Consider the following 71,620-nt stretch of genomic DNA (forward strand, 5'->3'; position numbering starts at 1 on the left):
AACCACAACACCAGAAGCAACAAACCATGAATGAAAAAAATCAATAAATTTAGCTACATTAAAATATTTTAAAAAATCCTTTTGTACATTAAAGGGATCATAAAGTGAAAAATACAAAACTGAGACTTGGAGAAGCTCTTTGGCACGCACTTTACCAAGAAAGGCTTTGGCCCAGAATTTATAAACAGCTCCAGTGGAAAAGGCCAAATGATATGAGGACACCCAATGGCCTCAAGACATAAGAAATGATTTTCCTCCCTCCTAGTGATCAATGTCATGTAAATTAAACAAAAGGGAACTAACATTTCATATTCATTACATTGGCAAACATGAAAAAGAATCTGATGATGCCAAGCCCTGCCGAGGAGAGTATAAATGGGCACACACATTTTGGAGAACAAGATGTCAATGTTTAATAAAGCGGTGGGATTGCTGGGTCAGAAGATCTGAGCATCCCCAGCTCCGTGCAACATTGTTTATAACACTGAAAAATTGGAAGAAAGCTTAAATGCAGGTATGGGATCTAGCAAGGGACAGATGTTTAATTAAGAATCTATCGCATACAGATGTTTATTTTCTGTACCTATTTTTGTATCTTTAAAAATTTCTTAATTAAAACATCAGTTTTAGTGGGGGTTATGGGGAAAACGCACTGGCACAGAGCTAGTGTGCCTGCCAATTGGTACAGCCATCTCCCAGGGCAAATGAAAATGTCATGTGATGCAATTCTTTTTAACCCCTTGAATGGACAAAGGTGGAAAAGTTCCGTAACAGCTTGCGTTGCCAAGAGTGTTGGGAGAGAGGCGTGTTCATGCACTGCATGAACTGCATGTGGGAATGTAGTTTGAGGACACCTCTGTGGAGGTAATTTTGCCAACAGTTAATAAAATCGTAAATTCCCTTTGACCTGGTACAATGTCCTCTAGGTATTTATTCTAAGCAAATACGCCATATTAGAGCAAAGCTTTATCTACACAGAAGTTCATCATAACAATCACAGCGTTGCTTGTAATTTAATAATAGTAAAAGCAATAACTAATACTAACACCATCTGGATTAGTAACCCTAGACTAAACATGTCCAACACTAATAGGTTCTAATTTATGGTACAACTGTAGGATGGAATATTATGTAGCCATCAAAATGGTGCTCTTGAATCTTTTTAATGATGTGGAAGCTCTTGCAAAATATTAAGCTACTATGAAGTAGATTACAAAACAGCACGTGCAGTATCTAGGCACTGAAGCAAAGACACCAGAATGTTACCAGAGGTTACTTCGGGATGGTTAGAGGCAATTTTTATTTTCTTCTGGATTTAAAAAAAATCTTTCTCATACATTGTGTGTGTATGTGTGTGTGTGTGTGTGTGTGTGTGTGTGTGTTACCTTCGTTTTAATAGGAGAGGTTCTTCTTTGTTGAAATAATTTAAACAGGCTGGATGATATGGACGGACAACGCCAGAAGGCCGGGGGCCAAGTATGACGGATTTGACGGGTTCCTTGGGAAACCTAGTCTGATGATCACAGAACCTGGAGAAGGGCGAGTACTTGGGTTCACTGTGATGTCACCACTGGCAGCTGGGCGATCGGGAGAGCTGCTCCTCCTCTCGGAACCTTGTTTCGCTTCCGTGCAAAAGCCCTAACAGCCTCGGCTGGCCTGGCTCCCGGCTCTGTTCGGAGGGTCAGCGGGAAGGTGTCCGGCGTGCGCGCGCGGTTCGCCAAGCCGCGGGCGCGGTGCTTTCCTGGGGGATTGCTGTCGCCGCGGCCGGGCGGCGGCAGCAGCTGCAGCTGCAGCAGCGACGCGGGCTTGGGGCGCGGGGGCGGGGCCGGGGTAGCGGGGGCGGGGCCGGGGCAGCGGGGGCGGGGCCGGGGGCGCCCCGGGTGGTGGAGGCGGGGGAGGCGCGCCGCAGCTTCCGCCGCCCGCGGGGATCCCCCGGGACTGGCGCCCGGGGAAGTCCCGGTGCGCGCGGGTACAAGAGGCAGCGCCAGGGCCCCCAGCCGGCAGTCCCCAGCGATGTCGCGCGGCCTCCGGCTCCTGCTCCTGAGCTGCGGTAGGGCCCGCGGACGCCCGGCGCCCCCCGCCCGCCTCCCCGGGACACCCCCTTTTCTCGCTTGCTCACGCCGCTCTCTCTCCCTCTTGCAGCCTGCAGCCTGGTGCCCGCGGCGCGGGAGGTGAAGGTGGCCTGTTCGGAGGATGTGGACTTGCCCTGCACTGCCCCCTGGGATCCGCAGGTCCCCTACGCGGTCTTCTGGGCCAAGGTAAGCGCGGCGAGGCCGGCGAGTTAGGGTTGGGTGGGTTAATTGCAGACCGGGCAGCCACCTTCCTTGGGCTGGGGACCCTCTGTGGCTCGGGTTCGGGGGCATCTCCCATAGCTGAACTCGGTACCCGGTCTTCCCACACGCCTCTCCCATCCCGGCTCCAAGCTCAGCCGCATCCAGGTTCAGGCCGACTTAGATTTAGTTCCGCCGGGGACCTCAATCTTCTTGCCTCTGAAGGTGGCCCTGAGATGAATGATCCAAATAAGACATTGTGGAAGGCAGAGAACCTCTTATTTGGATTAATTCCGGAGGCCACCTGTGGTTATGGGCAGCAGGCCAGGGAGAAAGCAGCTAGTGCAGATTTGGCCTTGGATGGGAGGAAGGTCTCCGGATTTCTGATTTCTGGTGTTTTGTGACTGTGGTGCTCATACGTTTGGGGAGGCAGGGACGGGGCACCTTGAGAGGAAGGACTGCCAGAGAGACGTGATAGGCTTGTTTCTTAGGTGGTAGTTAGCTGTCAGTCATCCCCTTTCTGGGGTACCCCTGGCTGCTCCTCCTTCTGGCCGTCCTGAGAGGTCCAGCAAGGAGGGCGTCTGTGATGGTGCACGAGGCGTCCCCGCGTGTAAGAACAGTGTCACTGTTCCTACTGTAAGAGAATTGAGTCAAACTGAGGCTTTTTTAAGGTTTCCTCTGAACTGGAACCTTTTCAGATTCTAAGATTGTGGTTCTGGTGGCATTGGAAACCCAAGCAGCCACTGTCTGCTGTCACTGGTTTTTGTTTGTTTGTTTTTTTCTCCCCGTGCTCCCCGCCTTTAATGAGGTCACTGCCACAATGGCACCTCTGGCTGAAGCACATGACTATGATATCCCAGCCTTACTCTGCGGAGCTCGCTGATTTGTCATCTTACCTTGCAGGAAATCCCTGTGCGTTTGTAGCTTTCCACAAAATGCTGGGTTTTCTTCTGCCCGTCATAAAAGATGCTGTAAGAACCTGCACAAGTATCTAGCCATTTAACAAGGCAGCATAGGACCGTTAACCTCTTTGTATGTGTGTGTGTGTGTGTGTGTGTGTGTGTGTGTGTGTCTCCTAACCAGATTGTCAGTTCCCTGGGGACAGTGCTGTGCCACTGCTTTTGTGTATCCTGCATGGCACCCAGTGTTTGCCCTGCTAATTTTGAAGGTGCTCACTGAATTCAGGCTGACCTTTTATGATTGTGCACAGTGGAAACGGTGCTGGGGCCTCGGGGCGCTGTATTGTGTATGAAAGTAGGTTTGTTATTATTCCTACTTCATTTCCACCTTATTCACTGTGGGAGCAGAGAACACAGCAATTCCAAAATTGTTCCCTTGTAAAAACAATAGTATGTAAATAAAAATATTGTAAAACCAATATTATTTGAGTACTCACCATCTGCCAAGCTCTGAGGTAAATATCTATGTACATCAGCTGTTCCGATCCTTCCAATGGACTTAAGAGATCAATACTGTTACTGTTCCTGCTTTACAGATGAGGAAACTGAGCCTTAGGGAGTGAAATAATCTGCTCACTGTTACACAGCGGGGCCAATCGCTGGAGGTGGGATTTGAACCAAGCAGTCTGGCTCCACAGCCTAGGTTCTTAGAGGTCTATCTTGTTATTTCTGTTTTCTCCCTTAATTACTTAAAGAAAATGAAAGTGTCTTTGGGCTAGCCAGGCAGGGACTTGGTTATCTAAAAGGAGGGGAAAAACATGAAACCACTATCCCTTTCAGAGAGCAATTAAAAAGGGAAAACAATATTAATGTCCCCAGGGGAGTAATTACAAAGTACTCAGGAAAAAAGTAGATGAAATTTCAGACTGTAAAGTTCAAACAGTTGTCAAGTTAAATCTTGCACGAGGTCATTTGGAATGATGCAGTAAACCAGAGTGATTAACCTTTGACTTTTCCTTGGATGTCAGCTGATGATGTAACTCTATAATGTATGTGCTTGTTTGTTGAACACAGTTCTTGCAAGCTTTAAAGACCCTGAAGGTCTCTCAAACCTCTGTTAAGAAAAAAAGACAATAGTCTTGTGGCATTCTCTTTTTTCTGTTGGTCCGGTGGAATAGGGTCATTGAAAACTCATACCCTAGTTATTTTTTTTAAGGAGGAAACTGTGATTGAGTAATGGTGGGTAGAAGAGCTATGCTATGCCAGTAAACTAATCAGATACCTTGAAAGTGATATGCTTTATTTTTCAAGTACTTTTGAACAGATCTCAGCGTATTCCGTAGATGTTTGTTATTTTCCAGCCCAGTAATTATACTTTTGCATCGATTGTGCTTGTACAACAAAAATGGTTAGAGTGTTCTGGAAATAAGGCCAGTGGTGAAATGCTGAAATTCTGCATTTTACAGAAGATTATCTTGTCATTTCCTCCCACAACTTTCTTGTAAAGTGTTTCAGTGATGCGGAGAGGTAGCTATGAAGTGAGGAATTTCAGCCTGGTGACCACAGCCAGCCCAGCTGGATCATCAGTAGGGTGGTTTGTAAAACCACTTTGCACACTTGTAGGCTGCATGCTGATCAAGTAAGCAGAGAGTCCCTTGGAGTGTGGGGTTTCACCGTCCGCCAGATTGAATCGCATTCTTGCAGGCCTTCTGCATATCACAATTACGGTTATAACGACTCACAATTTAAAAATCCATTTACCACTCAGTTCTCCGGCACCACAGAGCATCCTGCCGCTGTCCAGTTGGCACTGATTACTTATGATTAACAAAAGGACCCATGTAAACCATGTGTTTCTTATCATGTGCCTTTTACCAAAAGACTCAGAGCAGACGGAGTCCATTTAGTGTTTGCAACATTAGGGTGAGTTGGGAGGGAACAGTGTCCATTTTATTCTCTCTGTTTCAAAGGTACAGTGACAGGGGACTGGGCCGGGGGTGTAATATAGACATGCCCAGGGGGTCAAAGGTAGAGCCAAGAATGGGCAGAGATAGCCCAATTCCTGTTAGCCCAACTCTTCTTTCCTGCGGACTGATGTCTTCCCAACTGGGATCCAAGAATGGGGCCTCCTCTCATCCCTTCCCGTATTGTACCTTTTAAGGCAGAGTGAATGATTGGGAAGAAATAGAAAAGTTAATGCGGTATATCCATTCAGTTTAGCTCTTAGGATTGTGAATAGACTGTGGTTGTTGAGGGAGGTAGTTTGCGCTATTCTGAGGCAAAGAGACGTTGGTCCGTCACTCTTCTACCAAAGTAGAAGAACGTGGCTGTGACCTTGGGTTAGATTCTAGCACAAGAGGGTCATAGCCCAGCCCCATGTCTGCCAGGAGTAAGGACATCCGTTAAAGAGCTGCGTCTGTGCTGCTTGCGGAGCGGGTTCACGCTCCCTTTAATGAGGCTGCACTGGGTCTGGAAGGAGAGGATGACACTGGATGAATGGAGTGTTCTGGCGCTGCTCGTAATGAGTGGTTACTTACGAGGGCGACGTAGCACCGTCTCGAATTGTGCTGGGAGCCCCAGCACCCTAGGTTGAGGCATAATGAAAGAGGATATATAGTGTCATCTCTGAGTGACACCACGGGGGTGAGGACAGAGATGCGTCACAAGACAAGTGCCCTTTTTAGATGATTTCCAAAGGAAAGGAGAAAGGGGAAGTGAGACCATGATTTCAGAGAATAGATCAGACTTGAACTTTACAATATTTAGGAGAGAGGCAGCTGTGGCAGGTCATGGGCTCTCCTGGGGACTAAAGGAGAGCAGATTCATGGGCTCGCATGAAGCTACTTGGAAAGTTCCAGGACAGTCGCTACACGGATATTGCTTGTCCTTGATTTGTTATGAGCTGTTATGATGTATGTTGCTCGTCTCCTATTCAGTGGAGTCCTGTTTTCTGTCTGTAGCATCTTGTGTGATAATGAGCCCCAAAGCGAGGAAGTCCTATAGGAGCCTTCGGGGGGGCCTAGGGTTGACGAATGGCCCGGGCAGATGGCATCTGTACAGACACCAACCCTGATGGACCCACGAAGGAGACAATGCGTGCCGCTCACTGCACTGACCTGACTCTAGAATGACGTCTGTTTTAAGATAGATTTGAGATGTTTTAGGAGAAAAAGGAAACATTTCTACATTAAATACAGAAGCGCCGAAACATTGAAATGTGAAAACAATGCCTGTGTGAGCATCAAAGAAAAATCATACCATCCCCATTGGCACCTGTACTACTTGACCTGATTGAATAACCTTTAGGTCAGACTATGAAAGGCAAAAAGTGAATTTTCAGATGTCTCCCATATTTACATTTTCCTCAGTTCGTAAATATTTCTATGTCCCAAATGTGTGCCAAGCCCTGCGCCTGGCAATAGCCATCCTAAGACCAATATGGATCTTTTGCCAGAGGACTGTCAAAGGCATGGACACAGGAATCCACACGCATCTTTGGGGACTGAGGGGAAACTAATGATGTGGAAGGGAGAATCATACCACAGAGGACTGAGAGGTAATGCCAGCAAGCAGGCTGTGAACACCCCCGAATGCTGAATTATAACGGCTTGAACTTGGTCCTTTTGGCAGCAAGGAGCCTTTGAAAATTTTTAAGCAAAGGGGATAACATCGTGAAAACTACGTCAGAGGAAAAGCGTATTTCTTGTGGTGAAAGACAGACTATAATTCATCCCAGAAAATGAATCTCAGAGGGAAGCTTTAGTCTTTCACTGCTGTGGAACTGCCATCGGGTTAACTCAGTGAGGCTGCAGCACATTCCTGGGGGTTACCTCCCCTTCTCTCTTGGTCACCAGTTCTGTTGTCCACATGGTTCTAGGGAGGAGTGGGCCAGGCTCTAGAAGAAGTCCCAACCAGAGGAGAATGATGGAGCGCTGAGATTTTTGGACAATGATGAGACACAGCAAAGCTGCTAAAAATCTTTCAGCTTGGAAGAGGGTAGGGAGGAGAAAGGCAGCTGAGAGTTAAAGAGAAAAAACTGCAAACACTTGTTTTCCATAAATAAAAGGGGGAACCCAAGTCACATGAGGACTGATTATGTTAGTTCTGTACTTGGTTATGTCACTACACAAAGAAGAGGAAGTTAGAAGAAGGTCTTAGTGACATCAGGGAAGGTTTTATGTTGGGCAGGACTAAAAAGATATACATTACCTAAAAAGAGGGTTCCTCCATCTGAAACTGTTTCCATAAGTCCTTCCTGGCTACTCTTGGGATAACCTCAAATTTTCTACCAACAGTGCTAGCTCAAACCAGAGCTGAACTAAAGTACTTCCCTAAGACTCTTTACACCTGAAGCATATTTTTAATTTTTGTTTTTGCACTGGGGTATACTTGGGTAAAATTTCTGTGTGTGTCATGTAGTTCTGGTATAGGAGTAAGAGCCCAAGGCTTGTGAATATCACTTGATATTTTTGTGGAGCACCAGCTAGTCTACTGCACGTTCTTTTCCCAATTGTCCGAGAGACGATAGATTCCAGAAGAACTGGTATTTGTCTAGGATTATTGGTCCAGATGGGGAAAACCTATGGGAAAAGATAGATGCTCATTGCCATAGACAATTCATGTTCACCTAGGACCAGACCCACTGGGTCAGTTCTGGAGAACAAAGGTCCTGAGTCCAGTCAGACCCTGGTGTCTCTTTCACCGAGCAATGGGAGGCATGTGAGCCTGAGTGACAAAGCAGGACTGGCCTTGAGGTTGGAGCCACGTGGAGATAGCCCCGCATGTGCCACGTTTATTTCTGGAGTGAGTCAAGGTGCTCCTATCAATTAGGAATCTTTCCGTTGTGAAGGCTTGTAATCCAATCAAAACTAGCTTAAAGAAAAGGGAATATATTGGCTTATGTGGTTGAAATAAATAATTTTTAAAAATCAAAATATAGTTCCTACTTCAGTTATGGCTGATGTTGTGGGTTAAATAGTGTACCACAAAAAAAGTTATGTCTCGGTACTAATCCCTGGTATTTGTGAGTGCGACCTTATTTGGAAATAGGACCTTTGCAGATGTAACCAAGTTAAAGTGAGGTCATACTTGATTAGGGTGGCCCTGAATCCAATGACGGGTGTCCTTATAAGAAAACAGAAACACAGAGACAGATGCATAGGGAGAACACCACATGAAGGTGAAGGCAGAGACTGTAGTGATGTGTCTACAGGCCAAGGAATGCCAGTTTCCAGCAACACCAGAAGCCAGGAGCGAGGCATGAAACAGATTCTCGCCTAGAGAGAGCACGGCCCTGCCAGCACCTTGATATCGGACCTTTGGCCTCCAGAACTGTAAGAGAATAAATTTCTGTTGTCTTAAGCCACTCAGTTTGTGGTAAGGCTAAATTTGGAGGTTCGTGAATATCCTCAGGGCTCGGTGACTTTCTTTCTCTCAACTTTTCCTTCCTTCGTGTTGGTTTTATTAACAGCCTCCACGTGGCAGTGAGATCGTAGCCGGTAACTGCAGACTTGTCTGTCCTCCCGAGATCGAGTGCAAAGCAAAAGACTGTGTCTCTTCTATCTCAACAAATGTCAGATGACACTTAAGTGGCTTTGATTGGGTCATGGATCCATCAGAACCATTCCCTCTGGTCACGGAGGTGAGGCCAGAGTCAAACGTGCCTTTTCTAGAACCAGATGTAGTGCCCTCCGAAGGACATGAACTCAGAGCCCGTAAGGATGCCCCTCCCGGTCCAGCAGGACCCACAAGAAACTAATGGAAGAAGGACGATTGGCATGAACAGTGAGGGGCCTAACGTTGCCTTCAAAGCCCCGTTCCAAAGGGTATTTTCCACATTATGATGGTGCCTTAGAAATTCAGAATGTTGTGGCTATTTTGGAGACCTTGTGGGCAGAAAAAATTTCTCCCTAGAGCAGAGATTGGGACTTCTAGAACAGCTTTGCCAGAGGAGACTGAAGTATCAGCTGGAAGAAATGACTGAATGGGTGGGCAGAGTAGAAAACTATTGGATACAACAACAATTCCTGTTACCAACATTACCGATTATAAAGCACTATTATGTGTTTTCTCATTTGATTCTTAAAATAACCCCATGAGGGAAGTAAGGTAGTTACAGACGAGGAAATCCAAGTCAGAGGTAAAGTGACCCAGCTACCTGATGCTTGACTTCAGGTTTTCTGATTCCAGAGCTAGTGCCCTTGTGTCTTCCTCATTGTTTCTAAAATTCCCTCATTCATTAAATAAATACTTTTTGAATATTTCCTATGTGCAGGGAACTGTTTAGAACTTAGCTGTGAAAAAAAAAGAGTGGTAACATTTTTAGCGCTTTCTGTGTGATTGACAATATGCTACAATACCCACCTACCTCATCATAGGTATATTCACACCAACTTTGGGAGGTGTACTTACCCTCCCCCATCTCAGGGGAGCAAACGAAGCCCGAGAGCTTCAGGCCCTTCGCCAAGAGCAGAGCTAGCCAAGGCGGGGCTGGGGTTTGTTTCCACGTCTGTCCAACACCAAAGCCTGTGCTCTTAATTACGTTGCCTCTGCCGTACTCATAACTCTGTTAACAGTCATAAATCCAACTCTGTCTGTTAGACCCAGTAAATTTCAAAGTGGAAAATCATTTTTCCAATAAAACTACACTTAGAAAAAGACGATGTTAATGCTTATACATTCTACCCCCATTATGACATCAACCTCTGAGCCAAACTATTTTGCATGTTATAAAGAGCTGTTTTTATGATGAATGGGGATTATATTGGCACTTTAATTGAGTTGGAAACCAAGGTACATGAATGTTAGTGCATGGGAAATGCAATAAAAAAAAAGCTGTTCGATGTGATTGGAATATATCAGATTAATTTAATACCACCTTTAAATACTAACATCCATTCCTTTAAATATGTTTAATTAGATTGTTGGATTAAATATTTATATGCATATATATGTGCACACATTTTTCTCCTCAAAAAAATCTCTTCCCTTTTCTTTTACTTTCCTATCACATTCTTAACAGATCTCATGCATGATAAATTTGGATTTCAAGGCTGTGGAATCAAAATTCTTTGCAATAGGAATGGAGCTGTTGTCCTCTTATATCCAAAGATGGTAATCTAGGAAGTTAGCATATATTTGGATAAAATTATGTAAACTTCTAAAAAAATCCCTTTTCACAATAGGGATTTGACTGAAATATTGGTTCAATTTCAGCCATATTTAGATATTTATTTGATTTCTTTCTAGTTCAAATTTATCCACCATTAAAAAAAAACAATTCACATGCGTTTAAAATTACTACTTGTATTTGCTTGGTTTAGTATTAGGCAAATTAAAGAGAATTTATTTTAATTTAGGGCTTGTGGTTTCCTTAAGGTCAGATCTCCATCTTAGAGAGGGAATATGGTATTTAAATTATTTAGTCAAATTGGAGGCCTTGAGACAAAAGTTCTTAGGCTTTCTGAAAATGAGATGTCTTATATTTTGCCTTTTCTAATTCAATCAGAAAGATAAAATTTGTCAGCATAAGAGTTAATGCATGGAATGTGGATTTTAAAAACATAATTTGGATGAGTGTTTTGAGGAATTAATTTGCCCACAGCCTGCTGTGTCGTAGCCCTCTGCAATATGAGCGTCGCAAAGTGTGCGTTAAATAGTTCCTGTCAGTTACACTCGGCTGTGAATGAATCTGAGGGTTCCTTTTGTTATAAATGACTATTTCCTAAAATGCTTTTGCAGAGAGGCAATGAAACACTTTTAGATTTGGAATGTTGAGAGTCATTCTTGCCAGTGGTTGATTTTGAGCCAGCTCAAATGTTTATAAGAACTCATAAAACCCAGCGAAGTTGAGGATGGCCCATTTGCTGTTATTCCATGTTCCTCCCCCTGAAATTCCTTCGGTTCTTGAACAGCGCTGCTCGGGCCACGGCTCACTCACCCGATACTGCAGGGTGACGGCTGCTTGGCCACGGTGCTGAAGATGATGATTTGAACTCTTGCATAAAGTCTCTTTGTACTGCTAGCGCTCCACTCGCATCTTGAGCATGTTAACATGAAAACTACAACTATTTTTGCAGCTGTAGGCGGGAGGAAGGGGGAATAGGCTATGTACATACCTGCAGCTTGAAGCTAGAAGGAAGGTTCTGAACTATTTCCACGTGCACTGTGTGAAGTTACAGAAGGTTCCTTTTGTTACGGGTAGTTATCAGGCACAGAGAGCTGTTCATCACTTTGGCCAGAGGTCCCAGGTTAAGCCAGTACTTCTCTCAGTTCTCTGGGTCTTTCAGGAAGACCCAGGGAGGGGCCATTGGAAGATGACCCCGTGAGAGTTGAGGTATCTTGCCACGATCCCACTGATGGCTGTGGTGGTTCAGTAAAGCAGAATTCTGCAAGCTGCTTTGGGGTTCTTCGTTTTGACTTTCCCCTACCTCTGACTTTCATTCTTATGATTTCACCCTGCCTTGGCTTTGCCATTGTAAAATAACCTCTCTGGAGGTTTTGTCAGAGACCCGTGGAAATCTGGCCATCACATAAACTACTCTTTGTTGTTACTGCTGATTTTTAAAATGAATTCTCTTCTGCAAATAGGCAGACGGCCACTGCCAGTCCGTTCTGATCACCACCACGTACTAGCTTCAGCAGTTCCCAGCAGCCAGCGTGATAAAGGGGCCATCTTTATGTAAATAAAGCACAATGGTTTATATTTCCACCAGCTCCAGAGGGGTTCTCAGTTTTTTTTGTATTTTTTTGGTTTTTTTTGATCTTGACTTTCAGATAGGTCTTTTTGAGTTGAGGGAGGGGTCACTGGATAGGAGAGAAGACCACCCTAAGGAGAAAATCTGAGGTAGAAAATCTCAAAATGATTGTTGCAGCCAAGTTTCCATCTTTTCGGATGCAGGGATTTCTACAAAACTGAATTCCAGTGAAATCTATTGGAAAGAAATCTGAGTTGAACACATTTGGAGGTTAATTTAGAAAAGAAAAGCAGATTGAGACAGCATCGTGGGGACTGCAGAGATTAAGCTGAGTTAATTAGTTCAAACTGGCCTTGGGGGGTGGGGTGGAGGAGGGAGTCTTGGAAGCGGTTGGCCCTGCATGGTCCTGGGCACCTGACCCATCAAAAGCTCTGGTGGGAGGGAGCACTTCTGCCAGGCAGCAGAGGAAGGGAGAGGTGCAGGCACATGATAAGGCTGCAGTTTTTGGTTTAATCAGACTTGAAAAGGGGAAAACTGGTCTAACTTAGACGTGTTCCAAAATCAGTTGGATGCCTAAGGTTCCTTGACCACACCTCCTTTTTTTGTTTGCTTGTTTTCTTGCTCTGTTTTTGAACACCTAAATGCCCCAGTCTTGATTATTTTGGAAGGAACCTTTCAGCACAAGGACTGTCAGGAAATGGGATTTCCGTTCGTAGACCTCGCCTGAGAAAAGCTATTAGTCTCAGCCCAGTGCTAGGAGTGAATGAAGCAGGGTTTCTTGCAGGAGCGATAAATCAGCCACCAGATGTCTCTGCAGGCCACTCCACAGGAACGCCAATAGGACCCCGAGCCATGGAAGCTGGAATCTGAGCTTCCCGTGGACCTCAAGGTGCATTCCCCGACTTAATAAATGAAGCAGAAACCAAGGAGGGTGTGTGTGTGTATGTGCATGTGTGTATGTCTTCTGTCCTGGGCTGCCTCTGACCTACTGGGTGTTCCCCCCATTCCTTGGTTATTTATTTCCCTGTGCTGATTGCCTTTTGAAAAGTAGGAGAGGAGTTGTAGGGTCCTCCCAGTACAGGAGATTAAACAGCAGCAGGTGCAGGCGAAGACAGCAGCAGTGTCTGACTGCGGTGTCTTTTCCTAAGGGAGCCCTTTGGTGCAGCCACTACGCTGGGGACAGGGAAGGGATGCCACCGAATCCCAGGCTCCCTGCTGTTCCCCAGCCGCCCAGCAAAGGGCTCGGGGCTGCCCTTGCACACTGAAAACGGTGCTTGGCTTTACTGTTTATGTAAATGAGTTTTAGAAGCTTTAAAACATTTCAGTGGAGGATCAACGAGCAAGTTAACTAGACAAATTAAAAATGTATCTGGGGAAAAAGGGAATTGATGGTGAACGTGATGTGTGCTTAATCGTGGAAGTAGGAGATGACGGAAAGACCCCACCAGTTTAATCCTGTTCAGGGAAAGAAAACCAGCCAGGTTAGTTTGGCTAAATTTGGCATCTACCCCAGTTGGGCTGGTCCATCCTGGGTACAGTGATTTAAGCCGTAATTGCCCTTCCATGTATATCTTGATATTACCACCAAGTGACCTGACACATAAAATCTCCACGTGGCGCTGTTGTCAGCTGTCTTCCTGCCTTAGCAGAGGCGTGAGCGTGGTACATCCTGCCGCGTCACAGATGACCCCACAGGTACGCAGTCTCTGAAGAACAGGGTGACTTCATGAGAGGCATTGCTCATCTGCATCTCTGTGTTTTTTTGTTGAGTTGTCTGGCAATGACCTTAACAGATTTAGAAACGTTTCCAAATAAAAGGCTGGGCTACAAAAATAAGAATCAGTTAGTGGGTGAGTCGGTATCTGAAGAAAACAAGAGAACATTGAATAGAGAACAACCAGCGAGAGAATGTGATTCAGTGTGATTCATACGCTTCATCACATAGTCATCAGTGACACATGATTATCATCAATAGGAACACTCTCTCCTCCATGTAGGGATACAGAGAATCGTCAAATGCAGTCCTGATCTTATTCTAAAAAAGATGGAGCCTTAAAGAATTCTCCTAGATTCTCTCCTCCTCCCCCAGACATCACACACACACACACACACACACACACACACACACACACACAGTATCTTGTTTTAAAACAATTAGCTGAGGGTGGATTTTATGAAAACAAGAGGTAGAACCTTGATATGGAGGCCCAGTGCTTGTAGGTTCTGGCAGTAGAGCATGATGTGGTTTGATTCTTGTTTTTTAAATTTATTTGATTGAAGTCTAGTTGATTTACAATGTTGTGTTAATTTCTACTGTACAGCAAAAGTGATTCAGTTATACATATATATATATTCTTTTTCATATTTTTTCCATTATGGTTTATCACAGGATATGAAATATAGTTCCCTGCTCTATATAGTAGGACCTTGTTGTTTATCCATCCTATATATACTAGTTTGCATCTGCTAATCACAAACTCCCAATCCATCCCTCACCCACCCACCTCCCCCTTGGGAACCACAAGTCTGTTATCTATGTCTCTGAGTCTGTGTATGATTCTTTCTTAACAACAGCTCACAAATGGCAGTGCAGAGAGGATGGAGGTGCCCCAGGAAGACCTGCAGTACTATCAGCAGAGGGCCTCTTCAGAGGCCCCCAGGGAAAGGCTGTATTCCCTGAGGATCCAGAACACTACCAGCTGCAACTCGGGGACCTACAGGTGCACTCTGGTGGATCCAGAAGGGCAGAGAAACCTAAGTGGCACCATGATCTTGAAAGTGACAGGTGAGGTGATCTGCGGCACCTGTTTTCTTCTTACAGTATGTGGGGCACTTTCTGTAGGTCCTAAACTTGATCCCCCCAATCCAAGTTTACCTTGTAATTCAGAAGCTTTGGATAATATCTGTGGCTGAAAGCTAAATTCTACTGCAAGGATATCATAACTTTCTCTACTTTCTCTTTAATAAGGACAGATCTACCCCAGTCTGACTGGGCTGGATGCCAAATGTAGTCAAACAACTAAATCAAACAACTCTTACTCATGTAAGAGTCCTTCGGAACCAATAGGAAGTTTCCAAGTCTAATTTTTGGAAGACAGAGAAACTGGGTAGTCTCCCGAATATATCAGATAACTGTGTAATATTCTGCTCATTGGGGGCTTTCTAACCTGGCCTAAGGGAGCTGCTTCATGTTTCCACCTTTTTCACATGAGAACAGCATTTCTCTCCCACTTTACAGCAATTGAATGTCCCAATACCTCAACTCAAGCCAAAGAAAAAGGGTACAGCAAGAAAATAGCGTTCCCGTGACAGAAGGCACATTTTTGCTCTATGCAGTAAGACCAGGAATCAAGTGTAAAGACAAGGATTATCTCCTTGGACTTTTTTCCATAACTTTTCTTTATGTAACTTAAAATACTCCTTGCATTTGACTTTGGCCCAACTCTTGTTAGTGGCTGAGGCTTGAAATGACAAACATGTTGTTACAGAGGCCCTGACTTTGTACAATGGCTACTTTCTCCTTCCACGGAGAAGCGGAAAGGAATCTGACTCAAGATAATGTTCCCACACTCACAAGAACGCAATCACTGGTTAGGGGTCAGCGTTTGGATTTGGTTCACTGTCTTATACATACACACACACACACACACACACACACACACACACACACACACACACACACACACACACACACCCTATACCCTTCTCAATCTCTAGCCCTTTACGCTGCTTCGTTTGTCTTCATGGCATTTACCGTACCTGCCGTGATACGCTCCCTCAGTGAGTATTATTCACATGAATGAGAAACGCAAGCAGCCTGGCGGGAAGGGCAGAGAGGGCAGGCGTGTCCTGCGGGGAGCAGAGAGGAAAGGAGTAGAGAAAAGCTGGCTTGCTTTCCTGCCCTCTGCGAAGGCAGCGCTGCCTACAAGTTGAGCGGTCAGATGAGAGCCACTTGGATCTGGTTCAAATACCAGCTCAGCTGCTCATTAGCATCTTACCTTGGGGAAACCCCTGAGCCTTGGTTTTCTCATCTTTAAAATGGGGATAATATAATATTGATATTATCTACAAAACAGGCTTGTGGTGAAGGTTGAATGAGATATGGCACTGAAATGCTCGGTCTGGCGCCTGGGGTGGGGGGACTGAATGCTCGATAAATGTTAGAACCCTCAGTGGCTCTCAGCCCTTCTCCTCTGCGGTCACAGACCTCTGTGAGAATCCATCCCCAGACCATTGCACAAAATTTTGAATCCAGTTTCAGGGGTCGACAGCTGTCTGGAGGCCCATCCGTGGCCCTGAGGGCGGAAGCCCCTCCTGTCACCCGCACCGCATCTGCTCCTGCCCCAGTCCTCAAGCCAGCTCCCTGAGCAACCTTGCTGCACATTGGATGTCGTGCTTGAGTGGGGAGAAGCTGTCTCCACCTTGTCCCCTCCTGGGCTGAAGGCCTCCCTCCTCCTGCACCTGCCCCCCTCCCGGGGCTGAGGCCACAGCCTTTAGCAGCCCCCAGGGAGCTGTTCTGTAGCCCCCCCTTGGCTGTCAGCCTTGGTGGAGGGGCTTTAACAGGTCTACGAAGACGCATCGACTTGTTCTGTAACAGCAGGGCAGCTCTGCCACCTGCCTTAATCCCTCAGCCTCTCTGAGCCTTGGCTCCTTCTTCTGTAAACTGGGGTACTCAGACCTGCCCCTGAAGGTTCAGTGAGATGCTGGATGTCAGCCCCTTTGCACAGAGCCAGGCACAGGGTGAGTGTGAGCGCCGGCTGCGGCCACCGCCGTCATTACCGATGTCCTTCCCACGGTACAGACGTGAGGGTGAGAAGGGGAGACCAGTAGGACTTTAGAAATCCAGAACAAAACATTCTTAGCTTTTTCATCCTGGTAGAAGAGTCCTGTTCAACGACTTCATATTTTACTTATTTCTTTTTGAAGGATGCTCTAAGGGACGCAAAGAAGAGACTTTTAAGAAATACAGAGCTGAGATTGTCCTGCTGTTGGCTCTGGTCATTTTCTACGTAACACTCATCATTTTCACTTGCGTAAGTATCTTTCTTAAACATCTCTCATTATTAAAAGATCACCTGGGTTACCAATCGAATGCGTTTTGTAGACAGTGTGAGTCATTTCATAATGGCAAGAGACCTGTTCTCAGAACCCTGGCCTTACTGAGGCCCCCAGACTGTGAGAATCTCTCTGGGAAGCTCCCAGCTTGTTTTCCATCTGGTGGCTCCACACAGAGCCTTGTGAAGAGAAAATGAAGTAAGACAGTGATGGAAGTTTGTGAAATGCCAAATGATCCTCCTAAAGCACCAGCAGGCCTTGTAGATACAGTGGAAGAAAGTTGGACCCTGCCCATCCACCATCCGGGCGAGGTGCTGTTCTTCCTGTAGGCAGGTGAGCAAGCCCGGCCACCCCAGTGATGGATCCATCTCCTTGGTCGGCCCTTGAACTCTTTTCTCTTAGAGATTCCCTCTTATAATTTTGGTACTTCCACCACTTTTTTTTGTTTGTTTGTTTGTACTTCTGGTTGCTATTTTAGACATCACTTTTTAAGAATTAATCCTGAGAAGCCAGAGGTACACAGGGTGTGGCCTGGGGTAGAGGACGGCTGGCCAGTACTTGGGCGTCCTTGACATGCCCTTGACCTATTGGTTGCAGACTCCAGCCTAGACTCCTCCCTGCCCCCCAAGCCTCTTTGTGTGTGGCTGGTCACCTGGGTTGACCGTGGTCGTAGGGGAGCAGGGCCAGCTCTGGGCCTGACCCACTAGGAAGTGATCTGTCCCACATGTCTCAGCAGGATCAGGAAGTGCTGGCTATTTGGGGACCAGGACATCGGTCACCCAGGAGCTATTCCAACGCTGGTTCTTGTCACTCACTGGCCCCTTCTGTTGACTTGCTTGACTCTGGCCAAACTCTCATCTCTCTGGTTGCTATTTTGGACGTCAGGCCATCAGAAGACTCCAGTGAGCGCCTACTGTGTATAAGGCATCATGCTAGGCACTGGAGGGCATGTAAAAAGGCATAAGAACTATGTCCTTCCCCCAGGGAACTTACAGCTTGGTCTTTAGAGTTATTTGCATATAAGAAGATAATTAGCATTACCTGGCGGTAAATTTTAAAAATGAGTGACTCTAGTTTTTTTGTTGGCAAATGCCTGTTTCTTTGGGCACTGATTTTCCATGCAGGAAATCCTAATGTTAGGGTCTGGAAATGGCCCCAGTCTGTAACTCCTGGTTGAGGTTTGGAGATACCAGCGAAATAGCGCAAGCCCACTGTAGAGTGAGTGACGTAGCCCGCATCACGAGGGCTCCCACATGAGCTGTCCAGTCTCCTAATGAACGGAGTTTAAATCCAGGTGACAGCTGAAGCATTTTTCCAATTATTCACTTCTCAACGTATCTCTTTGATTTTATTTTTCAGAAGTTTGCACAACAGCAGAGTATATTTCCCGACTTTCTTAAACCTGCCATGGAACATGCTTTTCTCCCAGTTACCTCCCCAAATAAGGATTTGGAGCCAGTGACTCTTCACAAGACAGAACTGGTGTGAGCAGGATTTCTGCAGATTGGTTTTCTAAGGTTGAAGGCTCCGTGGTGTGCGTCCACGTCTCACTGGACAGGAGAAGCCTGAGCCCCACACTGAAGACACCATCCTTCCTGTGAAGCCCTTCACTTGACTGAAACATCCAAAAGTGGATCCCACCCCACTGTTTGTGAGCAGGGCCCTGAAAATTGTGACCTGACCACAAAGCATGGGGCCGCCTACAGGGTGCTTTCCAGTGCTGCTTCTTTATGACCTTCTTAGCGTTTCATTCAGCTATCTGGTCAACCTCTCGGACAGGTTTTTTTTTCAGTCTTAGAAAAGCTATGGTGAGATGCAGTTGGAAAAGGACCTTGGGAAATATGAATGCCTGGAGTTGGCCCTGTGTAGACTCTTGAGGACAGCTGTCCTCTTCCACATCTGGAAAACATCTCTGAATTTGCTGTGTTTTCTTGTCTAAGCCCAGATGTTTTATGTCTGGGAGAAAGTGACAGGCTAAGCTGAGAGACAGAGGGAAATATTTAGCAAATAGTTTCCCGGCATGAAGGCCCTGCTATTACCAAGGAGTACGATGTGTACGCAGAAACAACAGGTCGATGAACTGTCCCCAACAGGGCCTTTTTATCTGGGAAAGGCATCCATAAAGAAGCAATAGAGAAGAATGTCACAATTATTTTTATATCTGTGTATACTTGTCAAAGAAGGATTTGTGCTTCTCCTTTTGAAATCTGTATCTTCTGTTAGATATCGTTGTTAACTGACAAGCAACCTGCGTACGGAGGGTGAGAAGAAGTCGGAAACTGTGACAATAGGAGGGAGAGCTATTTAGGGACCTGATGAAAATGCTGGACCAATTGTGCAAACTGGATGCTGGCCCCAGTTGTCCCACTACTTAGCTGTCTGATCTTGGACAAGATCCTTATGGTTTCTACTTTCTCAGTTGTAAACCAAAAGGTTGATGTATGAGTTGATTGAAAAAAAACGTATGTGAAAATTCTTTGAAAGAGTATAAAGCACTATCCAAATTGCAAACTCCTTTGGGTCATTATCCTTATTATTGCAGTGGTGTTCTGGGCATGAGAAAATGCTTTTCATTTTTTATGTTTTCCATCGTTCCAAACAAAGTAGGCTACAAAGGACACTTTCCCATAGTCTTCTGTATGAATTCCTTTGGGGAATTGAGGCCAGTTCAGTGGTCTGTTCTTGAAGCACCGGCCAAAAGTACTCCAAGATACGGACACTCAGGAGCCACCAGGCCTTGGGGAGAAGGGAGTTCTCAAATGTTCCATTGACGTTCTGGCAATTGTTGGGTTTCTCTTATCAAACTTGGCCCTTTCCCTACTTATTTTCCGAAGAGAATATTGCCCATGCTAATATTAGGGAGTAAAAGGGACGCCAAGTTTAGTGTTTTTGCCTCTTTATCATAGCTTTCATGTTATTAAATGTATGCATGTGAATAGGGAGTGTTTTTCTCTTTTATATTTAAAACTACTCGTAAGACTTTGAGATGAGTGCTGGTATGTCTGTAAACTAGTTTGAGAACCAGACCCAAGATGAAATTCTAGAATTGAAAGCTTGGCTGAGTCCTTCCTCTGAGTGTGTGTGTGTGGGGGGGGAGGGCATTTATGGCAGGTAGACGTCTGTGAAACGGCATCCCCTTCTTCCCAAAGATGCTCCTGAATCTATCCTCGAGTTGTCTTGCCACCAGGCAGTACATGATCAGCTTGACCACATGCATGACCATAGGTGAGAGGGATGGAAAGGAGGAGGGTTTCTACTTCAGAAGGATGTGTAAAGTCAGGGGCTCTGTACCTGGGATTCACGGGGTTTCACTCAAAATTCTCAAATAGTTCCATTACCCCCCCTCCCCCAATGGTAAGAACAATCTAGTGCAAGTGGTTGGTGGTTGTAATAGTTATAAAAGCATTATAGGTGAATCCACTTTGGAAAATGACTCTTTGTGAAGATGAATGCCCATAATATGTCTGTAAAAGCTATAGATTCCCTTTCAGTGGAATCAACTCCATCCTCAAATACTTTACCAAAAATGCTGGTGAGACCATTGACATGGTAACGAAGAACTCAAGAGTTTTTAGCTGGTTTGACGCCCAGCTTCACCACTTAGAAGTTTTACCACCTTGGGCAGGGGATTCACCTCTCTAAGCCTCAGCTGGCGGTACTTTAGACTAAGAATAAAAATAGTATCTGCTAATTAGGCTTGTGTGAGGATTAAATGAGATAATATATCTAAGAGCCTAGCCCAGTATCTGGCAAATAGTAACATTAGAACAAGATTAACCTGAGAACAAAAAAGGAGAAAAAGGCAGCAGAGAAAGTGGCAAGGACAGTGAATATTTGACAAAGTGCTTTTGTTAAAAAGAACAGAATTGACTTGGTGGGAGAGTCATGTTGCTTTCAGAGGATTAATACAAGATGAAACTAAATGCTTCATGGTCGTTAGAATTATAGTACCTGAGAGGCCAGGGAAGGGGGTCCCCTTCATCAGTTTGGATTGATTTAAGCTAAAAATAAATGATGGAAATTTGAAATCAGGTATACTCAACATTCATACTTAGTGTTTGGTATAAGAAAAGGTGTGTGTGTGTGTGTGTGTGTAAGAGAAACATGAGAGATGGGTCAGGGTGGGAAGGGCAGAATTTATCAAGGACAGTGGCTGCTTTTCCACTGCCATCATTGAAGCCTCTCAAGGTATTTCAGAGGAGGTAGATGATCATCGACCATATCTATTCTTTGTCTCTGTTGCCAGGGAGAGCTTTGTTTTCAGAGCCCTGCTTTGTCTATGGAATTAGATCTACGGTTATAATAATTTCACCTTGGGATGTCCCAAGACACAAACACAGACATGAATATTAGCTCCACGTTCTCCCAAAAGAAGGCCTGTGGGTTTTGTTTTCATAGTAATTCTTAGCAGATTTCATCACAGAAAATACCGCACTCACAGAACCCAACAGAGCCTGATAATTTGCTGGGGTTGCAGGAGGAGAGATCGCACAGCAGCCTGTGGACGCAGAGAGTCCTTGAGACTCGTGTTCAACCCCACAGCACACTAAGATTGGGAGTCTCAGAATAATTCAGTCTGGTTCCCAGACTCTTTCCTCACTGGCAACTTTATTTGGCTGCATTACCTGGTAAATCGTTTAATACTCCATCTTTCCTATGTAAAATAGCCAAAGGCCTAAAAATCTTAGGATAGGAGCTATTTGCTTAATTCAACAACAATTGTCTCTCATAGTTTTTCAACTGATGTTTGAGACCCAGATTTGATCTAACTGGTGGGGAAGGTACAATTAATCAGTTCTTTGATCAGAGACTATTATTGCTATTTATTATCGTCTCAAGACCAGATGGGTTTCTTCTCTAATTTTCAACTTTAAATTGCATAAGAAATTAAAATTCTACCACCTGCCTTTTTGTAATATCTCTGTGTGTGGGTTGAATGGATGAAATTAAGCATAAGGTTATTTGCTGAGCATTCACTCTGGCACTCTGTGTAATACTCAAAAAAAGCAAGGTATGGTCCTTCCTTTCAAGGAGCTATAATCTAGTGGAAGGAGAAATGAGCTCAGAGCCATATGCACAGCTACGTGTTTTACTTAACATTAGGGAATTATTCAAAGATAGTGGGAACACAGAAAAAGGACTGGTAGTGTTCCCATTCATCTAGGAGCACTTTAGAAGGACTTACAGAACTAATTCCATTTGAACTTGGACTTGAGAGATAAGCAGGATTTTGAGTGCTAATAATGGTCAGGGGTGGTGGGAACGGCAGAGGCACAATCTCTAAGGTAAAAAGGTAGAGAGCACACTTGAACGGAGGATTGTATGAGAGTTTCTGTAGGCATAGGGCACCCACAGCCCAGACCAAGCAGGAAGGAGGCGATGATGGAAGACGGACAAGGTACTGTAGAGAATTTGCACAGCGGGGCAGTATGGAAAGATTCTGAGTTGCGGAGCCATAGAATTAGATCCATTTCTAGGACAATAACCAGGAAAATAAAGTGAAGGATGAAATGAAAGAGCTGGAGGAGACAGGAAGCAGGAAGGCCATCCAGGAGGCTGATGGAAGCCCAAAGAAGCAGAGCATCAATGGAAGAGAGAAGGAGGGATGAAAACAAGCTGGTTCTTACATGTTGTCTTCTCAATTTTCAGTCTTGGGTTTTCTTATGATCCTAGCTGATATCTCTCTCCCCTTATCTCCATATCTATCTCTCTATCTATCTACCTATCTATGTATTATCTATGTATCTGATTTTTTTTTTTTTTACTTAGTTCTCCTTTCCTCTCTTTAAATAATGGAATGGAAAGAAAGAAACAACCCCTTCCATCTTGACCTCTACATAACTTACGGAACTTAATAATCTTAGACCACAGGAAAGGTTCCCATGTGTGACAGATGTCCCAATAGCTAAGAGGGCTCTGAATAATTATAAGAGGACAGTCATAGATGTTACATGATTAAACCTGGTTTTATACATCCTTACTCCCAGTCCTGCCTCAACTTCCCTGTCCCAGCAGAATATTCCTTGTTTTCGCTGTAGATAATTTGATATCACATTTGATCAGCGATTGGCTGACTGAGGAAACATCTGTGCTCTTTTGGTTTAGTTTTTCTGTGTTTACAGTGATATAGCAAACGTTTGCATCTTTTTTGTTTGGTTTTGTTTTGTTTTGTTTTCAATATATTAAAAAGCAACATAGTACAAATGTTGTAGTTAATATTAAAAAGGATCCAAATTTTTCAAGGAATGAATTTTTATAAACAAGTTCTACAATGAAAGGGAAATGGCATATTGATACATAAAAGTTTTGTTAAACAAGATTTTAAAATTTTTAAATCAAAGTGTTTTAGACTAAATTCTTTCAAATGTTCAAACAAAAACAAAAAAAAAACCTGTACAATCTCCATAATAAAATGTGTCCTTGCACTTTGAAAATGTTAAAATTTTAGAAATTTGAGTGATAGAGGCAGCACTTAAGGGTTTTGTGAACCATTTTTTCCCAAAAAAGAATACTTTCAGTAGAACATTTTACTATTTTATCTGACTATGCATTTACATTTTTGTTCTTCCAGAAAAAGATTTACATTAACACTGTATTTTTACTGTAAAAAAATACATTTAGAGATATTTAACTTCCTGAGTGACTTCAGTCATACATCGAACATGATTTAATGAGCAAATTCTAAAATTTTATAATGAAATAGCATGTGCAGATGTATACTTGTATGCTCACTTACAGTAAAACTCAAGAGCATGTCACAGAACTTACACTTAAGTTCTCTAAGAAGTTAAATAATATGATTAATCCCCAAACTTGACCAAAAGGTTTTCTCAAATGTTAGTAAATTGAATTACTGAATTTACATTTTCTCATTTATTAACAAAATACTGAGTCATTTCAGACTATCAACTTGAATGTTTTCCATTATATACACCAAAAATCTAATTCCCTAACAAGAAATTTCTTGCAATACAAAAAGATAACAGATAATTAAAATATTTGCTTCATAATACAACTAATCCATAAAATACATCCCTTCCTCAATTGTCTAAAATGATTAGGAATTAGGGCACTTTCTTTATCATAAAACCCTTTCCTCTTCTTAAAACCCTGAGGTGAAAGGTTATTTATGTAATAAAACTAGAACCACAGTTCTTCTCATTTCTGTATTGGACTGCAATTACGTTTTAAAAATTTTATAAAGAAATGTGGCAACTTGTAAAGCTGCTCTATAGAGTTTTTTTAAGAAAACATTCCCAGAAACAACTTAACAAAAGAGCCTAGAATGACCCTATGAAAACATCCTTTTAACACTTGTTAGTGTCGAGATGAGTGCCATTTTCCATCGCTACCACTGTCTCTTCTGTTATCATAGTCATGGCTCCAGCCATCGTGATTTCTCTCTTCATAGAAGAAATCATCTCTGCTTCCTCTGTAATGATGGTTGGACCCGTGATCAGTGTAATGCTGTTCACGGCTATAATGTCTATCCACTATGTAGGGATGAGAATTCTGACTTTTCGCTGTGATAATGGTGTATCTTGGCGCCACTGGGAAGTTGAAGACTGGTTAAAAGCATGATTATGTGACTGAACTGATGGGGAAAATCCTGATTGATCCAGATGTGGAGAACCAAATTTCCCTCCATATGACATCTGTCTCAAAGCACTGTTCATCACTGCTCATCTCGGAAAATTTTCTGAAGAAGAAAAAGATCTTTGAATTATCGGCGTTGATGGAGTCGTGTTATTCCCTGTCCTTTCGTACCTGCTAGGAGATGTGGAAGTAGGGCTTGAGCTTCCAACGTGATGCTGGGGATATGACAAACTGACCTCCTGTGAGGCATGGCTACTTCCTGATCTAAACTGAATTTTGATGGGCCTTCCAAAAAGTTTGATTCCGTTAAGCAGATTCATGGCATAAGGAACAGATACTTCGCGTTTGAAATTCACAAACGCAAACTGCTTTGGTTTACCATCCTTATCTTTTGGAATTTTCACTTTTATTACTGGCCCAGCCTGTCGAGTGCCGGGACGGACCATCCCGCTTGCACCAGGAAAATGGGGATGGCCACAGGGCTGGGCCGGAAAACGAAAGGGAAAGCACGTTTGCATCTTTCATTGGTCCTGTGCCTTTATACTTTTGTCCAACTGATTACATGTTACCTAATTGCTCCTTAGTGATTTTTAAAAATAAAATCTTCCAGCAGTTGACTAACAGACCCTGCTAACCAAGCATTAAGATAAAACAAAAGATACCTTGAAGGAATCCTAATGGATTGTGTGTGGGTATCATGGGATGAGTATGAATATGTTTTAGAGAAAAGGAAAATGGTGCCTTATGACATTGTTTGTTGCCCCAGAGCTTGATGAATTACACTCGAGCCCCATTCTCTCCTTCAGAGACGAGGCATTTCACTTGCAGACACATCTTTTTTTTGATTCCACTTCTTTATTTCATTCTCCCCAAGGGATCTCAGGCAAGTGCACAGTTAGGCAACAAAGACTAGCAGGAAAACATCATCTAGGTGGGGTGTATTCGTTTCCATGGTTCCTGAGAAGTTAGAGTGAAGGAAGGAAGTGAAACTTGCGCACTGAAAGCAAATCTTCTATTCTTTCCTCCTTTCAATGCATAAACACGTACAGAATCCCTCTGGGCAAGGGAGACAGCTCACTTAGTGATTCATTTAGATTCTGCATGAGAAGGAGATATTGTTTTAGTTTTCATTATAAGAGGGGCCGTTTCTTCAAATTGACCATTTTTCCCCCTCACTCTTTTCCAAAGTAGCCTGTTTACAATCTACTCTTGTAGATTACAGTACTCAGTAGAGACAAGTAGGGAGACATTCAGACCTTGAAAAGCTTCAAGACATCCCACAGAGTTGGAATGCTTTTCTCAAAGGGAAAAAAATTCTGCAAATGTGTATGTACTTGCCTATGTGCCCGAAAGAGCCAGCTGGACAGACCATAAACGGCTCCCATTCAGGAACAACAAAAGCCCATGTCAGAAGTCAAGGGACAGGGGGCTGAGAACTAATAATAATTTTGCACTTACACAGCAGTTTTCATCTGAAGACCTCAGAGTGCTTTATAAACATTAATTAAATTGCCCCACAGCCCTGCGAGGTGGCTGTGTATCACTGTTTCCAATTTGCAGGGGGTGGAGGGAGGAGAAATGTGTGCCTGGAGTGAAGTTGGAACCAGGCCATGCTACAGTGCACGTGGATTGTGGACTCAGAAAAAGCAGTGGGACCTTTTCCTCTGTGAACTTAAGGCTATGGTCACGTCTCATGGTACCTGCTGGACCAAGAAGGAGATGGTCCGGCAACAGGGCTGTCCAGGGTGACCCCTCAGCAGGACCCACCTGCTGCATAAGGCAGCCACTTGCACTGGGCTTGCGGGGCTCTGGCACCATCTCCCCGACATACTCATTGCCGTTATTACAGACGCATCCCTTCAGTGGGACTCATGAGGGCAAGTCAGGCTCACCTGAGGTGCTGGCTCTGATTGCTTGGAGGTGTAGTCAGGACAGCTGCTTGGAGAAGGATCGTGATGGGTACTCAGCAGAAAATCCTGTGATTGATTATTATCTGCCTTGCATTTGGGAAAAAGTAGGTGTGGGTTGAATTGTGTTCCCTGAAAAGATATCTTTTTTTAACAAAACTAATTTTATTGAAGTATAGTTGATTTACAATGTTGTGTTAATTTCTACTGTACAGCAAAAGTGATTCAGTTATATATATATATGTTCTTTTTCATATTCTTTTCCATTATGGTTTATCACAGGATATTGAATATAGTTCCATGTGCTATACAGTAGGACCTTGTTGTTTATCCATCCTATATATACTAGTTTGCATCTGCTAATCCCAAACTCTCAGTCCTTCCCTCCCCCACCCCACCCCCTTGGCAACCACAAGTCTGTTCTCTATGTCTGTGAGTCTGTTTCTGTTTCATAGATATGTTCATTTGTGTCATATTTTAGATTCCACGTATAAGTGATATCATACGCTGTTTGTCTTTCTCTTTCTGACTCACTTCACTTAGTATGATAATCTCTAGGTCCATCCCTGTTGCTGCAAATGGCATTCTTTCATTCTCCCTGAAAAGATGTCTTGAAGTCCTAACCCCGGTACCCATACATGTAACTTCATTTGGAAATCAGGTCTTTGTAGATGTAACAAGTTAAGATGAGGTCATACTGGATTAGAGTGGGCCCTGACTCTGAAGGCTGTGTCCCTGAGACAAGGGAAATCTGGACGCAGCCACAGAAAAGCGTGGCGCATGAGGATGGAGGCGATGATTGGCGTGATGTGCCTACAAGCCAAATGACCAGGATTGCTGGCGACCACCAAAGCTAGAAGAGGCAAGGAAGGAGTCCTTCCTAGAGCCTTGGCAGGGAGCGCAGCCCTGCTGACACCTTGTTTTCGAACTTTGGGCCTCTAGAATTATGAGAGAATAAATTTCTGTTGTTTTAAGCCACCCGGTTTGAGGTGCTTTGTTACAATAGCCTTAGGAAATTAATACAATAGTCTAAATATTGGAAGTTGCAAATGCAGGATCATTAAAATGGTCGTTTATTTAAAGACACATCCCACCATTGTAATAAGCAAAGGAGAGTTTTCTGGAGAGATTGGGCTGTGATGCTGGAGACAAGGAGAGGGTGAGCACATCGTAATGATGGTGACAGTGACATCACTGTGGCCCTCTGACCTGGCACGCACCGATGGTTCTCAGCAACTTAGGTGTTTTGGCGTGTCAGTCCTGTTGGAACATGTTGAATTATAATTGTGGAAATTCATTTAACGCATCCCATTTCTTCATCCCTATAATGACATAGAAAGAAAAACAAGGAAGGCATCCAGAAGCCAGATCAAGGATAGCAAAAGGCAAAAATAACCTACAAATAAGAAAAAGGAAAAATAAGATCCAAACACCAGGAAAATTAATCTGACGCAGGTGAAGTTGCAGACATTTGGGGCAAGAGATCATCCGTTGTCTTCATCTTTAGTCTTGCCCTTTGCAGTCTCCCTTTGAAAAATACAAACAGTCCTGGGATGGGCAACACATAGAAAACAATACAATCATGTCAGGCTTTGGAGTCAGACAGATGTGAATGGAAATCCAGGCTCTGTCATTTACTATCTCTATGGTATTAGGGAAGTCACTTGACCTCTCAGTGCCTTAATTTACTCATCTGCTAAGTGGGTGTAATGATATTCTCATAGGTTTGTTGTCAGAATTAAATGAGTTAATATCTGTTTCAAAGCCTGCTCTGTAGTACGTACAGTATTATCAGTAGCATTTGCTTCTGCTCAATAAATAGCTTTCCTTCCCGTGGAGAGTGGATAAGGTGGGAAAGGCAAGCTGGAGAGGGGGCAGAGGGAGAGGCTGGGGGAGATGACCCAGTTGAAAGATCCTGCAAAACGGAGTCTGCCATTGGACTGTGGTTTGAGGAGAAGTTGCTTCCTTCTCCCTGTGGCCTCAGGGTGGCCCTGACCCCAAGATTCTCCTCTCCTCCTTGGCTAGGGTCCCCCAGAGCTGGGGGAGTGACAGAGTGCCCACAGTACACTGCCGTGGGCAATGGGGCTGCTTCCTTGTCTGCCTTTGCTCTCTGAGCAGGGCCCACATCCAGGGAACTGGAGCTGGGGAACCCCTGGAGGCGGCTCCAGCTGTCAGCGGAGTCCTTTCCTCAGGCTGGGAGCCAAGCAGTGCCAAGAAAGGAAGCAGAAGTTGTTCCTATCAGACTGGGCTGAGAAGTCAATAACCTCACCTTCTTTGATAGTGATCTTTGAGCCCCAGTTAAATGGGTCAACTCCTATTTACCCAAAAAGAAACAACCTTGCCAAACGGTTCATCATCATCTTTTTTTTTTTTTTAACAATTGTGAACAAGTTTTGAGTGTAACTTCTTATTTCCCCAGGCACCACACAACCAAAGGCATGAGTGACAGTCTTAATCAAAATATAAATATTTTAACGTTGAGTTCCCCCACCAAATATGGCTGGTAATAAACACAGACCCAGACCCTGTGGGTCCTGAGAGGCCCACCGTTGTGCTTGGCCACCATCATGTTTTCCTCTTGGGATGGCCATGCCGCTCTCACCCTGCCACCTGGTGGACTGGTTCTGCAACTGCATTTCCCATACCTGTGGCTTAGGTCTCAGGAGACTGTTGCTTTGTTGCTGTTCCTGCGGCCATTGGGCCCATGAACATGGGAAAGGCCTCTCTCGTCAATAAAATCTCCCTAAATAAGAAGCTAGCTAATTGCAGTTTCTTTCAGTTCCTAGAACTGGGGCACTTTCTACCTCCCAATGCTGCATTCAGAAATATCTTGCCCCCCTACCATTAGCCAAAACCCCTAGCCGGGCCCAGGCACTTGTCAAAGACTCTCTCCTTTGACCAAACTTTCATCAACCTCCTGGGAGCCCTCGACTGGATGAGGCATGACCTTGGGCTTCCTTCTCCGTCCTTGTAGAAACCAGTTTGAGCAAGAATCCTATAAAGTCAATTTAGTGAAAACTCCCCACCTTTGGTGTCTGACTACCCTTGATAGCACGCTGATATCAGCAAGAATTCTGCCGAGTCAGCCTCACAAGAATTCCCCTACCCACGATGTCTCTCCTTAGAGTTTTCCATGCACTGACCCTCACCCTGCTCCTTCACTACAAATCCCCACTGTCCTTGTGAGAGTCGGCGGTAAACCTGGTCTCTACCCCCTACCACAACCCCCCGCTGTAGTAGCCTTACCGTCGCTAGCAAGTGTCAGAAATCTTTTTTTTTTAATCTAAAATGTGATAATAAATGTTCTATTACACTAAAAAGCATCAATCACTCTAGCCAACATGAAAAATATGGCAAAGTTCATTGGAAGAAATCATTTTTTCTTTAACACATTTCAGCTGTCACTGCAGGAGGCACCCCTGTTCACCTGGGCATCCCAGGCTGGGGCAGACTTTTTTTTCCTCTTTGAGACTCTTAATCGCAGAAAGGCCCTGACCCATCAGATTTAAAGTCTCCCAATAATCTCTCCCAGGAGGACTACAGAGGTTGGCAGTCATATATCTTAGATTTGGGAGGGCATTCGTAATTTCAAATCACCTTTCTCACAGCCAACAAATAAGTCCTGAATTTTTGGTTTAAATAAAATTTTTCTGTGTTTTCTGCTTTGGCTCTAGGTCTCCCTCCTGATCACCCCAGCTGGTGTCAGCGTTACATGCCTCGGGCTCATACCGTCCCTTTCAAAGGTCCAGCCGTCTCCTTCAGCCTCAGAGCCTGCATCTCTGTCACAACCTTCCCCGCGACTCAGGATCACAGCCGACTGACTGGCTGTGGCCGTCTAGGCTTGCTTTCTCAGCTCCTCGGGACTAGACAGGAGCCCCGGAGAAGAGGAGAGGAAGAGATGTGCCTTTGTTCTCTCTCTCCTCCCTGCCTCCCTGCCTATAGCAACAGGCCGCTGGGCAGGTGATGCGCTGATCTGGTTATTGTTTCCTCCTGAAAATCCAACCCCATTATCCCTGATACCAAATCCTTGGTAAAGAGAGGGCCAGGCTGAGCCTCGAACATGAAGACAGGAAGTGAAGGTAGCCCTGAGATTCTGGGCGTAAGAAAGCACCAGTTAAGAGACGGAGAAAAAAGAGATCGTATGTGGCGCATCTCTGCTGGGAACGGGGACCGGACATGCGTGAGGAGCATGAGATCTGCGCCAGGCACTTTCCGTCCATTAGCTTTTCCCACGTTATAGATTAGATAACTGAACCTCAGAGAGGTTAAATAATGTCCCCAGATGCCGTAGCTCAGGAGTGGAGCCAGGATTCGGACTTGGGTCTGCAGATTTATTTGACTTCTACGCTCCAGCTCTTTCCACCAAACCCTATTCCTCCCATGGGGGGAAATGTGTACGCTCCTGGGGACAGGGATGCAGTCCCCCCACGTCTTCTATAGGAGAAGCCTGGCTGCCTTCGGTCAACCACCCCTCTGTGCCTTGGATCTTGTTACCATTCATGCCGTTTCTAATAACATATTCATAATAATCTCTGAGGTGACAGAAATAGCCCCAGTCCACCGACATCTGGAAGGGCTCAGGGCTGCCATGACCACTGGCACAGGCTCCAGGCTCAGCCGGTACCTGCTGTGGACCTCGGATGCCTGGAATCAGATCCCCAGGCTGGGCAAGGTACGAGCAAAATGGCAACCAGGCCTGGGAGGGCTCCCTGAGATGCAGCCATGAGCTATGGCCCTTCGGTAAGGCCAATCTGTGCAGCAAGCCCCTGGGGAGTAGATAACCCAGCCTGACAAGTGACCTTGACAGAATTACAGCAGTAATATTTTCAGTTGGTTGAGCTAGTCTTGGCCAATTTCTCTAGAGCATTAGGTGCAAACCTAAGTCTGCTGCTCCACATTGCACATGTTTGCGTCAGCCTCTCCCCCTCTGCCTTTTAACGTATTTATCCTGTGGCTTGTACAAGCCACGTCTTTCTCTTCCCCAGTGAGAGTGAGAGTCTCCAGGCTTCCTTGCCCGCCGCTGGATGTGCAGCGAAGCAGTGAGGACAAGAATCTAGTTCCAAGCCCATCAAGCCGGGCTAGCATTGGGTGACCTCCTGCACCAGCCAGCCTGTCTTTCGGGGTTTGAAATGGATTTTCCTCCTTTCTGTGTGTGAGCACAACCCGAGGTACAGCTCTGTTACCAACGCCCATCTCAGGTGTGCATTTACAGGTGAGCAGTGATACTCTTAAAAAGATAAATGGGAAAAGTTATTTAAGAATGCCCTCTGTCACCTCTGCAGATGAACAGGATGTCTGCTTACATTTCCAAAGAGTAGCTTTTAATTTCTCCAGGCCTTTGTGTGTGTGTGTGTGTGTGTGTGTGTGTGTGTACAGGGCTGGGGGTGAGAGGTTTCTGAAGCTGTGAGGGAAAGTGTGTAAAACTCCAAATTCTTGTCCACATGGCCAGCCTGAGATCAAGGCATGCAAGGTGCTTGCCTCTGGTGCAAGATTTAAGGAGGTGACCAAAAAGTCAGTACTCAAAATGTGTAAATGTCATACATTTTTAAAAATCAAAATTAATGCAAAAAATCCACTGTGAGCAACATATCAAAATTTTAAATAAACAAATAGTTGACATTACTGGTTTTTCCCTTTGTTTCAGATTCCAATATGACTTGATGTGGCACTTCTTTAAAAACTTTTGATGTGGTGTTCATCATGGATTTTTTAACATTAATTTTAATTTTTTAACTATTGCATGAAGATATTATTTATCTTGATTACTGAGTTTTTCCTGGTGTCCCTCTAAGTTTTGCAAGCCAGGGGAATTGCCTCTCCCTGGTCTCAGCCCCCTTCAGACATGGCCTGAATCAGAGGCAGGGCTGTTTTTGAGAATAGCTGAAGATACTAGCTGACATTTATATTCAGCCTCCAAATTGAAAATGAGTTGTTGAACTCTTCCTCTAGATGGTAACTGTTTGAGCCCAGAATGGCATTTGGATTTTGTCATTGCCTTGGTCACAGCTAACGTCATCCTGAGTGCCAAGCAGGAGTAAAGGAGGATTGGCTCTCTTGGGGGTAGTATCAATTCTGTATATACCATGGATGCTCCAAGAACTGTCCAGGCCACAGGAGGATACAACGAGGCTCTTGGTGGAGGCTCAAGTTTAATTTTTATGCCCAGTCCTTGCTGATGATATTTGTAGAGGAACCTCAACCTACTCTCCCAGGCTGCCCAGTTTATTGCTCAGCTGGGCACTCAGAGCCCTTCTCCCTGCCCCCCCGCCCCCGACATCATCATCCCTGGTGTCCCCAGTAGCCACAGGCTGCGTGGGTATCACTTCAGTAGCTGCCTTTTAAACATACGGTCCGGTGCTTCTGGAAAAGCTCACTATTTCATAATTGTAAAATTGACCTCTATTCCACAGCTCTACTACACACTGGTGTATTTCCTGGCAAATCCATCTAACCCAAAATTAAATGACATTTCCTGGCAAGAGATGGGCCAGTCGTTGAAAATATCATAGCAACAGCTCTGCTCAACTTGCAATATTCCTTTACATTCAATATCTCAGGTCTTTCCTGGGTCTATTAACTGGCAAGTTTAAGGGGCAACATTGTGGGCTTGGAGTCTTGCCATTTGGAATAAGAGGCCAGTGAGAGGCTGCCTGACTCTGGTTTTCAGTTTTACTTTTTCCAGTGTATTCTTTCCCATCTCAAACCTGCCCCTCCTGCTCCTGTATGCTTTCTTTCAGGAGTCGACGTCAGAGCCTATTCCCAAGCACACAGGCCCAATTTTACCTCCTTAACCATTTAGATCCCATCCTGCTGCCAGAAGGATCCTGTTAGAATGTTGATGTGATCATGTCATTTTACTGTTTAGAACCCTCTGCAACAACTCCTCCTAGCCTGGAAGGTAAGGTTCAAGGTTCCTATTTTGGCTCTGCCCACCTCACTGGGCTCATGGCTCACTGTTCTTCCCACCCGAACACTTGCAACCCTGGCTCAACCCCTGGGCCTTTGCACATATCCTTCCCTCTTGTCACACTCCAGCTTCCTGTCTTAGGGTAACTGTAAGGCTGCCAACCTTCTTGGAATGAGAGGCCAGGTGGCGGTGGGGTCTTAGGGTCCTACATATGGACCTTCACTTATTGCCCTGATGTCAGTAGGGTACCACCCCCCTGTCCTCCGACATACCTGATGGTCTTGATTCTAGAGCCTCTCATGTACATTTCACTCCCACATAAGACCCCTGTACATCCTAGTGGTTGGGGATGGGGACCAATTGCCTGGCTGGACTAGCTAATGAAGTAGCCTGGGACATCTTGCCTCTTTCACTACTGGAAACAATCAGTCCTCTTGTTTTCACTTTCCTGCCTTCCTCCCATCTTCAGTGACACTCAGAGCCTCCACTGCCTGAATCTTTCTAGAGTTCTAGAGAGCAGATCATTATTTATCGTTGATATCCCTTTTCAGAGGCACCTAAGATACGGCTTTCTCAGACTGGCTAACATCCTTGGTCTGACTTCATTTTACTTATCTGTAAAATGATAAAAATGCTATCTCACTTTCAATTCCATTAAAGGAGTTGAATGAGCTAATCTCTCAGGTGACTTCTAAGACAGGACTATCTTATGATTAGTCAAGGAATTTAGATTTGTGGGCATGTTGGATTTCTCTTTCTTTCCTAGTTGACTGTGGTTGGAGGGAAATCAGACACATCGGCTCCAGGAGAATCTGGCAAATTAACGTACATTTGTTTTTAAGTTAAAGCTTGTGCAGTATCTTTTTTTTTTTTTTTTAATGATTCCCCATCTTAGTAGAGTTTTTGATTAACTGACAGACAATGATACTTTGGATAGTACGTTGGATAAGAGAGCTTGTGAAAGGAAGCAACCAGGGTTTCATGCTGAGGAGGAGCTGAAGGACCTAGAGAGGCGTGAGTGACATCACCCCAGGCGGAGGGAGTAACCTGTATCCCCTCTGTGACTTGGCGGGTGACGGTGTAAGGTTCAGGAATAGATGTTATTGGACCAATTAGACAGAGCCCTTAAAAAAGACCTAGTTTTCATTATGCTTTCCAAGAGTGGGCCGTGATTTTGATTTAAGTACCCACAAGCCACAGAAGTCTGAGATGCATTACGACTCAACGTATGTAACTGTTGCAGGGTGTGCAGGGGATGGCCCTGGACTGCTGCCCTGGGAGTCACGTGCGGTCACTGCTGGCAACAGCCTGTCACCCGGGCACTGCTTTCCTGGCAAGCGCGGACCAGGGTGTAGGGCTGCGATGACTTTGGAAGGGAGAAGGAGCAGATGTGCCCCTCCGCTGACTCCTCGGCCTGCCTTGGGACTCATCTGCACGTTGCATGGGGGCTCTGATACCCCAAGGCGTATGGTTGCCTTTGGTTAATTGTTATGACCACGTGTAGGAAGAATTCTGGGTGCAATTGCCAAGTCTTTCATTAGGGCCAGAAATGGAAAAATCTTTCAAACAGAAAATGAAGTTTGGTTTGGCATTCTGATAGATCGTTAGCTAGCCTGAAAATGTACACTTGGCTTTGCTGGTAGGCTGGAGGAAAGGAATAGTAACTTTGCAGGGTTTAGACATGCTGCCCGTGGAGACCAGCCTCCTGTCCCATGGGCCCCACAGAGCCCTGGGTCTGGCTCTGCTTCAGACCAGACGCTCATGCCCTATCTCCTTACCATTGGGGGGACGGTGGGTACTCCCCAGAGTCTCATTTACCTGGCATGGGCATTTGGCTGTTACACTTGGTCTTTTCCATCTTGGTGCTCCCTGCGGCTGCGCTGGCTCTGTCTAAGTGCTCCCCCCAACATGACTTGGCCTCACTTCTGCCTCCTGCCCCCCCTGCACGGTCTACACCGGGAAGTTCAGAGTGGACACTGCTGTCATTTCTTCTTATGTCTAAGTCCCTTCTTGACAAGCTGGTGACCCTGGAGGATTTTGTCTGGTTTTGTTTTGTTTTTTTGGTTACATGGCTCCCACATGCATAGTTTACCCAACTTCTGACATGACTAGATTTCATCCCATGTGGAAAGAAATGTAGCAATCTTTGGACTTTCACAGCTGGGTTTGGAAGCAAGTTGATATCACTGATGACGTGTGGTTTACACAGATTTATGTGACAAGCTTGTCTGGCCAGCCATACCATAGAGGCCACAAACCCCGGTCCTTTCCAAACTGTAACCAAAACTTATCTGTATCTCAAAGTGTCATAGACTCGAATGAGGGCTGATGCCAGAATGAGTTACGAGTTGACTCTACGTGAGGGGAGAAGAGGAGGGGAGCAGGGAAGGGCAGAGGGTGAGATATGGGGGCCTGGTGGATAGAGGAGGTGCGGGCTCACAGCTTGAGTGATGAAAAGGGGGGATTCTAAGGAAACAAAATAGACTATTCAAAAATTGATCTCTGGGACTTCATGTTGGCATAGCTCATAGGGGAAGTGGGAAAGGACAGGGGCTGGATGTGCCTTTAGGGTCCTTCTCTGGAGGCTGAACGCTGACGGTGCTCGTCACCTACTTTAAGACTTGACTCTGAGCCTCAGTTCCTGCTGTTGTTGACACCATGAAGACTAAATGGTCAACCGTCACGGATGCGCACTGGAACTTTTAAGAGTCTGTTTCAAAGTATGGAGTAGAGCAGAACTGTCCAGGGGTCACTGAGTTCCCCGCGGTAACTGGAGGCCAGATGTTAGAACCGGGCCAGTGCAGGAGGAAGGGGGTCATTTGCCTGTGGACCAGTGTGAATAGAGCCTGGGTGAGTAATATAAGAGAAAATACTTTAGGAAGAAATCCAAATCAAAGCCAAGCAGGCCATCCTCAGGGGGAGGGTATGTTGTATTTACTGTACCTTTCAAACTGTGGCCTCAGAAACCCATAGAAAGTACACCACCAAGAGTAAGCCTTAATTAAACTGCGGACTTTGGGTACTTATGATGTGTCGATGGAGGTTCGTGGGTTGTAACCAATGGACCACTCTGGTGGGCGATGTTGGTAATAGGGGCTGTGTACATGCAGGTTTATGGGAAATATCTGTACCTTCCCTCAATTTTGCTGAGAGTCTTAAAGTGTTCTAAAGAGGTAAAGTCTTAATACAAATTTAAAGTAAAAATATGTCCTAGGAAGCAGACCCTAGATGTTGATCCCATCTGACCAATAAAGAACAGACCGCCACACTTGGACCTGGGCATTTAAACCTTTATTAATACAAAGCATTTCTTTCTTTCTTTCTTTTCTTTCTTTTAAAAGAATCAATTTATACGGTGGCTCAGATTGGTTTGAGATTATTTGAAGCTGTATGTGAACATGTAGTAAGGCCCCTTCTTCCAGATGTTGTAGTTGTGTGTTTGATTTTAATAATTCTAAATACAATATTTTATGTTCAGTCCTACCATATCGAATTGTCTTTGATTCGGCCTATTTTTCCAGCTTGCCAAGATCTTTTTGAGACTGAGGTCTGTTTCCCAATATGTTATATGTTATCCTCAGCTTTCTGGAATTTGATATTAATGTTTGCTATGCTTTTACTGACAAAAAGTGTTGAAAGATAAGGTGAGGAACAATTTCTGTAGAATTCTGTTAGTGATCTCTTTCCAGCTTAATATATCAATCCATTAATCCAATCTTTCTGGGTAATTTTAATCAGTTGGCTATTGATCATCTAAGTCAATATGCCAGATACAGAGTCTATTCCCCTTTAACGGCTAGTGGTCATCCTGCCCGGACCATGCCCTTAACATCCTTCCCGTCTAGACCACATCCCTTCTGAGGAAAACTCCTTTACTTAACCTCCTACCTAGGCAGCCTTGCTTTCTATCCTGTGGTCATTGCCCCTTGCTGGCTCATCCTGACTCAAGAGCAGCAATCCTGTCACCTTTGGCCTCATGCAAAAAGCTGGACCAATCATATTCTCTAATTGTAAAATCTGAACTAAGGAAAATGAAAGGAATTTTTTACTTTCAATAAATCTAGCAGTGAAAAAAAATAGCCTGAGGTTGCGTTGGGGCTGAGGAAAGCCAAAACTTGCCTCTCTCTGGAGAGAGAGGTGATGACAAGCTTTGGAAGCTTCTTTTGTATCTTAGATCATTCTGAGAACTTTAGGAAAGCTATGGACTCTCTCCTCTGAGAAATATATAAATTAACGTATATACAGCATTTTGCTTACAGTTTCAAGATGTTTATAGACCTTTTCAATCTTGGACTAGTTAATCCTAGAAAAAAAGGTAATAAATCTGGTAGGTATTGAGGCATTGAAGAGGATGTGCAGAAAAAAATCGGGGTGGAGAGAGACAGAAAACCCCAGACCTGCCTCATTTCCTGAGGTCTCCAGGTCTGATTTCCAGTCGACCTGACCTTTCCAATAAACTCCAATTTTCTTGCGATTCATTGAGTGAGTCTCTGTTTCTGCAACTAAAAGTGCTTCACTTAAACAGTCAGGTCATCATCCTCCCAGTCACGCAAGCTATAAACCCTAGAGTCGCATCTCTAACTCCAGACATCCCTTCCCAAGGGCTTCATGCCTCACCTTTCTTACTGTGCTGATACCCCAGGCCCAATCCAGCCCTCCTCTCTCACTTGTTTCCTAATGTTTTCTATGCCTCCAGCCCAGATTGCTCCCCAAACTGTATACTCAGGTATCCGATCACCTACTGGACATCATTACTTGGTTGTCCCATAGATATTGCAAATGCAATAGGTTCAAAACCCAACTCATAGTTTTCTTACCACTGAAAAGACACAGAAAACAAAAATAAAAACAAGGCATACAAAGTTCCTCTTTTTTCTATTTTTGGTCAACAACATCCATTCGAAGAAGCCTGAGAAACATCTCTGATACCCTTCTCTCTCCTGGCCTCAATCGCGTCAACCACTGTATCTTGCTGATTCTGTCCTCTGAAGAGTTCTCACACCTGTGTGTTTCTGTCACCCTACCACCATGATCCTTATCCTGCCATCCTCATCCATCACCTGGAGGGGGTTTGTTGTAAAATAAAACTCTAATCTGTCTCCCAGTTTCTAATCTTTATTATTTATTTATTTATTTATTTATTTTTATTTATTTATGGCTGTGTTGGGTCTTCGTTTCTGTGCGAGGGCTTTCTCTAGTTGCGTCAAGCGGAAGCCACTCTTCATCGCGGTGCGCGGGCCTCTCACCGTCGCGGCCTCTCTTATTGTGGAGCACAGGCTCCAGACGCGCAGGCTCAGTAGTTGTGGCTCATGGGCCCAGTTGCTCTGCGGCATGTGGGATCTTCCCAGACCAGGGCTCGAACCTGTGTCCCCTGCATTGGCAGGCAGATTCTCAACCACTGCGCCACCAGGGAAGCCCCCTGTTTCTAATCTTGACCACTCCAACCTGTCTTCCAGCTGCAGCCACGAGATCTAAGATACGATTCTAAGACACTCCCACCTAAAGCTCTTCAATGGTTCTGCATGATCTCCGAGATAAATTTCACATGCCCTACTGGACCGAGGAGCCTCCACGTTGTCTCCTGCTTCTTGTCCTTCTAGCCTCATCCCTTACGCCTCCCTGCACCTCACTTCGTGCTCCAGCCAACTGACCTCCATACACTTCCAGCCCAGACCATCCCATTTCCTGTCCCCAGACTCTGCTGGGGATGCCCTTCTCTAGCTGAAGATTTTTCATAGGCTCCTCTTTGGCTAAATTCCTTCTGGAGGTCTGAAAAAATATATATACAAATTACACCAAATTATGAACACTTTCATAAAGAAATTGAGAAGAATTGTACATCATACACTCCATGGCCAAACATCATTAAATTCCACTTAAAGATCTCTAACACACTGAACACAGCCAGTGCTTACTATCTAAGGCCCCCCGTGTTCCTGCTTTGATAGTCTCTTCGCAGCTCCTTTCTGCCACCTGCAGCCTCTCCAGCCACGCTCACTTCAGCTTTCTCTCCTCTTATATTTGTACTCATTCACCCTAGTTCCCTTTTTTCAAAATGGAGACCAATATGGTTCTCATTTAGATTTTCCAAGGAGCGCCCTTCAGCTTAGCACTCCATCAGCAGATGCGGTATTGTTCTAGGAACTGGCCTTCATTGGAAAGCAGGGTGTCTGAAATATGTGAATTTTAACTAATATGTGAATTTTAAAGGACATATAAATTTTTGAATAACATTTTTTTTCTGGTTACAAAAGTAATTTCTGTTCATTGAGGAAATATTAGAAATAACAAAGGAATATAAAGAGGCCCATAACAACTATCACACAGCTAACTGCACAGATGTAACATACTTTTTTCTCTCTCTTTCTCCCTGGTTTGGCTAGGACCCCCACCAGAAACCAGAAAGAATCTCTCCTAGGACCTCTTGCAAGGCTGAAATCAAGCCTATGTTGCAAAAAGAAATTCTGAAGAAAGTTGACTTTTTCTTTTCTTTTAATGGAAACAAGCTGCTGTAACCTGGAAACCCATAGGTATTCACTGTCTTTAAAAAAAATGATTGATTGAGTTAATATTTGAATAAGCAGTTCATTCACATGATTCAGAATTCTAGGACTATAAAGACTTAGTGTGGTTTTTAAATATGTCTGCAAATTCTTTGCCATTTCTCCTGTCAAAAGATAGAGTCAAATTCCTCTCCCTTTGAATATAAACTGGCCTTAGTGACCCAACTCCTTGGATATCCATCCAGAGATTTTTGTGTACTTGAAAAAATATATAAATATATATTCTTTCCCCTCATTTTTATACATTGTCTCATACTTTGACTTTTTTCACCTATCAGTACATTTTGGAGATCTTTTATTCTTTTTTACTGTTGAATAATATTGCCTTGTCTGGGTCCCTTTTTAATGGACATTTCAGTAGTTTCCTATCTTTTGCTCTTAACAATGTTGCAACAAATAATCTTGTACATGTATTACTTTGCATATATGTGGGTAAAACTGTAGGATAAAGGCCTGGAAATGGGTCAAAATGTAGGCACAGTTGTAATTTTAATAGATATTGCCATGTTGACCTTCAGAGCCTTCCAATTTATTCCCACTCCAGTGATAAATTTTTTCCCTTTATTTCAAACTTCACCAACCCAGTATGTTATTGGACTTTTGGATCTTTGCCAATCTGAGTGGCAAAAAAAATAGTATCTCAGTGCAGTTTTAATTTATATTTTTAAAATGAGTGATGTTGAACATATTTTGTATTTTTAAGAGCCTTTTTATATTTACTCTTCTATTCTTTATCTACTTTTCTATCCTTTGTCCATTTAAAAACATTTTTTTTCATTTGCCCATTTTTGAATGAATTGATGATCTTTTAAGACATTAATTTGAACATACATATTAGGGAAACTAAGCCTTTGTCCGTAATGTATGAAGTCAATTTTTTCCTGATTTATTGTTTGTCTTATTGACTTTGTTTGTACTATTTATTGCATGGAGAACTTGTATTTTATTTTTCCATGGTAGAATTTATTGTCTTTTTTTATGGCTTCTGAATCTTATTTCACAGTTGGAAAAGTCTTTCCCATTCTAAAGTTACTAAATAATTTCCTTATGCTTTCTTCTACTACTTTAGGGTTTTAATCTTTTACATTTGAAATTTATCCAGGTGTAGGGCGTAAAGTATGGATCCAACTTTATTTTTTTTTCAAGATGGCTTCTGTGTTGATCCAACACCACTGATCAAATGACCCACTTTCTCCTCACTCATTTGAGATGTCATCCATAGGCGTGTTTCTGTTTATTTCTAGACTCCCTATTTTGTTCCATTGATTTGTCTGTCTATTCTGACGCAGTATCATATTTTTCAGTTGCTGATGTTTTAGAATATGTTCTAATATCTACTATACATATTCCTTATTCATTGCTCTTTTTATTTATAGGTTTCCAGATAAATCTTGTTTATTTGCCCATATGACATTTTGAATCACTGTGTCTGCATTTTTAGGAATGTATATCTAAAGTGAATGGCTACCAATACCCTTAAAACTTTGATGATATGGCCACTTTTTCTTAAGGCTCTTATCTCTTTCACACTCAATCTTGACTTGTTCTCTTTTGGTCAGGGACACAATTCTAAGGGACACAACTTCCACTACCTTCTGAAAAATGAAATTATTAGCAAGGTAAGTCAAAGAAGCCATGCATCTGGTGTACTCAGTCTTTAGCACATGTCTGGAGAGGTTAAATCCGTCACTCATAGGGGCATCTTAGGAAATCATCAGTAATATCCTCCATCAGGCAAGGCAGCCTGTAGCATACGCCCAGAGTCTCCACTCACACACTTAATCTTTTCCCTCCATATGCGTGGATTTCTGTACCCATTTATTCATCAGCTGTTTTGGGAGAACACACTATGTGCCAGGCACCATTTTAGATAATGGTAACGCGATAGTGTACAAAACATATGAAATGTTTATCGTGCCTCCTTTTGAAGCTCCAGATTTGCCTTCTATGGAAAGAGGCTATACCTGATATATTCAGTGGATTAAACTTTTTCCATTCATTCATTTCAATTTTTGCTTCTTCAGTAATACACCTGGAGTAAGTATTTTGTACTAGACACTGTGCTAGGAGCTGGGGGCATTTCTTCCTCGTGTCATGTGTTTTCCATTCACGAGCTTCTTAACATTCTTTTTGATTCTATCTTCTTAGAGTTATTTTTCCTCCTGATGCTTTCTGCTGTCATTCTGGTCAGTACAGGAACTCTTCATCCTTTCTAGTTGGAAAGAATTTAGGAGGCTGTTCCCCAAACCCTTTTCTCCCTAGCAAAAAAAAAAGTTTATGTTTATATCATACCCAATCCACAGGAAGACAGCCGTGAGTGAACCTTGCAAGTCCCTAAAAGAGCTCAGTCCTCAAGATATCCTACTCCCTGGGTGGGGGGCTGGGCTGAACCATAACTTCTAGTGGATTCCTTCTGGCCCCTTGCTCTGTGATCCGCTCTAGTATTGGGATTGTTTGCCATATTTGTTCATCAGGTCACGTCTGGTCTTGAGGAATTATTGGAAACCTCTGTTTAGAAGCCGCTATGCATCTGCCTCACACCAAACCCAGTTCCACGGCTAGGTTATTATGTATTTTCTTGATATGCAAATTGTCCAAAGTCATTCTTATTTACTTAAAAAAAAAAATCCCTCACTCTGTTGATGGCAATATGGCCAAGTATTCCACTCGGTTCACAGTGCTGCTTTCTGAGGATGATGACTCTAGGATTGCTGAATTTCTTTAACTGTCAGAATTGATTAAAAGCCTCCTTGTCAGACTAGACTAACAACCATTGTTGGAGAAACTTTAATTTGTCTGATCACGTAGCTCTTGTCTACCTAGTCCCGACTCTTGTTCCACAGGTTCACATCTTAGGTCCTGCAGAAGTTTTGGGGATTGAGGATGAGTTGGGCTGTTGGCTTTTATGGACAGCAGAGTTAATTTAATTCTACAGTGGGACTCCAGGAATTCTGCCCCTGTGGTTAGGAAGTGTCTCAGCATCCAGGCCCACAGAGACCCAACATCAACAAAAACCAATCTCGTGGTTCAGAAACATAAAACTGAGCAGCGTAGGATACCAGCGTGCACCTTGTCTACTTTTTGTTTTTTTTTTTAAATTTGATCCATCCCAAAAGTGCAGCCCTTGTGAGGGAAGACACAGTTATGAAAGGCACTGGCCAAGGTTTGAACTGCTTCAGTCAAACCTTTGGTGTGCTCATAAAATTGGACGCAGCTCTGAGATAGAAGAATTCCGCTTTCTTCAAAGAGAATGCCCAGTGTTCCTGCTCTATTTGCAGGAGCAGCTTTCTGACCGAGACCCCAGATCTAGACCGGAAATGGTGCTGTTGCTTCTTGCCTGAAGTGTCTACACGTGGAAAGAAGTGACTTCTCAAAGGCAAGTTTAAAACATCAAGCCAGGGTCTCTGGAAGGAATCTGTCTCTCAAGGCCTCCATGGGGAAGGGTGGGTGAATTCATGAAGGAGAGGAAGGAGGTTTCTGTGCTGGAGGCGAGAACTAGATGCAAAGACCGTTGTGTGAGGGAGGGAAGGAGAGAGGCCTGAAGCTTGGAAAAAGAAAGACGGAAAATTCTAGAGAGAAGAGGAGAGAGAACTGTTAGGAGCTGTGATCAATCAAGGAAATAGGGAGGCAAAAAACCAAAACCAAAACCAGAACAAAAACATGAAACAGTAAAAAGGAGCAGAAGCTGCCTTTTCTGGGGTCCCTTGCAGTGTCAGTCTTTGCCATGAGTAATTATACCGTTGGCAGGGACGAGCTGATTCTAAGGAGTGCCACTATTGATTGATTGACTGGTTACTTATATTTTCTTGAACATCTGAATTTTCAAAATTCTCTTCCACTGTGGGCCTAAGTGCCCTGAGATGCAGAAAACAAGGTGGAGGCCTTCTAGTTTCTGATTCATTTTAAAGAACTTAAAAGCTTCTAACTCAAGGCCTTGAAAATGCCAGGTGCCTCTTCATTAACTGTATTCCAGATAAATTAACTAAGAACGTGATGTCATTTCTGGTGATGATGAAAATGGAAACAACCTTGCACTTCCTGCAATAATATAGCCTGGTTTAATGCTCACTGTTGGTGTTTCTCACAGATATTAATTGACTTGGGCAGAATAGACTGTAGTATCTTAAAACAGTCTGTGGACTTGAAAATAATTGTCTTTGGATCTATGCACATAAATGAACATAATTTCAATGGTTGCTATTGGACCTGGACCCCTGTTGAGCCCCTAAATTAACAGTGGACACTCCCTTCCGGGACAACCTAACAGGAGAGTTGAGTTTGAGTTGAGATTCTACAGCTTGCAGAGAAAAGCATTTTTACTTGTGTTATGGACTGAATTGGGTCCCTCCTCAAATTCATGTGTTGAAACCCTAACCCCCAGTATGGCTATGTTTGGAGATAGGGCCTTTAAGAGGGTAATTAAAGGTAATTAAATGAGGTCATAAGAGTGGCTCCCTGATCCAATACGACTGGTGCCCTTATAAAAAGAGGAAAAGGGCTTCCCTGGTGGCGCAGTGGTTGAGAATCTGCCTGCCGGTGCGGGGGACACAGGTTCGAGCCTGGTCTGGGAGGATCTCACATGCCACGGAGCAACTAGGCCCGTGAGACACAACTACTGAGCCTGCGCGTCTGGAGCGTGTGCTCCACAACAGGAGAGGCCGCAATAGTGGGAGGCCTGCACACCGCGATGGAGAGTGGCCCCCGCTTGCCGCAACTGGAGAAAGCCCTCGCACAGAAACGAAGACCTAACACAGCCATAAATAAAAATAAATAAATAAATAAATAAATAAATAGATAAATAAAAAGAGGAAAAGGCCCCAGGGATGCTGTGCACAGAAAAAAGACCATGTGAGGACACAGCAAGAAAGTCGTTGTCTATAAGCCAAGGAGACAGGCCTCAGGAGAAACCAACCCTGTCAGCACTTTGGACTTGGACTTCGAGCCTCCAGAACTGTGAGAAAATAAATTCCTATTGTTTAAGGCACCTAGTCTGTGGTATTTTGTTATGGCAGCTCTAGCAAATTAATAAACTGGTAACCTCACCTTTATGGTTTTTCTGCTTTCATTGGAGCCACAAGGGCTTGAGCTCCATTTAGGTTATGGCATTAGAGCTTTAGCATATTAATAAACTGAAAAAAATGACGCAGGGGAGAAACCAGAGCTTGATCCTTGGCTAAAGTCCTGACACACAGTAGGTGCTTAATAAATGCTTCTAGAATAAATGGAGAATACGCCAGTAGGAATGGCTTTTCATAAAGTGTGACTCTGAAGTGTCTAAAGGAGTGACCACATGCCTTGACCCAAAGAATAATGACAAGACTCAGAGGGTCCAGCTGAAAAAACATCCATCGAGGGCAAGACTAAGAGGCCACAGCAAGGAAGGATCTGGAGTAGGGAGTGGACCCTAAGGAAGGAGCAGAGTTGTCTCAGAGGTAATGACAAAAATTGGCAGAAAACTTCAGAGGTTCTTTGCCATGAGTGGATGAGCTGGTTAGGGCCCAGAAAAAAAAAAAAGAAAGAAAGAAAGGAGCCTGAGGCCGAAGAATCCCAGCGGCTGATCTACACAGGACTCCAGAGTTAAAAATCATTGTCATTGTGAAACTACAGACTTGATGCGAGGGGAGTTGGGTGTGACCTGGGGAAGCAAGAGTTACACCCACCTCAGTCACAGAGACGCTTCAACTTTGTCTGTGCAAGACTCTACGAAAAATTACCACTCTGTGTCCCTTCCCCACGGCCTCCTATTTTCCACGCTCATCTCTGGCAGTGATGTTAATAGACAGCGAGAGGGTCAGCCAAAGGCTGCAAGGGAAACCTGGAGCCTGGATAATCTAGGGTGGGCAAAACACTGGCGAAGACACTGTTTTCTATGGCATCATAGCCATTCCACTCCTGGATCCCAGAGCAGAAAAAAACCCTTAGCCTCATAAGTAGGGGAAGTCTTTAGTTACCAGCGCTGTCTCTTTTCCTCATGCTTTCTCTGGCCTACCTTAATTTCATGTAAGATGCCAGCCCAGGATACACACTTCATCTTTATATAAAACACAACTTATCTTTATACTTTAAAGAGTTCTCCACCATGCATTCCTACGCCTCCACCTTCTCTTCTCGCTCAAATGCCCTCTTTTTGTCATTAGGTCTGGACCGCCACACACAACCTTCAGGGACAGCCAGCCTCTGCTGCTCAGCTCCTTGGAGAAGTTCCTGAGTAGAAGGCCATCCAGCTGCCTTCCCCACGCCAGGAGATAGGCCAGCTCCCAAGGCATTTTCCTCCCACCAACCAACTCTCTTGGCTGACTTTGCACGGAGATGTCGTGAGCTTCACCTCATACACTTTGAGGTTGACTTTTGACGTTCTTTCCATTTGACCCATTTTCTGTAGAAACTTTGCACGCCCGTGGCACTGCTGTTTCATGGCTGATGGCAATGTTTTGGCATTCCGGAACATCTCAACACAGAGGAGAATGTCTAACTCCAACATCAGGAGGAAGGACAAAAGAACATAATTTCCTAAAAAATGGATTTGTAAGAAATAAAAGCCTGTTAGCACAAGACCTACAGTCTCAAAATGGAGAAAGCAGAGAGCCTGAGAAGGCTTGCTAGAACCACAGAATTCACTGTCGTTTTGTAAGATCTGAAAGGACTTTAAAGAGAAAAATTGCCACGCTAGGGGGAAAACTCTATGTAGATAGCAGTTTTAAAATATGCATTCAGGACTTCCCTGGTGGCGCAGTGGTTAAGAATCCGCCTGCCAGTGCAGGAGACACGGGTTCGAACCTGGTCCAGGAAGATCCCACATGCCGCGGAGCAACTAAGCCCGTGCACCACAACTACTGAGCCCGCGTGCCTAGAGCCCATGCTTTGCAAAAAGAGAAGCCACCACAATGAGAAGCCCGCGCACCGCAATGAAGAGTAGTCCCCACTCACCACAACTAGAGAAAGCCCGCGTGCAAAGACAAAGACCCAACGCAGCCAAAAATAAATAAATTTATATTAAAAAAATATATATGCCTTCATTCACACATGCAAGTGCAAAACCTCTTGTGTTCTTCTTCCCACAGTTGCTTTCTATTTCACTCTAACTCAACAGCTGTAAATGGCTTTGGTAAATCATGCTAGTACATTTCCACTAACACAAGCAAATTTATGTCAACTGAATTGACAACACTGTCAGCCTCGAAAGACCCCACTCTTCTCTTACACAGAGAACACATATCTGTGTCACACCTACAGTTTCTTACACGTCCTGGTACCATTTGTCTATCTTGTTTCCATTTCGTTCTCCTCTGGACTCAGAAGTCTCCCTGCTTGTCAATCAGCTTTAGTGTCAATGAGGTATATTCTGACTCGGTACAAGCTGCCCCTATTACTACTCCCTTCTCTGGCACAGCTGCCTTTTTATACCAGTGAATGAGGTTTTCCTTGCAAAGCAGCTACATTTGTGTGCTGCAAAGATGGGAGATAAATTGGTTTTGAAACTGCACCATTCTGCATCACTTCAGAGTAATGTCCATTATTCCATAAACAGATATTTTTTCTATTGTAACATATATGAGGGCTTATGATTCCCACCCATCAGGAATCATCACCTTAGGCTTATAGAGTTTCTAGAAAGACACATGATGTGGACAATCCTCAAGTTCACAGTCTGTTCTGCAGACAGACTGAGCCACTCTACGTTAGATCCAGCTAAGAACTCAACTGGAGTTTCTCTCACTATTTGTGATGAAGGGCCAATGCTTTTTATTTCCAATATATCATGGACTGATACTTTTATAAAATACAAAATCAGGTACTTGGATGCTGTGGCAATGTCAAATTGCAGATAAAAGTTTCTAAGTGCTTGATCTCACCTTCCATACTTATTGCAGAGGGGTGACAGTTAGCTCATGGACCAGCCCAGACCTATGGACCACACTGTGGATAGACATTGAGCCTTGGCCTATTGGCCACACCATTCTAAGACTCATCTTGCAAAAACTACCATGTGATGCAGGATGTGCTCTCCTCTGTTTCCTAGGGCAGACAGTTTCAGACCTACGAAGAGAGAAATTTTAAAATGCTTTTAAAAGAACAGGTGCTGAAAGTGTCTGTCTCTGTTGGAACCCTGAGTCACTGTGATCAAAGCATGATGATGTGTGACATTCAGATGGGAAAGAGAAAACAAACTAACCTACAAAAGAGCAGACACATTCATTAAATGGCTACTCAAAATTGGAAGAGGGAATCAACTAAAAATGCAACTGAGTTAGTAAAAATGGAAAAATTCATTTTAAAAAAGTTTGTTCATTCACTCAATTCACTCTTCAGCAAACATCTGAGTACCTGCTATACGCCAGTCTGAGTGCTGTACATACAACAAATAAAACAGACAAAGGCGCTGCTCTCATGACGCTTGCAGAGAAAGTCCAAAGAAGGTAGACTAGAAGGTCAAAAAAATGGGAGATGAGGATTTTAAAAGCTGGATTTTTCTCCAGCAAAGCCTCCTATATGGCTCTCCAGCAGAACGAAACCCATGAAAAAATAAAAATATTGCTTGATGAAGGAGATCAAGAAGGTACATAAAACTAAGGCTGTCAGTTACAAATTGGTATTAATTAGTAAAAAAGAATTTAAGGAGACATCACTACAGTGGACTCAAAAGCCAACAGTAGAAGTTTCTACACAAAAAGGAGGAAATCAATGACAGAACTAGGGGGGCCACTTAATAACCATGTAACAAAAGATGGCATGGGACCAGAGAGAAGCATAGAAGCTTGACAAGGTCTTGCTTAAGTTTCCATACTGGAGAAATTCACAATTCCAAATCTTCTTTTGAAGAATTGGTCAAACATATTTGAAAAAAAAATAGTTGTAAGATCACAGGCAGTTCTAGAACTAAAAAACTGGGTTTAAAAAGAAATCCTGAGGCCCCCAAGTTATCCATTCAAAAAGGCAACTGAAGGACAAAATTTTGAAAGTTTTGGCCATCATGTATAATGTGCAGGAATAAATAGCCTGTGGGTGCTGACTGATTAGCAGAGAAGTAGTAGATTGTCAAAGGGACTCCCATCCATAAGAAGATCTCCAAATTATGCCCAGGAACTGCAATGAGACAGTCTTCCTTCCATAGCTGGCAAGAAAGTGGGGAAAATAACAAAGGGAGAAGCAGAACATTCAAGGAAGCATGCCTTTTAGGGGGAAGGATGTGCCTGACCTGTTTGTTAGAATTCATTAGAGTAGAAGGTTTTAACTCTCCTCTTCAAGATTCAAAGAAGATCTTCCAGCACCTGATGAACACAGCCTTATCCTGGCCAATCTCCTTTTGAGATTGGGTAGTGAGCTCTTTATTATGCCTGGATCTTAGACATAAACTAGAATATTAGTTCTATGAGAGCAGAGATTTTTTTCTGACTTGTTACTCAAGGATATTTCCAGCATCTAGAACAGAGCCTTGTACCTACTAGGTGCTCAACAAGTATTTGTTGAATGAATGAAACAGGCCTAGGGAGAGTCAAGACTCATACTTTAGCCAAGAAAGAGAGAGCCAGCAGAGTCAGGAAGAACAAGAGACAGAGCTTGCCCGGGGAAGGGAGGGAGGCAGTAGGCAGGTGCCATGGATGTCTGTTGTCAACACTCAGAATTCAAGAGGGTAGAGAGTCAGCAAAGATTTCAGCCTTCTGACATTGGCACACACATCTTAAGCCTTAAAGCACTAGATCCTGTCTGTAGGTGTGAGCAGGTTTGGGCTTGCAGTGATAAACCTTCGTGGAGGTGATTGTATGTCTGCCAATGAGGTCTGTCTCTGCAGGAGGCAAGGTCAGAAGTGTTTGCCTTGTCTTACACCTATCTCATACCACCTATGACAATTCACTCAGAGTAGATCAAAGACCTAAATATCAGAGTTAAATGTATACATTCCTTAGAAAGAAATGTAAGTGTAAATTTTTGTGACCTGGGATTAGGCAACAGTTTCGTTTTTCTTTTTTTTTTGATTATTTATTTATTTATTATTTTGGGGGGGTTTTCATTGCTGCACGTGGGCTTTCTCTAGTTGCGGCGAGCAGGGGCTACTTTTTGTTGCAGTGCGTGGGCTTCTCATTGGGGTGGCTTCTCTTGTTGTGGAGCATGGGCTCTAGAGCGCAGGCTCAGTAGTTGTGGCGCATGGGCTTAGTTGCTGTGCGGCATGTGGGATCTTCCCAGACCAGGGATCGAACCCGTGTCCCCTGCATTGGCAGGTGGATTCTTAACCACTGCACCACCAGGGAAGTCCCTAGGCAATAGTTTCTTAAAGATGGTATAAAAAACACAAGCAATGAAAGAAAAAAATAAATTGGACTTCATAAAAATTAAAACTCTTGTATATCAAAGACACTATCAAGAGAGTGAAAAGACAACCCAGAGAATGGGAGAAAATATGTCTGATCATATGTCTGATCAGGGTCTAGCATCCAGAATATATAAGAAATTCAAAAACAAAAAGACAAACAACCCAATTCAAAGACCGGCAAAGGACTTGAATAGATATCTTTCCAAAGTGGAAACAGCTCACCTGTCCTCCAGTGATGACTGGATCAACCCAATGTGGTATATAGTGAATATTATTCAGCCATAAAAAGGGATGAAGTGCTTATAAATGAACACTGAAAGCATGCTCAATGTACGAAGGCAGAACAAAAGGCCAAGTATTGTGTGACTCCATTTATGTCTAGAACAGGTAAATCTATAGAAACAGAAAGTAGCTTAGTGGTCTCTAGGGGGATGAGGAAAGGGAAGAACTCAGAGATACAAAGCTTCTTTTTGGGGTGATGGCAATGTTCTAGAATGGATGGTGGAGATATTTTCACAAGATTGTAATTACAGTTGACCCTTGAACAATGTGGATTTGAACTGCACTGGTCCACTTATATGTGGCTGTTTTTCAACAGTAAATACAACAGTACTACATGGTCCACGGTTGGTTGAATCCTCAGATGTGGAGGACTGCCCATAAATTTTACATGGATTAACCCCTATGCTGTTCAAGTGTCAACTGCATACTAAAAACCACTAAACTGTATATTTTTAAATGGTTAAAATGGTGAATTTTGTTATGCAAATTTCATCTCAATACAATTTTTTGTTTTAAAGTAATGCAAAGCCTCGAAGGGGTGTAAGCAAATTTGAATATTTAGGTTCTCTGATTGCAGCTGGAGAATGAATTGCCAAGAGTAGCTCTGCAGAGACCAGGTAACCGGCAGTCTGAGTAGCTCAGGTGAAGGGCCAGGGCCATGAGCAGGTCCAACTTAGCCACTGACACAGCAGGCACAGTGCCCAGGGCCCAGAACACGTCTTACTGGTCTGTGAAAATGTTTAATTTCAGTTTATCTTATAATCAGAATTTAAAAATGAATATAATAATGATGAACATATAATAATAAATCCAGCTCGGTTTATATTTGTCTTTGTACCAACGAAGTCATAAAACATAATTTTTAATATTTTTTTAGGCCAAAGGGGCCCATGAAGGTAAAAGTGCCCAGCGCCCACTGAAGTCGTAACGTGGCTCTGGCCATAAGGGCAGAGATAAAGTGACCTGGATGAATTCAAGAGATATTTAGAAGATAAAAACTGATGGGTTGGTGATTGGCTCTGGGGATCACACAGTGAGGAAGACGGTGGTGTCACCTGCTGAGACGGGAAGCGGTGGGAGAAGAATCAAATTTGGGGGAATGATGAGGAGTTCAGTTTTGGACACGTTTACTCTGAAACGAATGAAATTTCATTTCATTTCAGGGGACCCGGACAGTCTGTGGGTAAATCGTGGTGTGGTCAGATTAGCAAAGTTTCATTTCTTTGGTCCCTGTAACTGGGATAGGGAAATTGCTTTACCAAATAGCTTCTTTTGAAATGTACTCATTACACTTACTTTTGAATTGTACTCATATATATCTTACTTTTTTTGTAGTAATTTGAGGTCTGGGAACTGTTTGGAGAGATTCAAAGAAGTATCGTTCTTTTGCTGAAATGTGTAAATTCTATCAGTACTGATTACATTTTGTAAGGTGCAGAGAACCCACGTTGACTTAAAAATTAAAAAAAAAAACCACAGTTATCCACCCAGCCCCTCTTTACACATTTAGGCAGATAATACCATGAATGTTGGCGCATAAGCAACACATTGTATTAAACAAGCCATGCCATGTACATCTCCACTGGAAACATTAGGAAATGAAACTCAGCAGCTACCAAATATACTAAATGATCAAATCAGAAGGAAGTGAATGTCTTTTTGAAGCTCGCCAAGAGAATTTACAACTGAAGTGTTAAAAAAATAGGAAGATAATATGTATTTGATGGTGACCTCAGAAACATCTTAAATATCTTTTGACAACATCTTCCTTTTAGCTTTCACAAAAACCTTTGTTTCTTCAATTACATCTGATAATATGAAGCATTTTGTACATTAGAAACTGATGCATTCTGCTCATATAAAAATGCTCATAATAAAAAAAAGATATGGCATCCAATTTAGTCTTTTCATAATAAAATAAAAGCTGATCCAACACAATGTAATAAAAGAGAAGTTGAACCAGATCAGATGATCTACCTCTGAGAAATGCACAAGTCATCATTCTGATAATCTCTTCTTCCTGAAACATCAGCAGAAGTGGGTCTTTTGTAAAATTAGCTCTATGCTAAGAATCCTTTATCTTTAAATTTCTTCCTGACAATTATTAATTTTCAAGATCAACCAGAGCCATAAAAGCTATATACACAGAGATCTAACCATCTCTTTTCTTCCTTTTGACTCTGATGCCTGGGGTAATGGTCAGGCCAAAAACAATTAAGCAGAATGTAGGTCATTTTACCAAGTGATAAATTTACCCATTCCTTTGGGTCCTCACTCCGAAGTTTCTGAGGCTAACCCTACGGCAGGTGCTATTTTGAGCCAAGATGAAAGAAAAGGATCTTCAAAGAATGTGACTGCACAGTACACGTTACAGAGCACATGGCAGAAAGGCCTGCAGGAAGGGGCTCTTGGCTTCAAGAGAAGCCTGCTGCCCTAGAAGCAGCCAGAAAACTTAGAGGCTACATCTGGCAACACATGTCTTTTAAAAAGAGGGAGGAGAAAATGTGGAATGGAAGAAACTGGCTAGAAGGGCTCAACTCTTTTGTGGAGTGCACTGAACTGGGAGTCAAATACTGGATTCCAGGCCCCATCAGACCATGAAACAGCTGTGTGTATGAGGTAAGCATTTCCCTTCTCTGGGCCTCTGTTTCCTCTTCTGCAAATGAGGGCATAAGTTGATTTTTCAAGTCCATGAAAAGTCTTGATGGCCCAAGACTCTGCTGTTAATTAATCTATCCCTTTCTGCTAGGTGTTTATTTTTTGTTTCATCATCTTGTCTTCTTTCCTAGTGCAGCAGGCAGAATAATGCCCTCCTCCCCCCGCCAAAAAATGTCCACATCCTTATCCCTGGAACCTGTGAATATGTCTCCTTCCATGCCAAAAGGACTTCGCAGATGTAATTAAGGATCATACCTTGGGGAGATTACCCTGGGTTATCCTGGTGGGTCCAATGTAATCACAGGGGTCCTTATAAGAGGGAGGCATGAGTGTCAGGGTGAGAGAGAGAGAGAAAGAGATATTTGAAGATGCTGTCCTACTTGCTTTGAAGGTGGAGGAAAGCGACCATGAGCCAAGGAATGCAGGTGGCTTTTGCAAGCTAGAAAAGGCAAAACAGATTTGCCCCTAGAGCCTCCAGAAGGGAGCTCTGCCAACCCCTTTTAGAATTGAGACTTATAGAAATATAAAATAATAAATTTATGTTGTTTTAAGCCACTGAGTTTGCGGTAATTTTTTGTCGCAGCCACATGGGGAACTGTCACCCTAGACTGTAAGAACCTTGGGGTCTGGATCCTGCCTCTGGGGGCGTGGTTAAGTAGCACGGTAGCAGCTGGCCAGTTAGGGTCCATCCATCCCTAAAGAGAGTTGTTTTATCTACAGGAGAGGTAGGAAACCATCACAGAGGATGAACTGGGCAATGGAGGAGAGTGAAGCTTACAGGCAGCACTTAGCCAAAGAGGACACCTTTTTGTTCACCTGAAGCCATGGAGGTCTATACACGTCCCTTCTCTACAGAAGCAGTCGATCTTCAGTGGGGGATTAGCATTTGGACACTGACCAAGTGCAGGTAGCACCATCTTCGAATTGAACCTTGCTTGGATGTGCACAGTATCAATCAGAACAGAGACAGCAAGACCAACAGAAATGCGACTGCAAAGGTGCTGTGGCTGAAGCAGGAAATTCACTTTAAGGGATGAATTTCAGAAACTGTAGACAGAGACAGACTCAGTCTGCCAGACAGACAAAGTCTCTATTAATTGCCTGTCGGTTGATAACACTCCTGGGCCACAAAAGGGAAGGGTGGGGTGTGTCTGTATTCATCTGAGTTGGTCTGAGACACCGAGGCAGAGGTCCAAGGAGAGCTCTGGCCAAGATGCCCTTGAGGCCCACGTGACATAATGCGTTCAATGATTAAATAGTCAGTGCGTCAGCTGTGGCTGTCAAAGGGACATTCAGCGGTGCTACCCAGGAAGTGCCATGGCAATGGCATTCACAGACCTTCCCAACAGAGGATCCCTACAGCTCCAGCTCTAACAGAGAAGCTTCCACACCCACCGTGCCCTGCGTTGCCACAATATCGTAAGGAACATACCCCAGAGAAAGAAGGGCCAACCCAGAGAACTCGGGATGCCCAGGGAGGGAGCTGTCAGATGTTGACGGTGACCCTTGGAAAAGCATGTTGGAGAGAAGTAAAGATTCCAGGAGAAATCAGTTGCTATTGAGTCAGTGTTTGGAAGCGCTTAGTAAAAGGATTTAAACAAAGACTTGGACTTGTTAGTAAAAGACGTGATTAAGGAGACATTCCAGAGCAGAACACCTTACATGAGGCAAGGATTGTGTGTGACGCTTTGGATTATTCACGTGGCCACTCTGGTCATCTACTCCAAATTGTTTAGATTCCATCGGATGTAAATTCACACAGTGGATTTCATTGTTCTTTTTAATTGAGCCCTTCTGTTGGCTTCAGGGAATGCTAAGTAAAAGTACTCTTTCTGTACTTTTATTTGAAAAGGACGTTTTACTTATATTAATAAACAGCTGAACGGTGGGTGTTGCTGGCCCTCAGGCGCAGCATCTTACGCTCCAGGTGGGTGATGGTATGCGTACAGCGTCCTCGGGGGAGGCGGTACCCGTGGCGATGAAGCACAAAAGCTTGGGACTCTGAGAACTTGGATGCGTACTTGGTTTCTGTCACTTCACAGCTCTGTAATGAGAGCCAGTTACTTTGCCTCTCCAGACTTCAGTTTTCTCATTCTTAAAATGGAAGTTAAAATAGTACCTCCCTCTAGGATGCTGATGAAGAAAAACAAGTACTTAATGCGTACAAAATGTGAAGCAAAGTAAGTGCCCGGCACAGAATCAGCATTGAATATATCCTCGTTATTATTAATAATCAGTTTCTCGACATGGATTATTTCTGCCAATGGGTGCTACACGTGATGATCAGGTAGCCAGAAGTTGTGAGTTCAAAACCATACCCAGGGGACTTCCCTGGTGGTGCAGTGGTTGAGAATCCGCCTGCCAGTGCAGGGGACACGGGTTCAAACCCTGGTCTGGGAAGATCCCACATGCCGCGGAGCAACTAACCCCGTGAGCAACAACTGCTGAGCCGCGTGCCACAACTACTGAAGCCCGCATGCCTAGAGCCTGTGCTCCGCAACAAGAGAAGCCACCGCAATGAGAAGCCCGCACACTGCAACAAAGTGTAGCCCCCGCTCGCCGCAACTAGAGAAAATCCACACGCAGCAATGAAGACCCAATGCAGCCAAAAATAAATAAATAAATAAATAAATTTATTAAAAGAAAAAACCCATACCCAAGAGCAGCTGCCTTGTGGAAGAGTTGGGCATGGGAACGAAGCCCTAACTCCCATGCATTCCGGAAGTCTGGAGCACCTGCTCTTCTGCTTTCATGGTGTGGCAGCTTCCAGCAAGTTCTCTGGCAAGAGCTGCCCCATTTTGCAGTAGGGGATTAAATTACCTTTCCATCCACTGCAGGGCCAGAGCACTCCCTGGAACCTAGGAGGTGATTAAATATGGAAGATCTAGGACTGGAGAGAAATATTTCTCTTTTTCTTTCTCACCCGTGAGAAGGCACAGCAGGTGTCTTCCAAAGGCAAAAGGAAACTCATGGCCACCTTCGTCCCTGCTGACAGTATCAGCGGTCCTCAGGGGCCCTGAGGTACAGTGATCACCTCCCAAGGCAAATGCTGCCCTTTCACAGACCAAAGGAGCCCACAGGATGCTAGCATAGAACGTTCCCTTGGCTTGGAGACAGGGTCCAGCTCCCCAGGGGACAGAACACTCAGCTTTCCATCTCCTGCCACCAGTCTTGCATGGCACAGACTCGTCCTGGGCTCACTGAAGTGAATGCCAGTGTCCTCGTCAGTGGCATTCCAGGAGTGCTCTCTGGAGGAGGATGCCTGCCCTTTGCTTCCTAGTCCCTCCTGGCAGTGGAACCCCAGTGACCTCACGCCAGACAGAAAAGAGCAACAAGTCTGCAGGGCAAGGTGGCTGGCTTCACTTCCTGGAGAAAACGTTGTTTCTTCCTCGCTGACTTCTCTGAAAGATGATGTTCTCCATCTACTAGAAAGCTGTAGAGTTTGGGGAAGGCATGGGAACTTTTAAGTGTATTCTATTTCTGCAGGGCTAATGCGCTTGATGGGGGGATGAGGCAGGTACAGTAGAACTCAGCGGGGTCCTGGCTGCCCCCAGTGTCTGCTCCCTGAATCTCCCCTTGCTCTGCCAGAGTCAGAAGAACTTCTTTTATTTCAGGAACTCCTTAGAACTCACCAAGCAGACTCATAATTCCTACCTTGTTTAGTCCACAAGAAAATGGTCATATGAAGCAGTTTGGGACCATAGACAAGCCCAAGTCCATCTACTGGGGGGTTTCTAGGGAAGCTTTACAAGAGAAACTGATGCCCTGGCACCACCACTTCCTTACTCTTTCTCTCTTAAACCCAAATGTGATGCCTGGAGTCTCAGCAGCTGTATTGTGACTGTGAGGCTGTAAGTTGGAAATGGCAAAGGGGAACGATAGAAAGAGCATGACTGAGCTGCTACACCAGCTTTGGACTGCCTGTCTCCAGACTTCCTGTGTGAGAAAAACAAACTCCCCTTGCCTCTTCTTTTTTTAAAAGCCAATACTTGGAGTTTCTGTTACTTTGTGAATGATAGAAGATCTAAACACATAGACTAATTCCAGAAACCCCTCATCCTTATGTCTGTTGGGATAAGCTTAGTTCCACACTGTCTCCTGACTTCCTTTTCCCCCTCTCTTCTGCCCAACACAGCTTCATGTTCAGATTAACTCGCCTCTCCTTCATCCCTCAAGGTGTCCAGTGAAAGGAGGATACTTTGTCTCCTGCTGACAATATGGGAAGCATGCTGGAGGGCAGCCTCAACTATATTTTAGTCTCTGAGCAGGAAAACTCAGGGTTTTTTTTTTCTAATTGACGATTTTAACTGAGCATCCTGCTTTAACGCAGCAATATCAAGAAAGTTTATAATTCCATATCTGGGGTTGCGTAGATTCCCCTGGAATTAGCGGGGATTTTCCCCAAGCAAGTCATACATTTATCTGTTCAACATATACCCAGCCAGCTGCTGAGATCGACATATGTTCTATTGTTCATTCCCCCGGTCAAGGCCAAGGATGACCAAGGCCCCCCCGCTCTTTCTTAATGTGGTGGAGCGATTACTTTGATTAGTTAAAAAAATTAGTGGTGTTTTCATGAATTGTATTCTTATTCTACTTGAAACAAATGACTGCAAATTATTCTATTTGAACCACATTTAGTTTATCATTTTTGGCTAGGACTCCTGGACCGCAATATGTAGTAGTTAATTCAAAGAGTTAACTACTTTAAGTGAAGTAGTGTAATTCAAAGAGTTTTTGTAACAAATACGCATGCACTCACACATGTGTGTGTGAACATACCCACACACACTCAGTGCAGGGACGCAGACTGGTTTAAGAAGTGTGCCTGGATTCATGGAGCACATTCCAGCAATATTTGATGCAAGTCTTTAGAAGAGGCCTGTGGGGCAGGAGAGAGGCTGAGCTGGAAGGCAGGCAGCCTGGGTCTGATCCTGGTTCCGCTGCTACCCAACTGGGGGGCCTGCATGCATCACTGAGTCTTTCTCAATCGCAAGTCCCGTCCCCGAAACACTGGCAGTTGAATGAAATATTCTTTCAATTCCGTTTAGCTCTGACATTCTGTGAGTCCAAGCGCCCTCCAAGAATTACGCTTTTCCTTTGATTTTTAGACATGGCATCAAGAACACTGGTTTTCCATTTAATGAAAAGTAATCTCCTTACCTCATACCCATTACAAAAATACATTAGGCATAATTTTTAAAATTATAATTTGAAGAAATATAAAAGGCTTTCTTATAACTTTGTGGGTAGGGGAGGCCCCCAGAAAGAGGCATAGAAAACCTAACTACAGAAGTCAACTACAAAAGTCTACAAAAGTCTAACTACAAAAGTCAACATCCACAAAATTAAAACGTCTGTGTTATGGGACATAACGTGTACTATATTTGCATATATGGAATAGACAGAAGATTGTATCTGGAGTAAGTGTGTGTGTTATTATCTACAAATCAATTTATATTGTAGGACTTGCCTCACTGATCTGTTCTTTCAGGGATCACAGTTTGGCCCTGCCTATTTTTCCATTGTCTGAAAGCGGCTCTAACTCTGTCAAAGCTAGAAGTTGAAGTCTTCTCAAGTTAACAAAACCTGTTTCCTCAACTGTAGAAAAGTGGGTAAAATGTATGTCAGTTCACAAAAGAGGAAATCAACATGGCTAGTAAAGCATATGAAATATGCTCCAGTCATTCCTAATCAGGGACCTTGAGATCAAAACTAAGATCACACATTTCATAATGTGGTGGTGAATTTAAAGAGAAATGGGAATAAACATCATGCAGGTTGTATGGTTGTAGTGCCATTTTGGAGGGTCATTTGTTAGCATCTAGAAATTAAAATCTTCCCATGTAATTCTTCTGCTTTAGCACTTTGCTTTTTCTATGGTCTTAATTGTGCTGATTTGGATCAATGATAATCTATGGCTCACTTTCAATATTTGTTCCATGTATGTTCTCATTCATTCCTTCAAGTTTATTTAATAAGCACCTTGAACTCATCACCCAGTGTAAAACTAGGACCTTGACGATGACTTTTACTGTGTCATCATCCCTAGGACAGCCCATCTCCTTCTTCAACCCAAGGAAAGAACATCCATAATCCTGTCTTCCCAATTTTGTTCTTTTAATGTTTATATAGTTTCATCTCATCTATATGAATTTCTAAAAGGTATGTTTTAAAATTTTAGTTGTTTTAAAACTTTATGTAAAAAGGCACAAAACATTTTTAAAAAGTATAAAAAGAAAAGAAAAGACCTTTTCCTAGAAGCATAAACTCACAACCAAGACCAGGTCAAGCCCAAAGAGAATCTGGTTTCACGGCTACATATTTAAAGACTTGTTTTCATTTAAAAATTGTTTTCCAAATATTTTAGGAGGCCACTGTGGGAGACTTTTAAATTAGTGGAAAAGAAAGGAACTCATGCCTCAGTGAGATTTTTATTAATTGAGAATTACTGTCGAGAATTTGGAAGAGCTTATGTGATATTTCGAATGGAAGGAAATTTTGAAACATTCACAGGAGGGCTCCATTAGAAAGTTTGAAAAAGCTTGAAAAGACGTGTTAAAAATAATTCCAAAAAAAAGTGGGGGAAAGAGAGAGAGAATAATTACCAGATAAGGAGGCTTTTTATATGGCATAGTGATAAAACAGGCTGGTGATTAACCTGGCAGGTAGAGAGGAGACCCACGATGGTAACTGGGGAGATGAGCACTCAGGGTGGTAATTCTTCCCTTTCCATTCTTCTGAGGAAATAAATGCTTTATTGAAGCGGTTCCATGAGGATCTTTACAATTTCTTGGAAGAACTGGTGATTCAAGAGGCTTTTGTGACTACAAAACGGTGATTTAAATCATTTCCTGAGGAAAGAAGTTTGGAAGAAGATTTAAAAAATTAATGCCAGTTTAGCTCTTCGTGGGGAAAGCAATCAGGACTGAAATAGGTGTTTACCACCTGCACAGTGTTTTCTCCAGCTTTAAAGGCAGTGTAACACCTTGGAGATGTGAGAGCTGAGTTGCACCATCGCAAACAAGGAACCACCTCCCTTCCAGATTGAATATCATGGTGCAGCTCTAGGAAGCCTGCAAAAGATATAATATTGTGTGTCAGGGTTTAACAGTAGGGGAAAAAACCAAGGAAAGTCGAGCTCAGGGACCTATATTTCCCATACTCGAGGATTTGTATTTGAAGAGAGATAGACTTGTTTTACTAGTGGTTCACTGGAAAATGGTTTAAGTCGAACAACTTTGTCCTTCAGCAACCTACATCAGGAGATAATCGGAACTCGTGTTAATGAGGAACATCAAGTCTTTTTCATACAGGACCTTTTACAGTGAATATACAATATGTATAGAATGGACCAAACGGTCCTGGGAAAGAGTAACATAAACCATTGCTGAACTGGATTTATGTGATTCCTTAGATATGTTAAATAAATAATTGTACTTTCACAAGCTCATTGGGTTAAGTCACAGTGTTTTCACTTGGAATACAGAAAGTGGATTATAATGAATTTTTTACAAATGCTACCTGAATTATGGGCATTTGTAATTTGGCTTAGCTTTTAAAGAGCCTATTCCTAATATCCTTTTATAAATAAAACAACTGTATGCATATTCAGCTTTTCTTTTAATATTAAGTGCACATTGCTAGATTCTCTTAGCATTAAGTGCATGTGTAGATGCCGTTCCTTTTTATATCAGCCTTCCCTTGCCTGATTCTTTAAGGGGCCTAATATTCTCATGTGAGCGTGTGACATCGTGCCCACTTGGAGAGTGATGAATTGGGTGTCACTTTGAAGCAGTCACAATGTATCATGTTAGTAGTTTGCATTTAGTTGCCAGTTAATTAAATAACCTCTGTCTTTTACTGCAGAAAATCTTGAGCTTTATTAAGTTAGAAAATTTACAACCTATACCATAATCAATAAAACATTAACAAACATGTCACCCTGACAAACCTTTCGTATTGATTTTCACATTCTTATAAAGCCTGTAGTCTGAAATAAAAACACCACCACTATAATGGGTGTAACATTAGCCAGATCTACCACTCCACAGGGCAATTGTGAAGCTTTTCGAATTGCCGTTGGTTCTAATTATTTGGAAGTCTCTACTTACGGATGTATTCGGAATGGCTTCACCGTTGAATGAGTTTAACTCCAGGGTCTACTGTGAAAGATAGAACTCGTAGCAGAGATGACATCTGAATCTTCATTCAAGGTGACTGCAGATTGAAGGAAGAACTCAAGAGATTTTCTTGCTAATACAAATGGCAACTTCAGATTTGGTTTAGTTGTCTGAATTTTTTAGGAGCCTATAATTATTTTCAGTCTGAAATATCCAAAGGACAACTTTCCCTCCCTATGTGTGCATGTGGAGAGGGCCATTTTATGGGCTAAGTGTCTGGGAGTTGGATCTGAAGAGATATTGGATGTGGTGCCTGAGCAAGTTGCTTCTCCTGCATGGCCTCCATGCCAGCCAGCAAGAGCGACAGATGTATTCCCAGATATGAGCAAAGGACAGTCTACATCACACTGTGAAAAGGGAACCTGTAGCCTGGTTTTGCAATTCTGAAAGTTGCCTGAGATGGCTTAGGAAAGGATTCTGTCTTGTGGCTCCCCTCCCCTGTATGGTATTTCAGGTAAACAGGGGGCCACATGGAGGTGATGCAGGCTTCCCTGGAAGGAAGAGGACCCACAGGTGGGGGAAGCGGAGAGTGGGTAGTTAAGTACCCCCCACGTATGCACAAGAAGCTGTAAGATCCTCTCCTTAGTCCTGATTCTATAAATGCATCCCACCCTGGCAAGTAGTAGAAATGATGTACCCACCCAGCTGTTTAGTTTCCGATTTGGAGAAAACCCCCTTGGGAGGAAGGGGAAGGACTCATATAGCTGAAGAATGTACACATCTTGTCTGATGAATTTTTTTAAATTAATTAATTAATTAATTTATTTATTTTTGGCTGCGTTGGGTCTTCGTTGCTGCGCACGGGCTTTCTCTAGTTGCCGTGAGTGGGGCTACTCTTCATTGCAGTGTGAGGGCTTCTCATTGCAGTGGCTTCTCCTGTTGTGGAGCACGGGCTCTAGGGAGCGCGGGCTTCAGTAGTTGTGGTGCGTGGCCTCAGTAGTTGTGGCTCTTGGGCTCTAGAGGGTAGGCTCAGTAGTTGTGGCACACAGGCTTAGTTGCTCCATGGCATGTGGGATCTTCCCGGACCAGGGCTCGAACCCGTGTCCCCCTGCATTGGCAGGCCGATTCTTAACTGCCACCAGGGAAGCCCGGTCACCTCTTTTTAAAGCTCGCTCCCTGTGGCCCTTAGAAGGCTGGTCTGAGAAACCAACTGTCCTGTGCCTCAGGTCAGCAGTCCTTCCTACTCCCTGTGGGGAATAGTTATTTGTTCAATGAATGTAAGGTGACTGTCAGAAGAAAGAAAAAAACAAACAGAACTTTGTAGAGTAAAATGACACAGGGGGCTCATATTTACATAATCTTTAACACAGAGAGGATTCCTGTTAGAACTTGATGCTGCTTTCCTCAACCTCTCTTCCCATTTTCAGAGGTAACCATGGTGAACAGAAGTGCTGAGCCCCTTAACAGCAATGGTTTTTGAGATAGAGATCTTTAGTAATATTAATAATTCACCTGGGTTGAAAATGAGAAAGCATGGGGTTTCTATCCAAGCAAGAATCTTTAGAGAAAATTCTGGGAAAAAGCTTCCCAGAGAACAGAAATGAGACAAAAACTACATTTGTTATGTGTCGCTTATTATTTTAAGTTGGATTATATTTTCAATTTAAATAGTCTTGGGATGAATGGTGCCCTCCCCCCCCCCCAAAAAAAAGATATCTCTAAGATATTCCATTATCTGTAAATATGACCTTATTTGAAAAAAGAAGCTTTGCAGATGTAACTAAATTAAGGATCTGGACATGGTATCATCCTGGATTACCCAGGCATGCCCTAAATCCAATTACAGGTGTCTTTATAAGAGACAGAAGCGGGGAGAAGACGATGTGAACACAGAGGCAGTGATTGCAGTGATGCAGCCACAAGCCAAGGAACACGTGGAGTCACCAGAGGCTGGAAGAGGCAAGGATGAAATCTCCCCTAGAGACTTCAGAAGGAGCAGGGGCAGGGCTCCGCTGACACAATGATTTTGGACTTCTGGCCTCCAGAAGTGTGAAAGAATAAATTTCTGTTGTTTTCAACCACCCAGTTTGTGGTAATTTGTTTCAGTAGCCCTGGTAACATAATACATGTGCTAATTCACTTAAGCCTCTGAACCACCCCAGAATTAGGGACTATTATTATCATAACCCATATTATAAATAAGGAGCCTGAGACTCAAGGACATGAAGCCCTTGGCCTTGGACCTGACTGGTTCCATAGTCCATCTACATCATTGCATCAGGGGTCCCCAAACAGACACAGCTTCCTGAGCCTTTGAGACCAAACACCTGCCTTTTGTAGGCTCCTCCAGTTTCGACTTAAATTCATTTTTTTAGAGCTAAATGCAGAAAACTTGGACAATTCAGAAAAGAAGAAGAAGAAGAAGAAAAAAAAAACACTGAAAATGTCCACCGTTTTACCTCCCAAAGGGAACCAGTGTTTACATGTAATTTACACACACACCCAGACCACACACCCACACATAATATTTCACTTGAAAGCGATGTGTGTTAGCATTCATCATGATTCCCAGATTTCCTAGTAAAATTTCAAAACAACACATAGGATTACCATACCAACTGTTTATTTTGCTAACTAAGGCCACTGAAACCACAGCAAAACAACAAACAAAACCTACCATCCAAAAATCACCACCATAGTACAAAAGAAAGGAAGTTTAACCCCATAAAAGCAAGATTATAATCTCAGAATAAAGACTATTGCTACAAATTAAATATATTTAACTTTGTGAAAAACTCAACACATTGCCCTTATTTTTCTCCCAATGTCACCGACCAGTGGAAACTTTACTGTACACGAACAGCAGTCTGCCACCTAGACCAGTGCTTCTCAAATTTTAACGTGCATTCAGAGCATTTAAGGCTCTCGTCAAAATGCAGATTTTGACTGAATAGGTCTGGATGGGACCTGAGATTCGGCATTTTTACAAACTCCCAGGCGACGCTCATACTGCTGGTCCGGGGACCATCTTTTGATCCAGGGACTGTCAGCTCCTGGATAGTGGTACATCTTTTTGTAGTCTGATTTTTTTCTCAGAAACCTACTGTGAACATTTTCACATATCAAGCAACATGGTTCTACAAGATGATTTTTAATGGTCCTATTTATACCTAGACACTTGAATGTATCTCAGTTTAATCACCTAGTCTCTTACTGTTGATTATCTATGTTGCTTTTTTGCTTTCTTCTCCCTCTCTCTCCCTCCCTCTCTCTCTCTCCTATCATAAATGGTCTATGATGAACATTCTTGTACCTACGTATCTGTGAACTTGTCTGATTAGTTCTTTAGGAAATATTCTAGAAACGGAGCTGCTAGTTCAAAGGAAAAGCACATTTGACACATACATTTTTAAGGTATTTAGCATGTTTTCCTTTCATCTTAACCCAGCCCTGAAGACCAGAAATTGTTTTTCAAGTCCTGATGTCATGTTGCATTCTCCAAGAAGACTTTTCCTGACACCCCATTCAGGGTGAAGTGCCTCCCTTTTGCCTGCTCAGCCCCTGGTCCTCTCCCATCCTGGCAATTACCCCAAGGTTCTGGGATTGCCCTGGACTATCCAGGAGCACTGAATTTCCTGAGGCCAATGCCTGAGTCTGTTCAGTCCTCAAAAATGCACGTTAAATGAAAGAATAAAAAAGAATTCCTAATAGACTTTGTAGCTAAATGGTTGTTGCATGCCTAACTAGCACCAACTTGAATGACCAAGTTACACAAAACAAAACAAGCAAAATAAGAGAATTTCTAATAATTTGTTAGGCCTCTTCATATCTATAGAACTTTAACACTGGCCTAGAAAAAAGCAGAAGAAATTATAGTAGCTGTAGCAATTAATAGCTCAGGTTATGAGACCATCAAGTTTAGTTCATTTTTCCCTTCCTTAAAGCAAGCATTGGCCTGCTTTACTTACACTAACCTCTAGAAGGTTTGGGAGAAGGACGGAATATTCTAATGTGCATGGTCTTAACTCTCTCTCTCAGCCCAGCTTCAACCTCTGAAGGAACTTCCCTCAAATACTGTAGAGAAGAGAGAGGCCTGGAGCCCGAGGGCTCTTCAACTGAAATTCTTTCAGGGATAAACAGACCCTTGTTCTCTCTGGGATGTGACCCTGCCAAAGGCAGCAGAATGACCCACAAAAACCCCTAGAGGTTCCTCCCACTCTAGTATTCAATGGGTGTCAATGGATGCTCCTGTAAGAAGAGCCAAAGTATATCCAAGTGAATAGGTCCTTGGAAGAGGAAGGAAAAAAATGAAATTCAGAAGACAGGGAATTTCAATATGGCCTGGTCTTTGATAAAAATGATGGCAAAACATTCAGGTGCACCAAAATGACTCTCTTCTCTTTCCACTGTATTCAAGGAGTACAGTTCTTTTGTTTTGTCATTACCTTTTGCATTGCTCTGTCCCAACTGTAAACACTTCCATGACACAACACTGGGTTGTTCAGATGAATAAAGCATGTCAGTTGGTAGTATGGAAAGGTGAGTATATTTCTGACGGTTCTTCACCGGGGATGACAAATATTGCAACACACCCCCGCCCTCTCCCCACTGCCGCCCCCCCACGCTGGCCCATTCCCTTTGCGGACATTGCTAACTGGTCACTACGCTCTTTCTAAACCTACCCCAAATCCTCGTCTCGCACTCGGGGCAGCTGGGTCGTACCACTCCAGGGTGCACCTGGTAACGTGCTCTGTGGGAAGTCTCTCCGCCCCCTCCTTGCCCCACCCAAGTTTTAAAATGTAGCAGCCCCACATTGAGCATGGGCCATATTAGGCAAAAAATTGTTGACTGAACGTAGATGTAGCAACGTAGATATAACCTCTGAATCCTTCTCAACCTAGCACTTCAAACAGCCACTGCATATCGATTGGATTTGGCATGCAAGACGAACCCATTTGCTATTCCTGCTTCAAGGAAACACAGTAAGAGGCTGCCAACACAGAACATATTTAATCATCTTTGCACAAGTGTGTGTTGGGTACATGCATAATGTGTATGCAAATACAGTTTGCTTAGAACATGTAATTCTCTCCCCTCACTCCCTCCCACTCCCTCCCTAAATATACAAGTTCATGAAAACCACACCTGCGACTGCTTATTGGGATGGGAAGGGGTCCAACTTATGTTCTCAAATTTATAACACTTGCATGTGAATTTCTAAAACGTGGTTCCTGTAATAAACGACAGTGTCTGGCAGAAAGGTACAAAATATTTATATCTGGGCCTCACAACGTTTTCGTTGGCTTCCACAACCTGAGTTGATTATAGCCATGTTTGTGGACATTGGTCTTTTCTTTCTCTGCCCCCAGGTTAGTTTCTTACCTGTCCCCCCATCACAGGGCCCCATCTCATTAGACTGAGAAGAATGAGACGCAACCCATACTAAAGTAGACGCTGGCAAATTCCATGTTCTGTTAACATTTCCAGGAAAATCAGTAGAAAAAGTAGCACAGGAAAGGAAGGCAGAATTTGCACATTTTGTTTTTGTCTTCCAGGGTCCATCACTGTTGCTCAGCTTCATGGCAGGATAGGAGATGTACTATTTACTTGTCATGAAACATTTGGAAAGGATGTTGAAATCCTGGTATAAAGACCATCTCAGGGACTTCTCCGGCAGTCCAGCGGTTAAGACTCTGTGCTTCCACTGCAGGGGGCACGGGTTCGATCCCTGGTCGGGGAACTAAGATCCTGCCTGCCACGTGGTGTGGGCAAAAAATTTTTTAAAAAAAGACCATTTCACAGGAGATCTCCTTTCAATCGTATTTCCCTTTTCTGAAAAATAGTATTAACTTACAAGTGTTCAGTGCCTAATCAATCACGTGGAAAACTATCTTACTTCCACTTTATCCTTTCCTTTACACACAGCTCAGAAACCCTGGGCTCAGTGGAAGAGGTCCTAAAATAAATTCATGCCATTATTTTCAGAAGCTTATATTGAGTTTACAATTTTTTTTTTTTTTTAATTATTTATTTATTTATTTATGGCTGTGTTGGGTCTTCGTTTCTGTGCGAGGGCTTTCTCTAGTTGCAGCAAATGGGGGCCACTCTTCATCACGGTGCGCAGGCCTCTCACTATCGCGGCCTCTCTTGTTGCGGAGCACAAGCTCCAGACGCGCAGGCTCAGTTATTGTGGCTCACGGGCCTAGTTGCTCCGCGGCATGTGGGATCTTCCCAGACCAGGGCTCGAACCCGTGTCCCCTGCATTGGCAGGCAGACTCTCAACCACTGCGCCACCAGGGAAGCCCGAGTTTACAATTTTGACAGTGTAATTGTCTATCCCTGAGCCTGTGGCCTCTTTTGCTAAAGAACAGAAGGTAAACTTCTTCTCTTGGCCAAAAAGTAAACATGGCAGGCAATAGTAGAGGGGAAGAAAATATTTGGGATAGATGAACTATGGTTTGATTCAGTTAGAACCATGACATTGGGCTATCAAAAGAGCCCTGACTGGATAAAATTTGGCCCTAAATTTTGTGGTGAGGTTAAGATTACCCTATGGGAAATGCAAAACACTCTTCATTTATTACAGTTTTGGAAAATATCATAGGAAACAAAATTAAAGTCCTTTAAGCACTAAAGTTTAAAGGAGTTGATAGGATTTCTTCTGGTAAAAGACTGGGTAAGAACAGGAACTTGTAGTTTCCCATCAGTTCAACCTTTGGTAGCAGTTGATAATATGAGTTAAATTAATCAAAATGGGGAAAAAGCTAATGACACACTTGGGAACAAAAATAGCTCCTTAATGAAAGAAATGGAGTTAAGAAATTATAATAGAATATCGGCTGATGTGCCCTTTGGAAATTATAAATTTGCAAAATCCCCCGATGTAGTTATTAGTTGGAGTCAGATTATCGCCCAGTCTGACCCTGGAGATGTGTGATTGCGAAGCGTGTGTTAGAAGAGCCAAGGTCCTGCTCACTCCTCGAAGGGTAGATTTTGTTGCCCGTGAACAGCACGAGCTGGTGGCTGGATTGCGTCTGAGTCAACTTTGGGGTGGTTTCCTCACAGTTTTCGTCAATGCTTGTTGAGAGTTGACTTCCTTTCTCTCCAGTTTTCAGACATGGGGCTCCTGGGACCAGTCACCCTCAGGTCAGGCTTTTGGAGAAGGTTCACATCCAAGGAAAGCATGAATTTTCTGAGCCAATTTAATAGATGATTGGTCTGGGCAGAGCTCATGTATTACCAATGGATAGAAATGAAGCTGAGAGGCTCATGGTGCCCAGAGCAGGGAGAGGATTCAAGCTGTCACCAGGAGACTTAGAGGCAGGCTGAATTCGCACAAGCCAAGGACCAGGAGACTGTCTTCAAGGTGGGTGACGGGCAGCTGAGCGTGGTTCTCTCACTGCATCCCTCCAACGACATAGTCACCAGCCATGGAAGGGTTCTGGAGCTATGGCAAGTGGCACGTACAGTCTGCAGGTATCCAGGCCTTATCTGGTCTCGCCTGAATCCCCAGCATCCAGAAAGCACAGTAGGTTCTCCACACTGGGTTTTGTTGTTTGCCAGAAAGAACACAGACTTTGGTGAGCACAGCCCCTGTTTCACCATTTATAAGTGGACAGTCCCTGGGTCTGTTACTTACATTTGCAAAGCCTCAATGTTTTCCTTCCATAAAATGGAATGAGAATACCTCCCTCCTAGGATTGTTCTGAGGACAAAACGACACCAAGTAAGGAAAATGCCTATCAATAAATGTTCATTATTTTCATTATGCATTAAGTGAATGATTCACAGTAATAAAAATGAATCTGTACTATGTCCTAGGCATTGTCCTAAGTGAGGTAGATATGATGACTCCTCATTTAGTAAATAGAGAAATGGAGACTCAGAGATACAGAGGAATTTAGAGGGGCCATAACAGGGACTGTGGTTGAGAAGAGAAACTACATATTCTGCAGCTGCCTGAGGAGATCAAGTAGAAGACACTGGCCAGGGGCTTTCTTCTTGATGAGACCCAGGTCCTCTTCTCCCCTCAGCCGGCCAGCCAGCCTTCACCTCGGGACTGGGCAGAGGATCTAATGAGCTGCCTGAAGCTGGTGCTAACCAAGGATTTATGGAAGATTTTATTGCTATTTCCAACTGAGAACTTCTCTTCAATCATTTATGGAAAACATAAAAGCCAGTGGGAATCAAATAGGATAAAACAAGGTCGGAAGCACTCTTCCAGATGTTGTGCACAGCTGTTTTCTGCTTAAGCAGTGGGAGGAACAAAGAAGGATCTTCGTTTGCTATTTGGGTAAGAAACGGTACCGTAAAATCTCTCCTCCATAATTCATCTTGTCCCAAATAGAAGGTCAAATTTCAGACCCTCAACCCTTTTTGTCAGTCTTCTTCTGTTCTTTTTATCTCGTGGGACTAGTCTGGAAAAATAGTAAGGATTCTATTCCATGAAGGAAAAAAAAAAAAAAAATCTCTCTGGGGTGGTGGATATCGAAATTCCAGAAACACAATGGAATGCATGGAGGGCTTCTTTACGTGCCAAAATGCAGACGGTTCTTTCTTCCAACTTCATTTCATAGAGCTAGTGAGTCTTAGCCCTGGGAACAAAGAGGAAAGGGGGACCTATCCTGATCTTAATATTCATAACTCATGTGTGGGCTGAAAGGGTTTTCTGAAAAAAATAAGTCGATGGCCCTTTCACCCAAGGGGCTTTGGAGGGGTTGAGAAGATTCAGCCAGCCAGCTGGGTCTTCCCTCCTCATGGCCTATACATGGGAACCCTCCCGAGGTCTCAGCTCAGAGAAAACATCTGTCCATCCACGTTGGTGTCTCTGAGAGTTCAGAAGAACCTGACTCCCTCTGCCAGCATCAGAACTTTCTTAGGCTGTCTGCAGTCTGTGTGTAAATGCAGAAAGGACCACACGCAGGGACTGATATCAGATTGGCCCAGCCACACGTTTTGGTGTTCTTATACGCTGGTCCTAACACGAATCCCATCCCTCCCTTTGGGGAAACACACTGGAACGGGACAGGGAGCTGAGGCCAGCTGCCTGAAGCATGGGATGGGGGCGGCAGGGTGAACTGGGGAGGAGTGGCGGGCATTGCCTCCTGGTAGACGGCTCTGCTGGCTGAACTCAGGGACCCAGCCTCCTGAAAGCAGAGGGAGAGCCTGGGTTTGTACTCTGATTGGCATCCTGCTGAAGGGTCTGAAAGAGAGGCCCGTGAGACAGGAATGATTATTTAAAGGATGCAAGCATTTCCTCTTAAAGTGAGAAAGGGAGGAACTTAAAATGTCCTCAATTCTGCTCATGGGAAAGCATTTAGGGAGGGAGTGACACTGAGCAGAAAGGAGGCTTTAGGGGAGGACCAAAGACTATTAGAGGCTTCCTCTTGATTGTTTTGGGAATGCTTGTGAGCTATCAAAAAAGAGATGCTCAAGAAGAAAAAGCAAGAGTGGGAGACATAGACAGGTAAATGAGTCCTTTGATTAGTCTAGTGGCTCTCAAACTCCAACAGCATTAGAATCAGGTGGAGGCAGGATGGTGACTATTCAGTGCATTTTCCCAGGACCTAGTAAGACTGCAATGCAATCGGTCCAGGGCAGGCTCTGGGAATCTTCATTTTAAACATTCACCCTTGTGTTCATGATGTGAGTCCTCGGCAGCTCACACCTTGAGAAACACTAGATTAGAGGTGAAGGTAGTTTAGGAGGAAAGGGCGGAGAATCAAGAATCTCTGGAAAATGGCTAGTAGGCGCTCAGAATGCCTGGGGTGGGCTGGGGTTGAAAGAGCAGCAGCTGCTGAGAAAGCAGCCCTGTGTCTCGCGAGGCCAGGTTGCAGCGCTCACGAGGGTCTGCAGAGCCCAGGGTGGATGTGAGGACAGTGTGGAACGCGTGGGAGGGCGGGGAGTGGAATGTGTGAGAAGGTTGCTCCGGACGGGCGCGCGCCCTGTGATGTGCTGGATCATTTAATGGTTTGCAAATAATTTAACATCGCACCAGTCAGGGTTCCCAGGGTAACCCGTCTCCATTCCCACCACAGAGGGGCTGTGCTGTCCAATTGCTTACGGGCGGGGAGCCCACTGTACTTGGATACTCTGGCCAGAGCTTTGCTGGAAGTGACACCGAAGCAATTATGGCTTAAGAACTAACTGTAATTATTAATTATAATCCTAACAACAATTAAGGCCGTGCATAATTCTTTCTGCGGACTGCCTTTTGCCTGCGGAGCTCATTTCTCAAACATCTCATTAGTCTTATAATAGTCTTTTTTGCTATATATTTTTCTTCCAAAGTCACTTTTCTGTTAAAAAAACAAAAACAAAAACAAAAACTATATAGTAAGAAATATATTTCTTTT

At 43.7% G+C, this 71,620-nt stretch overlaps 1 protein-coding gene, 1 long non-coding RNA gene and 1 pseudogene across 5 annotated transcripts; 2 read left to right on the top strand and 1 right to left on the bottom strand.

Moving 5' to 3' along the window:
- The first annotated feature begins 1,661 nt into the window (after positions 1-1,661).
- CD83 (CD83 molecule) lies at positions 1,662-19,856 on the top strand. Of its 4 annotated transcripts, none has more exons than XM_036870780.1 (5): positions 1,662-1,680; positions 2,143-2,258; positions 14,440-14,650; positions 16,792-16,898; positions 18,280-19,856. In XM_036870780.1, the coding sequence occupies exons 3-5, from the start codon at positions 14,464-14,466 to the stop codon at positions 18,406-18,408; spliced, it is 423 nt and encodes a 140-aa protein (XP_036726675.1). In that variant the 5' UTR covers positions 1,662-1,680; positions 2,143-2,258; positions 14,440-14,463; the 3' UTR covers positions 18,409-19,856. The 4 variants fall into 4 exon arrangements, with proteins under 4 accessions (XP_036726675.1, XP_036726673.1, XP_036726672.1 ...); XM_036870778.1 differs by lacking the exon at positions 1,662-1,680 and adding an exon at positions 1,886-2,050 and having other exon boundaries at positions 18,283-19,856; XM_036870777.1 differs by lacking the exon at positions 1,662-1,680 and adding an exon at positions 1,892-2,050.
- Positions 19,857-24,237: 4,381 nt separating this feature from the next.
- LOC118903490 lies at positions 24,238-24,962 on the bottom strand (annotated as a pseudogene).
- Positions 24,963-31,442: 6,480 nt separating this feature from the next.
- On the top strand, positions 31,443-43,253 carry LOC118903141. Its single transcript, XR_005021728.1, has 3 exons — positions 31,443-31,635; positions 33,161-33,321; positions 43,172-43,253. It is a non-coding gene; the product is annotated as an uncharacterized LOC118903141 (long non-coding RNA).
- Positions 43,254-71,620: the final 28,367 nt, after the last annotated feature.

The sequence above is a fragment of the Balaenoptera musculus genome, chromosome 11 (genome assembly GCF_009873245.2).
Source record: "Balaenoptera musculus isolate JJ_BM4_2016_0621 chromosome 11, mBalMus1.pri.v3, whole genome shotgun sequence".
NCBI lineage: Eukaryota > Metazoa > Chordata > Mammalia > Artiodactyla > Balaenopteridae > Balaenoptera > Balaenoptera musculus.

Excerpts from the sequence above, each read along its gene's own strand:
- CD83 (XM_036870777.1), top strand. The coding sequence starts at position 2,014 with ATGTCGCGCGGCCTCCGGCTCCTGCTCCTGAGCTGCG. Across the intron at positions 2,051-2,142 it reads GCTCCTGCTCCTGAGCTGCG|CCTGCAGCCTGGTGCCCGCG; the intron begins GTAGGGCCCGCG and ends TCCCTCTTGCAG. Across the intron at positions 16,899-18,279 it reads CACTCATCATTTTCACTTGC|AAGTTTGCACAACAGCAGAG; the intron begins GTAAGTATCTTT and ends TTTATTTTTCAG.